The sequence below is a fragment of the Phaseolus vulgaris genome, chromosome 7, assembly GCF_051622355.1.
Source record: "Phaseolus vulgaris cultivar YP4 chromosome 7, ASM5162235v1, whole genome shotgun sequence".
NCBI lineage: Eukaryota > Viridiplantae > Streptophyta > Magnoliopsida > Fabales > Fabaceae > Phaseolus > Phaseolus vulgaris.
In genome coordinates, this window is record NC_143504.1 from 28,532,483 (window position 1) to 28,604,571 (window position 72,089).

General features: G+C 38.3%; 1 protein-coding gene, 1 long non-coding RNA gene and 1 pseudogene across 4 annotated transcripts; all 3 read left to right on the forward strand.

Moving 5' to 3' along the window:
* Window positions 1-28,062: 28,062 nt before the first annotated feature.
* Window positions 28,063-32,351, forward strand: LOC137817177 (U11/U12 small nuclear ribonucleoprotein). 2 transcript variants are annotated; one of them, XM_068620426.2, is made up of 5 exons: window positions 28,063-29,320; window positions 29,492-29,606; window positions 30,074-30,181; window positions 30,443-31,116; window positions 31,214-32,351. In XM_068620426.2, exons 1-4 carry the CDS (start codon window positions 28,215-28,217, stop codon window positions 31,064-31,066), a joined length of 1,953 nt encoding a protein of 650 aa, XP_068476527.1. In that variant the 5' UTR covers window positions 28,063-28,214; the 3' UTR covers window positions 31,067-31,116; window positions 31,214-32,351. The 2 variants fall into 2 exon arrangements, with proteins under 2 accessions (XP_068476527.1, XP_068476528.1); XM_068620427.2 differs by having other exon boundaries at window positions 28,131-29,320; window positions 31,960-32,351.
* A 3,662-nt stretch (window positions 32,352-36,013) lies between these two features.
* LOC137817180 (uncharacterized) lies at window positions 36,014-39,331 on the forward strand. The gene is made up of 3 exons (XR_011081933.2): window positions 36,014-36,215; window positions 37,781-38,812; window positions 39,014-39,331. It is a non-coding gene; the product is annotated as an uncharacterized LOC137817180 (long non-coding RNA).
* A 1,647-nt stretch (window positions 39,332-40,978) lies between these two features.
* LOC137817178 (uncharacterized) lies at window positions 40,979-43,669 on the forward strand (annotated as a pseudogene). Its single transcript, XR_011081931.2, has 7 exons — window positions 40,979-40,997; window positions 41,445-41,497; window positions 41,853-41,951; window positions 42,041-42,319; window positions 42,399-42,500; window positions 42,580-43,074; window positions 43,323-43,669. The product of XR_011081931.2 is annotated as an uncharacterized LOC137817178 (transcript).
* The last annotated feature ends 28,420 nt before the right edge of the window (window positions 43,670-72,089 follow it).

Sequence of the window (72,089 nt, forward strand, 5' to 3'; positions counted from 1 at the left end):
ATTGATTGGTTCTTGTGTATCTTTCTCTGAAACTGTTTAAAACTGCTGAAATCTCTTATATCAAAACTGTTTCTGCTTCTGCTGATAGAAACAACCGATTGTTTCGTGTAAACAACCGATTGTTTATCTGGAATTCCTATTTCAATATGTGAAAATCTAACCTGCTACTGTAGGAAGCATTGGATTGTATATATGTTGTTTTTGCTTCATATTCAATCAAATCCAACACAAGAAACCAGGGATTTGTCTTCATCAAATAGGGGGAGATTGTTGAATCAAGTGTGTTCAAGCTTTGAAGAATCCAAACCCTTTGAAGATTGATGGAAGGTTAGATGTGCTTGATGTTGCTGAGCTGTCTTTAGATAGGATCTGGGGTAGATTTTATGTGTTAATTCCACTCTTGATTGAATCCAAAGCTTAAGCATTCTCAAACCTTTTAAAAGAAAAGTGTTTTTCAAACTCCGTGAAAAACAACCTGTTGTTTTTTCGAAACAACTGATTGTTTTATACTTAGGTGTTTTTAGAAAGGTTGAAAACTGTTTTTGATGGTTGACTTGTTGTCAAACCAAAACAACTGATTGATTCGAGCATTCAACTGATTGTTTGTTTTGGGACCATAACAGAAAATTGTTGTGTGCTTTGACTGAGCATTAAATGATTTTATAACTGATTACGCTCCAGTTTTAAATGCTTTCACCAGGCTTTGAATGCAATAAACAGTTTGTTCAAATTTTGTAACAAACAACAACTTAGATTTAATCAAAGAAAAACATATTTGAGTTTTTCACTGATTTTGCTTTTGAAGAGTTGGAGATTGCTTGGATCAAAGAGAGTGTGATATAGGATTTTCATCTTGTATTGATATCAGATCTTTTCTGTAACAAGTGTAATCCTTTGTACCTTTGAAGAAACTCTGTGCGTGAAGCTGAGAAGTGTTGTGTGTTCTTGAGGTTGTCAAGATCAGCATTCTTAGTGGTGTTGTGCTGAGCCAAAGGATTCTTGTCATGATCAGCATTCTTGTCAAGGTCACTTCTTTGGTGGTGTTGTAAGTAATCTTGGGTTGATTGCTTAGTGGATTCCCCAGTGGTTTCTGGGAAGACTGGATGTAGCTCTTGGTTAAGAGTGAACCAGTATAAACCTATGTGTTCAATCTCTCTATCCTTTGAACTCTTTAATTTCAGTTTGTATTTGTGAACTGGTATAAACAACCGATTGTTTTTCTAGTGCTATACTTATTTGCTTTGTGTTTTGGCAAACTGATTTCTTAATCAATTTTTTCTCGAAGTAATTTCATTCTAGACTTAAAAGTTTGCGAAAACCCTCTTTAAACCATTCACCCCCCCCCCCCCCTCTCTAGTTTAAAGCCATGCATTCTAACAATGCAGGGGTACTAAATTCGTGGTTCGAATTTTCTCCAACTTGGAGGGCATGATATGAACAAAAAATACATGAAGATGACCAAGGATGATATACTTGAAGGGTCATCTCAACAAGCAAATAAAGACCTCATTAATAGGAGAAATGGACAAAGCCCAAAGCATTTGAAGTTCTTCTTATTAGTCTTCTCAAAAGATGAGGTCCAAGCCAATTAATATCTTTTGTAAATAATATAGGAGTAGCCTTAGGAAAGTGCCAAAGAGGAAAACCAAAAGACACCTTTCATGTAAGGCTCTTAGGCCCTACTTTAGAGAAGGAACTAGAAAGACTCTTCCAACTCCTTTCTTTCTTAGGCGCTAGTTTAGAGAAGGAACTAGAAGAGTGACTCTTCCAACTCACTTGCCTTGTATAAATAGAGGTACATTGTGCCTTGTATCATAAGTTGAAAGTTGAATATTGAAAATTGAAAGTGAGGTTATTCTCTAGAATTTGAGTGGTTTTTTTGTGAGACTTGCTCTATTTCTCTTTGTCTTATCTTGTGGGTCTTGGGAATCCTCAAGTGGCGGCACTCTCACTCATCTTGCATCCAAGTGGCGTGATCACTCCCATTGTCTTCAACCACATAAGTTTCTTCAATCTTCATCTTCTTCTTCCATACCCATTCTATATCAAAAACTCTAAAACATGTTTTGTTTCTTGTTCTTGATTTTCAATCGGTCAAATGTTGCTATTGAATGTTTCTAATCAATAGTTTGTCATTGGTTCTTGTTTTAATCGGTTGAAATTACTTGTTGATGCTCTATTCGGTTCATGTTTTTGAAATGGGTTTCTTAATTTGTTTTCTTAAAATGGGTTTCCATTTGGTTCTCTTGTTCTTGTTGTGTTCTTGAATTGCTTGTAGAATTTTGATCCTATTCTTGAAAGTGTCTAATAATTCTTCATCTCCTAATCAACTCACATCACTTTAGGAGGTTTTCAGGAGCCCAGGGGTACATGTTTCGGTAATCCATCACAGCAAAGTATCTAAAACAAGGAAATACAAACACACATCCAGGCAGTGAAAGCAAACGTGCGTTTTGGACGCAAGAAAAACGATGAAGCTAAACAGAGATAGCAATCAGAATCGAATGAGTGCAGAGCAGTCCTAGAACAAGTAATAAGATCATAATGAAAGCATCAAAGGATGCTAGTACATAGTCATGAGTTGGAGAAGGTTACTTGATTCAAAGGGTGAGTCGAGGCGAGGAGGTTTCCCAGGTTAAGGAAGGAGGTGTAGAGAGTTTGAGAGAGGCGTGAAGGCTTCGTGAAGGAGAGATGGAACAGTTAGAAACGTTGAGGATTTTCGAACGTTAAGTAAAATGATAGTGAGAAGGGCAAGCGACAATCCCTTCCAACAGTTGATGAAAGGCCACGTGTACACTCACGATGGAGTATGGTGAGATGTCCTCTCAGAAACGCTTTGTGCGTCGCGCCACTACCAACAAGACACATAAGCCACCAAGAGCGAGCAAGTAGCCTTTTCGCTGATGCAAGCTCAGCTCGAGCCTGGGGGCTTGTGTACTGGACCAGAGCTCATAGCTCAGCACTCGGAGGTCGGACCTCAACACTTGCCATAGACAGGTCAACTCGGCACTTGGGCCAAGTTGCGGGCCATGTGATTGGGCCCTGGATGTGTGTATTAGCCCTTTTTGTATGTTTAGTGCAATCCTTTGTGCATAAGGTCTAGGTGGCCAGGGGGTATTTATGGATCTAGGGGTGGGCTTAGTGTGCATGGGATCTAGCTCAAGTAAGACACTTTCTTTTAAACCTAGGCTCATGTGTGTTAGGACACATAAATATTAGGTTACATGTATGATGCATAGCGCCACGCTGTGTGTGCCTATGTAAACAGATTGGACCTTGATGTTGGTACATGAATTGGTACTCTGGAAGTTATTCTGTTATTATTTTATGTGCTCCCTCGAAGAAAGATTTCGTTTGTTATTGCAATATGATAATGAGCCATTGAACAGAATATTCTCCTGTGGAGTATGCTTTCAGCTGGGATTATATTCTCGTGATAAAAAGTTGTTACAAGAGGTAAACTATTATAAGGGACTGGAGATCCCAAGTTAAGGTACACTGTTTCTAAGACTGAAATTAGTTACTTCTTGTTTCTTATAAGTCTTGTACTGACTTGATCGTCAGAGTGCAATCAACAAGTAGGACTCCCTTTCTCTCAACGGAGTCGCGTTCCAACGAAACAAAGAGAAGAGTAGATTCCAACAGAGATAGACGAAGTCAGAACTTGTTACTAAATTCAACCGACGAGCAAGTCAATCGAACACTTATAAAAAAAAGCTACAAAAGTGATTTTTGAAAGAAAATAAGGTTAATTAATTTATAAACTTGACGACAATAAATAATATTATTTTAACCTATGAAGGATTTAGAATTTAACCTATTTCGCATAAATTTTTGTGTTCATTATATTTTTAAGTACCTGTGATTATAATAATAGTGTGATTATAATAATAGTACGTGGTGGAGGAAACGATAGTTTATGTGAAGATGAAGTTAATAATAATAGTGTTGATCCTGCCTGTTGACCGGAGCGCTGGAGAATGCCTCGTCAAAGGATCGACGTGCGCACCGCTTATCACCTTCGTTCCTCCCCTAGATCTACTCCAAGAACCTGCAAAGAAACGATACGGCGCCGCTGCGGCCGATCGCACTCCGACGCTCAAGTCAGTGACGGTATCACCAAATACTAAGAACTAGAACCGTGCAAATCCTCTCACAAACAGCTCTGTCACTCGCAAGCGTAAAGTGTATGAACTGAACGTGCGTACCTCAGAAAGTCTGTTAAGAACTCTTATATACCTGGTGGTTTTCTCTCTCCTGGCAGTTACAGACCTGGACACGTGGCTCGCATCCAACTGTACACGTGCCATCATCTGGAGGCTCCCTGACTTGGCACCGCTTCTGCTCTCTTTTTGGCTAAGTTACGTATGCATGGTACTGCCCAGTGCATAGCAAACTCAGGAGTGCGATCTCTACTGAAACTGGCGAGTTAGGGCCTTCATACACCTTCCCTGTGGTCTCGCCGGCCGCCTTCATAATCTGCTTCTCCTTTATCTTCGGCGATGTGTTTGTTCTGGCGATCCCCGACTGCTTGGTCGCCTGGGTCTGCATCTGGCGACTTCATCTTCAACCTGGCGATCGCCTATTCTGGTAAGCTGGAAATCGGAACACGCCAACTTAACAACTGGCGACTACACGTGCCTCCCGACTTCCTTCCCATCTGCCAACCTGGCGCCTTGTCAACACGCCTACACTGTAGCAGGATGCCACGTCATCACACCCGACCACCAGGGCGGTACAAGTATAAATTATTATTAAACTTTTAATTTCAGTAAAAATTATATAAATCATAATTATAATTTTGTTGAAGAAGATTTTGCTAAACATATTCCGATAAGGGTAGGAGAAGAACTGAACTCGATTTTTTTGACAATCATAAACATGATACGAAAATTTTACATCATTTATATATTTTTTAAATATATCAAAGTTAGCTCTAATACCAAAAATAATATTTCAATTATCAAAAATAATATTTTATTTTAAAATAATTATAATTTAAAAATATCAATCAAATTATTTTTTAATAATTTTTAAATACAAGAGAAAATATGTAAACATAAATTTCTTAAAATTAAAAGAAAAATACAATTTCAATCACATTCAATACGTTAGTCACAAACTTTCATAAATTTTTCTTACACTTTTCACTTTATTTACCTTAATCTAAACACTCTAATTTTCTTTACAGTTTTCCTTCAAATCATTTCAAATCTACTCTCTCAATTTTCCACCTTAGTCCAAACTTTTTTACAGTTTTTCTTCAAATCATTTCAAATCTACTCTCTCAATTTTCCACCTTAGTCCAAACAAAACATTAGTATTTTGTTACAATGTTTTGTGATATTTGGTTGCTGTTTTTTTTTCACATTCAGAACTAAGGATAAAATAGGAGTAGATTAAAATCAAATTATGTAATCTAAAAAGAAATTGGAAAAACATATACCATTACATAATTCAGAACATAATTTAAAATTTAAATAATCCATAAATTATTAGAAAATTTCAAAATATCTTCTGAATTAGTAATCCAGATACCAAGTCATGCCACACCATCATCATTTTCAGTCTATTCTGGATTTAGTACATTTACGAATTACTTAATCTATAAGATACAAAATTTAAAAATTAAATTTCAAATTATGTAATTCATAACTCATTCATTAATCTGGATTAACATTCTGAATTATAATTTATGTAATATAAAATATATTTAATCTGGATTAACATTCTGATTTATAATTTATGTAATATAAAGTATATTTGTATTTTAAATTACGTAAGTCAAAATTCAAAATTTAAGATTTAAATTTTTTTCATAATATTACACAATTAATACAATCCGTGGATGCGCCGAATTATCCAATTCAAAACATAAAAAGAAAAGAAAAAACACGAAAACTCTACAACACAAACCATGTATTAAAAAGCCCAAAACTCAATTAAAATTGTCACCACCACTAACAAAACCATGTGTAAAGAAGGCCGAATGGCCAAAACTCACTTAAAAATGTCACCACCACCACCACAGCAACCAGTCGACTGTTAATTCCTGCACCTCCATACCTTCTTCTCTCACCTCCATAAGTTTTCAAATTTCCAAAAATGCCCTTTTATAATATTCCGGATTACGTAATTCGGAAGTCATTTTTCAAATTTGTACTTAGCTACCGGATTACATAATCCAGAAGTCATTTTTCAGATGCATGATTATTCTCTGGATTACATAATCCGGAAGTCTTATTTAACTTCCGGATTATGTAATCCGGAAGTCTTTTTTTCAAATGAGTTTCCGAATTACATAATCCAGAAACTACTCTCTGGGGGTGATATAAGAAGGGCAAAAATGTATTTTCGTATTGTGTATGGAGGTGGCAGAAGAAGATATGGAGGTGCAGGAAGAAACAATCGTTAGTGCATTTTATATTTTGGGCCTGAAATCCTCACCGAGGACGAGTATCCTATTGGGCTTCTTCTTCCTGCAGCTCCATAGATTTTTCAGCCTCCTATTAAGTTTTATAATTTCAAAAATATCCTTATGTAAAAAAGTTAAAATGTTTGAAGGTTTGGTTGTGACACACATGTTGTTTGTGGAAGTGTTGGTGCGTGAAGAGATTGGTGAAGGTGTTGTTGATTGCTCCATTGCTGTTGAATTGTGTTCGTGGTGGTTGGTGGTGATTTTTTACGTTGGAATTTTCGTTTTTGTGATGTATGGTGTGATTTTGTGTATATTTTGGATTGTGTAATCCATTAAATCATTGGACTACACAATTCGAAATTAATTGAAATGTTTGTGTACCTTTTGGATTAGGAAATCCAAAACTTTTTACTAGATTCGATAAAATATTTCAAATTTGACAATCCATAATGCAAGTTTATATTCCAAATTACGTAATCTGGAATGTTATTCTAAATCCGAGAACTAGTTCTAAATTGGCTAATCCAAAAGGTTTCTTGAATGCAAACATTTCAATTTTCTTGAAGTTAATTTATGATTTGAGAATGTTTTATGGATTTGTGGAATATGGAAGCAATTTTTTTGAAAAAACACATTTTGGATTACATAATCTCGAAACTTTTTTCTGAATTCAAAAAAGACTTCTAGATATGAAAAATACTCATGGATCCTAAGTTGGCTTTTGGATTATGTAATCCTGAAGGTTTTTAAATCACACAAAAAAAGGACAAGCGTAAATAATAGTGAGGAACTAGTGCAAGAGAAGAATGAAATACATATCAGAATCTAACCTTTTCCACTACAGAACCTGAATGTCAAATGCTACCAAATGGTGAAAAGAACCGCAAAAAAACCTTTAAAGAGTGCAAATGCGATGTTGGGGTGTTTAGGGGTGTCACACTTAATGTTGTGTTTGGATTGAGGAGTGAAAGTATAAGAATTTGAGAAGAAAGTGTGAAGAAAGTTGATGTGTTTGGATTGAGGTACGTCAAAATGGATGTTGAGGAAAATTTATTAAAGCTTGTGAGTTATGTGATGGTTGTGAGAGTATTTTGAATTATTTTCAATTGTATAAAATGTAAGATTACAAATTTACCCTTATATTTAAAATAAATTGAAAAATGAAATATGAGTTATTTTGTGTAGATATAATCTTTTACATTATAACAATTCACAACCATTTCTTACATATCAATTAATAGTTTTTAAAATATATAATAACTTAATATTATGATTTCATTCAATAGTTATAAGTAATAAGGCTTGAGCTTAACTTATTAATCAAAATATAAACTAAAATATAAATATAACAATGCATTTAAAATAATTTCAAGTAATTAGAAACTTATTCAAATTAACCAACTGTAAAATAAATAAAATAACTTAAATACATAATAAATAAACACATGCATAAAGTGATTGGATCCAACAAAAACACTAAAGTGTAACACTCTTCCACCATGTTAAAAAAAAATGCGGACCAACCTGCATGCGGGGCGGACCATGAAAATCAGTCCGCATTTTGTACGAGGGGCGGGCGAACCCGGCCCGCATTATGCGGGCCTATGTTGGACGGGCCGACCCGCTTTGTCACCACTAATCGATTATCACTTAAAAACAACACAGAACATAATCAATTATGTTGTTAAAAATAGTGGATAATCGATTATGTTGGTGACATAATCGATTACCTGTAGTTTTTTGGAGGCATAATCGATTATTTGCTCTATGTAAACATCAGCTTAATCAGCATAATTGATTATATTCGATTTGTAAATGAAGGTGTACCGACCAGTCCTCGGGTCTAGTTGACCGCCAGTAATGGTGATGGGGCCACGTAACCTGGGACCCGCGAGCAACATGGACTAGTGTCTTGCAAGGCAAGTGAGTCAAGGAGCCGAGGAGTGGTCAGTCGTCGGTCACCAACATAGTAAGGGCCACGAGACATCGGACATTGGGGACTCAAATAGGAGAGCAGGGCCACGAGAGGTGGATCCCGGACAATACACCAGTTATCAGTTAAGGAGAAGCCTAAGCCGAGAGGGGCTCATGCATGCAGAGTAGGTGTCACGTTCAGGCGCGACATGAATAAAGGCCACTGGAAGAGATATGACCTGTGAGGGCCGCGTTCCAGGAGCGAGCTGCATGCATGGCACGTGGACAGCTAGGGGACTCCCAAGGCGGATGATCCCAGAGATCAGGTGCATGAGTTGGCATCCAGGTGGTCATCCCACCAGAGGTTGCACTCCAGTGGGAAGCCTTACGTGCTAGGTTACCCTAAAAGGTGAGTAATAGCGGCGCTGGGGCCCACCCTCAGAAAACCCTAATTTGGGAAGCGGAAACAGTGGAAACCCTAGACTATATAAAGGGTAGTAACGAACCTAACCAGGTACGCTATTCATTTGCGTAGCTTTACGCACACAATACACAGAGAACTTTTTACAGTTTACCTTTGGTGTTTCCTACCCCTAAGATTGACTTGAGTGTTGGAGTGCAAACGGCCTATAGGGCGCCCTTTGTCTTTGTGATTTCAGGTGTTTAATCGAGAGAAAGGCACGAACGAAGCCACAGAGAATCGGGCGTGGGAGTATCTGTTAGAATGTATGACTTTAAACTAGACGGGGGGTGAATGGTTTAAAGGGGGTTTTCGCAAACAAATAACTCTAGAATGAAATTACTTCGAGAATAACTTGATAAACAAATCAGTTTGCCAAAACACAAAGCAAATAAGCACAGCACCAGAAAAATAATCAGTTGTTTCGCAGAAACAATCGGTTGTTTATACCTGTTCACAAATATAAAACTGAAATTAAAGAGTTTAAGGATAGAGAGAATGCACACAGAGGTTTATACTGGTTCACTCTTAACCAAGAGCTACATCTAGTCTTCCCAGAAACCAATGGGGAATCCACTAACCAATCAACCCTAGATTACTTACAACACCACCAAAGAAGTGACCTTGATCCCCTCAAGACACACACTTCCTTTGGCTTCAGCACAACACCACTAAGAATGTTGATCTTGACAACCTCAAGAACACACAACACTTCTCAGCTATACACATAGAGTTTCTTTCAAAGTACAGAGGATTACACTTGTTACAGAACAGATCTGAAATCAATACAAGATGAAAATCCTATATCACACTCTCTTTGATCCAACAATCTCAAAGAAATCTCTAACTTTTTCAAAAGCAAAATCAGTGAAAAACTCAAATTTGTTTTTCTTTTATTAAGACTAAGTTATTTGTTACACTAACTGAGCAAACTATTTATTGCTTTCAAAGACAGGTCAAAGCATTTAAAATTGCAACGTATTCAGTTATAAAATCATTTAATGCTCAGTCAAAACACAAAATAATTTTTTGTTATGGTCCCAATCGGTTGTTTTGGTTTGACAGCAAGTCATCCATCAAAAACAGTTTTCAACCTTTCTAAAAACACCTAAGTATAAAACAATCGGGTTTTTCGACAAAACAACAGGTTTTTTTTTCACTTAGTTTGAAAAACACATTTCAATTAAAAGGTTTGAAAATGTTTATGCTTTGGATTCAATCAAGAGTGGATTTACACATTATTTCTACCACAGATCCTATGTAAAGACAGCTCAGCAACAGCAAGCACATCCAGCCTTTCATCAACCTTCAAAGGGTTTGGATTCTTCAAAGCTTGAACACACTTGATTCAACAATCTCCCCCTATTTGATGAAGACAAATCCCTGGTTGCTTGTGTTGGATCTGATTGAATCTGAAGCAAATCTTGCAAGACAAAGTTTAAGCAAAGCACAATATCTTTGATATAGGGTTAGAGTAAAAACAGAAACAGTATATCAGCAACTTAAAAAATAGTAGAAAAAGGTTTACTTAAACACTTATAAACCACATAGAGTTTTGCAGAAATTAAAAGATAATAAAAGCAACACAACATAAATCTCCCCCTATTTGTCTTCACAAATAGACAAAAAGAAGAGATAAAGAGATAAATGTTCTAGATCATACAGAAATTTAAAACAGAAACAATTAAACTGATACAAGACCAAAAACAATCGGTTGTCTCGTGAATTCAACCGGTTGTTTTTCTTCTAATCTTCCTTTCCATACTGGAGTTCAAAGATTTGATTCTGGAAAGCTTCTATCTATTCATCCAAAGTCATAAGGCGTGTGTCCATGTTGTTGAACCTGTTATTTATGCTCTGGAAGTTGCTTACACACAAATCATTAAGATTTCTTTGATTCTCGGCAAATCCATCAAGCCTATTGACCATGTATCTTTCAAAAGAAGACATGGATGGCATTTCATCTCCTTGATTCCTGCACTGGTTCCAGCACCTAGATTAGTTTCAGGTTGCTCTTCTTGATGGAAATCCAAGTCAGCAGTTTGATCTTCTTCATCAAACTCAGCAGCAACAGCACTTGAAGAGTGATATGATTCCACTAGCCAAATATAGATGATTCTTTGACATTCTATGGAATCAACTTGAGTTGGAGATAGCTTAGACACTTTTAATAGAATTGGATCAAGGTTTTATGTTTCAAGAACTCACCAAAACTTGCACCAAACACCAAACTCACATGGAAGATCCATCTATTGTCAATTGAACCGATTAAAATATGTAAAAAGGCAAAAACACCGTTTAAAAAGCTCAAGAACAAAAATGCACCGAACAAATCAACTAGAATTGAAGAAGAAACAAATAGAAACAGCTAAGGAAACAATGAACCGAAGCAAATTGTCGAACATAAAGAAACTAAACATGTTTTAGGAATTTCATATGAACATGAAGATGAAAGAAAGAAGAACTTATGGAGATGGAAGACTTGGTTTGGTGATCACGTCACTTGGATGGTGAAGGCTCCAAGATGAGTGAGCTAGTGCCGCCACTTGAGAGAACCAATTGCACTCAAGATAAGACAAGGTGAAGGAGAAGACAAGTTCTCACAAATTCTCTCTCAAATTGAGTAGAGTTTCTCTATTACTAATTTCCAATCTGATTTTTACAAAGGCAAGCACCTTTATTTATAGCCTAAGAGGTGCTGAAATGAAAAGCTAATTAAACTCAAATTCCCCCCTAAATGACATAAAAGTGGCGCCAACTTAGAGCATGAGGAAGGTGTGACTTCCTTTCCTAGTTTGGCACCTCTCTATTACGTCTACACCCCTATACTAAGCTCACACCCCACCAAGCTTCCTATATTTTTCCTAAACTAAAAGACCTAAAGATGCTTTTACAAAAGAGGTGTCTAATGTTTCCCTCTAAGCACCTTTCTAAACATTATTCTATATTATTTACAAATTAAAAGAAACTATAAAGAGAGATATTTAATTGAAGTCCATTCTTGAAAGCTTGTAGACTTTTTTGGCTTTAGGCTTGATCCTCTCTTTATTTTATGTCTTCTTTTAATTTTGAGAATACTAGAAGGAAGAACTTCAAATGCGAAGGTGAATGACCTCTTCCTTCATTAATAAAAGCCTCCTTTATTTGATTCTCATCAAAGAGGCACCATGATCACCTTCTTTGCTCACCCATCTGCCACCTATTTTGGTGAATCCCATCTTGCTAAGAGAGGCATTGTTCATCTCTTGAGTTGACTTAACCAACTCAGATGTCTCATCTTCCAGATTCACTTCAAAATAAAGTAGAAATTTAGAGATCAAAACAACATAGGGATAGTGATAATCACTTAACCTCATGGCTTTTTGCATATGCTCTTTGATGATGTGGATCCATTTGAGTCTGATCTTCTTCATTATGCAGTAGATGTACACTAGGTCCTCTTTTGTGAGAACAAAATGATTGCTCCCCCTTGGAGTAAGGATCCAAGTTACAATAAGAGCAAGCAATCTCTCATCTAGCTTTAGACCTCCCACCGGACAAATTCTTACTTGGGCATTTTGATTCTTCAAGCAACTCTTGTAGTATTGGACTTTGTTGAAATCCTCCATTACTCCCAGATTTCCCTTGTTGATTCTTAGGCCAGCATACTTCAGACCAACAACAACAGTTCACACATCATAGGTGATCTCCATGTCAATCCCTTTCACATGAGAAACAAGGTTGTTTCCCTCAAACTTGAGGTTGGTGTAGAACACCCGAATCAAATCAGGGTAGATGTTTCCCTTCATCTCCAAGAACCTTCTTAGAGATTGATCTTTGAGCAGCTTCCTCACATTATCTAGCTTTTGGCAGCCAATCAAAAGAAACAACTTTGGGGTTGTTTATCACTTTTGTGCTAGTTTCAAACTTGTACCTTTCAATGAGCTCATTGTCTCCAGAAAACCAACCCTCTAATCTCCCTCCAAACCTCACTGCTCTGGTTTTGACCCTCTTTGATGTAGGAGGAGTTGATTCCATGACAACAGAAAAAAGGGGCAAAGAAAACTCACACAAGGAGAACAAGAGATGTTGCAAGAGATGGCTCAATTGGTTGTTCTTGTGGGAGAGAACAACTACAACAGAATTTAAAGAAGAAATAGAACCATACTGCATTCAATGACGTGAGTGGGTTTCAGTTTTTCAAAGAGAAAGGACTTGACCAAGATCTGCACAAAAAACGTTAGAAAAAGCAGAAAACCACATGCTATCACATGAGATCTGATCCTGCCTGTTGACCGGAGCGCTAGAGAATGCCTCGTCAAAGGATCGACGTGCGCGCCGCTTCTCACTTCCGTTCCTCCTCTGGATCTATCTCAAGAACCTGCAAAGAAACGATACGGCGCCGCTGCGGCCGATCGCACTCCGACGCTCAAGTCAGTGACGGTATCACCAAATACTAAGAACTGGAACCGTGCAAATCTCTCTCACAAACAGCTCTGTCACTCGCAAACGTAAAGTGTATGAACTGAACGTGCGTACCTTAGAAAATCTGTTAGGAACTCTTATATACCTGGTGGTTTTCTCTCTCCTGGCAGTTACAGGCTTGGACACGTGGCCTGCATCCAACCGTACACGTGCCATCATCTGGAGGCTCACTGACTTGGCGCTGCTTCTACTCTCATTTTGGCTAAGTTACCTATGCATGGTGCTGCCCAGTGCACAGCTAACTCAGGAGTGCGATCTCTACTGAAACTGGCGAGGTAGGGCCTTCATACACCTTCCCTGTGGTCTCGCCGGCCGCCTTCATAATCTGCTTCTCCTTTAACTTCGGCGATGTGCTTGTTCTGGCGATCTCCGACTGTCTGGTCGCCTGAGTCCGCATCTGGCGACTTCATCCCCAAACTGGCGATCGCCTATTCTGGTACGCTGGAGACCGGAACACGCCAACTTAACTATCGGCGACTACACGTGCCTCCTGACTTCCTTCTCAACTGCCAACCTGGCGCCTTGTCGACACGCCTACACTGTAATAGGATGCCACGTCATCGCATCCGACCACCAGGGCGGTACAAGATCTTTGACTAGTCATAAAAGCTCTTAAATTTTCAAGATTTTGGAATATATTCCTTTACGACATGTTGTAACTTCTTTCAGAACATAATCAGCTTTCAACACTGCTTCATTGACCAAGGAATCTTTCATAATTGTGATCTGCAACAGCCAGAAATAAAAAAGAAATTAAATTCATTTCTTCACAGTGTTGTCAGACACAAAACAATTAGTTGTTTCGTGGAAACAAGCGGTTGTTTTTCTGCAGCAGTAAAACAAATTTTGAAATTTTAATCATGAGCAAAAAGGATTCAAAGCAGATGTATTTGAACATTCTAAGAGAGATATTTAAGCATGAATATCAATTTAAAAAGGAATTTAAAGATAGAGATAAGAAAGTTCTTATTCTTTTTTATGTTCCTTCAATGGGTCATATGTCTTTTGATCAAGAAGCCTCTTTTGACCATTGAGAGCCTTGGACTGATACATAACATTGATTCAGCTTCAATGTTAATCTTTTTCTTCCAAGAACTTGATCAGATGACTCAGTTCCTCATATTCCTCTAGATTCCCTGCATAAACATGAATTCAAGCAACAAGGTTTTGTCCCCTTACAAATTTGGGTCCACATGGTTTACTGTTTTCATTTGAAACCTCACAACCTTTAGGAATCCATTTCATAAAGCCTCTGGGAACCGAAAATTTTCTTATTTTGCAGAATCTAATAGAATGGCCTTTCTTCATGGAATAAAAGCATGTAACAATCGGTTGTTTCGACTTAACAATCGATTATTTTACTGGCTTTCTTGAAAAACTTTTTGAAAACTTATCTTGCTTGTTTTGTGGATTAAAACCTAATCCAGCTCTTCCAAAAACAGTTTTGAGATGCCAAGACATTCTCAAAGTTAGATTTTCCTTTAGAAAGCTTATCCAAAGTACTTACAAGATAATGCACTTTCTTTTCAAGATTTTCACAATTTTCACAAATGAGAGTGTCACACTTGCATGAAGAGTTTTCTTAGATGTGTTTCTAGTTTTTCAAAATCCCTTTTTGATTTTTCCAGCTCTTCTTCAAGTTCCTTCACTCTCTTTTCAAGGCAGCTGTTAAGATCTTTCAATCGGTTGTTTGAAAGAACCAATCGATTAGCTTCATCATGTGTTTCTTGAAAAGCTTCAAGCAATTCACCATAATTTTGCTCATTTAAAGAAGCACATGAACTTACCTCACTTGAGCTACAAGACTCATCATCTCCTCCAGCAATCAAGCATATGTTTGCTTTTTCTTCTTCACTTGATGATGAACTTGATGAGGAGACTTCATTCTCATCCCAAGCTATGTAGGCCCTTTTTGTCTTTCCCTTCTTTTCTTTGTAGCTTGACTTCTTCTCCTTGCTTTCTTTGTTTGGGCAATCTCCCTTTATGATGGAGATCAAGCCCAAGAGAACATGGAGGCCACTCATCAAGCTCAAGAAGAGGTGGAGGCGCAAATGGAGGACGCCCATGGAGGTCAAAGTCCACCTCAAAGGATTACAAGAAGCATGTTCAAAGCCTTGGGAGCTAGAGGACATTTATTTTCTCTTTTTGTAGTGTCTTTAGTTGAAGGTGCTTAGAGGGAAACCTTAGAAACCTCTTTTGTTATAGCATCTTTTAGGCTTTAGTTAGGAGCTTTAGGGGGGTGTATTAGTAGATAGGTGTAGGAGTAGAATAGGGGGTGCCAAAGTGAAGGAAAGGATCACACCTTCCTTGCTTTGCAAATAGGCGCCGGTTCTAGTTTGAATTGGAGGGAATTTTGAATTGTTTTAGCTTTCATTTTTCAGCACCTTAGGCTATAAATAGAGGTGCCTTCCTTGTAAAATTCAGATTTGAATTCATCTAAAGAAACTATACTCAAAATTGGAGTGAGCATTTGGAGAGCTTTTGAGCTTCTACTCTAGTCTTATCTTGAAGGACCATGGTTTCCTCAAGTGGCGGCTTGCACACTCATCTAGGAGCATCCATACTTCTAGTGGCGTGATCATCCAACCATTCTTCCATCTTCATGAGCATTCTCTTCTCCTTCCTTTCTTCTTCTTCAATTTGTTCATGTTGCCTTGTGTTTTGAGTTGTTGTTGTTTCGGTTCTTCTAATTTTCCAGCACCTACATTCTGTTTGTTTCTTAATTCTGTTCGGTACATTTGATTTTAATTCAATTCTGTTCGGTCTCTTCTTTTTATTTTCCTTTGTTGATTCAATTTGACAATACTTGGTTCATCCAAATGAGTTTGGGATTTGGTACTTGTTATTGGTGAGTTCTTGACTTAGAACCATGATCCAACTTCTAAGAAAGTGCCTCTATATTTTCCAGCTCAAGGTGATTCCTCAAAGTGTCAAGAATCTTGTTCTATGTGGCTATTGGAATCACATCACTTTATGTGCCCTTGCTCACCACAACCAAAACAGGTATAGTTATTGGAATTAAAATCATTGGATTTTTTGTTTCCATACCTTTCTTTGTTGTTGTCTTTGTTGCGGTTCCTTTTCAAGAATTTGCTAAACTTTCTGGATAGCAAACTAAGGTTCTCTTCATCACTATCATCACTAGATTCTTGCTTGCTTTTGTGCTTGACAACTTTTAAGGCAATACTCCTTACATGCTTGTCTTCGCTTTCTTGAACATTGAGTCGATTCATTTCTAACTCATGTTCCCTAAGCTTGCCAAACAAGGAAGCCATACTCAATGATGTTAGATCTTTAGATTCAGATATAGCAGTTACCTTAGGTTTCCAAGACCTATCAAGACACTTGAGGATCTTGATGTTTAACTCTTCTTTTTCAAAGGTTTTGTCAAGGCTCATGAGATGATTGATGATGTGCGTGAACCTTTTCTGAACTTCAGCAATTGTCTCACCCTTGAGCATTCTGAACATTTCATACTCTTGGATTAGAGTATGCTTCCTAGCTCTTTTCACCTCATTGGTACTTTCATGAGTTACCTCCAAAGTGTCCTACATTTCCTTTGTTGATTTGCATTGAGAGACCCTGAAAAATTCATCTGAATTCAAGGCAGAAGTTATTATGTTTTTAGCAATGCAATCAAATTTGGCATTCTTGCTTTCAGAATCAATCTATTGAGACCAAGGTTTTTCAATGGAAGATCCATCTTTTTCAAATTTTGGAACAAAGGGGCCATTTTCAATTACATCCCAAATTCCTTTGTCAAGTGATTCCACAAAGATTTTCATTCTGACTTTCCAAAATTGGTAGTTCAAATCACAAAACAGAGGTGGTCTATTGATTGAAGCACCTTCCCCAAAAGGTAGTCTATCAGCCATTAGAAAATAGTTTTTGGATCACACTTGAATAAATTTCAAGAACCAACTCTGATACCAATTGTTAGAATGTATGACTTTAAACTAGAGGGGGGTGAATGGTTTAAAGAGGGTTTTCACAAACAAATAAGTCTAGAATGAAATTACTTCAAGAATAACTTGATTAAAAAATCAGTTAGCCAAAACACAAAGCAAATAAGCACATCACCAGAAAAACAATCGGTTGTTTATACCAATTCACAAATATAAGACAAAAATTAAAGAGTTTAAGGATAGAGAGAATGCACACAGAGGTTTATACAGGTTCACTCTTAACCAAGAGCTACATCCAGTCTTCCCATAAACCACTGGGGAATCCACTAAGCAATCAACCCTAGATTACTTACAACACCACCAAAGAAATGACCTTGATCCCCTCAAGACACACACTTCCTTTGGCTTCAGCACAACACCACTAAGAATGCTGATCTTGACAACCTCAATAACACACAACACTTCTCAGCTATACACACAGAGTTTCTTTCAAAGTACAGAGGATTACACTTGTTACAGAACAGATCTAAAATCAATACAAGATGAAAATCCAATATCACACTCTCTTTGATCCAACAATCTCAAAGCAATCTCTAACTTTTTCAAAAGCAAAATCAGTGAAAAACTCAAATTTGTTTTTCTTTAATTAAGACTTAGTTATTTGTTACACTAACTGAACAAACTATTAATTGCATTTAAGATTGGTCAAAGCATTAAAAACTGGAGCGTAAACAGTTAGAAAAAACATTTAATGCTCAGTCAAAGCACAAAACAGTTTTCTGTTATGGTCCCAAAACAAACAATCGGTTGTTTCCACGAATCAATCGGTTGTTTTGGTTTGACAACAAGTCAACCATCAAAAACAGTTTTCAACCTTTCTGAAAACACCTAAGTATAAAATAATCGGTTGTTTCGACAAAACAACAGGTTGTTTTTCACTTAGTTTGAAAAACACTTTTCAATTAAAAGGTTTGAGAATGCTTATGCTTTGGATTCAATCAAGAGTGGATTTATACAATTAATCTACCCCAGATCCTATATAAAGATAGCTCAGTAACAACAAGCACATCCAGCCTTTCATCAACCTTCAAAGGGTTTGGATTCTTCAAAGCTTGAACACACTTGGTTCAACAATCTCCCCCTATTTGATGAAGACAAATCCCTAGTGCTTGTGTTAGATCTGATTGAATCTGAAGCAGTACCTGCAAAAAAAAACATATATACAATCCAATGCTTCCTACAACAGCAGGTTAGATTTTCACACATTGAAAGCTCATTTTCATACAAACAATCAGTTGTTTATACGAAACAATCGGTTGTTTCTATCAGCAGAAACAGATTTAATATCAGAGATTTCAGCAGATTTAAACAGTTTCAGAGAAAGATACACAAGAACCAATCAATTCTCCCCCTATTTGTCTTCACAAATAGACTCTAATATGTATTAAAACAGATTTAAGATAGATTATTAAGGTCAAGGATACCTAACTCATTTCTTAGAAAGAAGAACCTCTCTTTTGGTAATGGTTTTGTGAAGATATCAGCTAGCTGCAATTTTGTCTCTACAAACTTCACTTCACAGTCTCCATTGCTTACATGATCCCTGATGAAATGATGGTGTATCTCAATATGCTTGGTCCTTGAGTGCTGAATCTGATTTTTGGTGAGATTGATGACACTTGTGTTGTCACACATTAAAGGAACCTTGCTGATTTGCAATCCAAAGTCTGCAAGTTGTTGTTTGAGCCACAAAATCTGTGCACCACAGCTTCCAGCAGCTATGTACTCAGCCTCAGCAGTAGAGAGAGCTACACATGTTTGCTTCTTACTATGCCATGAGATAAGGCTTGAACCAAGAAGGTGGCAAGTGCCACTTGTGCTCTTTCTATCTAGCTTGCATCCTGCAAAGTCAAAATCTGAATAACCAATTAAATGAATGGGAGAGTGAGAAGGATACCATAACTCAACAGTTGATGCTCCTTTGACATATTTCAGAATTCTTTTTGTAGCTTTGAAGTGTGACTCCTTAGGATTTGTTTGATATCTTGCACAAAGACACACCGCAAACATAATGTTTGGTCTAATTGTTGTTAGATATAGCAAAGAGCCAATCAACCCTCTGTATTTGGTTTGATCTACTCCTTTTCCAGCAGCATCTGTATCCATATAGCAACTTGATGACATAAGAGTGCTTGCTTCTTTGCAACTCTCCATTTCAAATTTCTTAAGAATTTCTTTGCAATACTTTGATTGGCATAGAAAGATCCCATCCTTTGTTTGCTTAATCTGCAATCCAAGAAAGAAAGACAATTCTCCCATCACAGACATTTCAAACTCACCTTTCATAGCAGCCACAAATTCTTCACACAAACTATCTTGTGTTGCACCAAAGATGATGTCATCAACATAGATTTGCACAAGGATAATTTCAGAATTTGACTTTTTGATGAAGAGAGTCTTGTCTATCATTCCCCTTTCATAGCCATGTGACAACAGGAAGTTGCTAAGCCTCTCATACCACTGCCTTGGAGCTTGCTTCAGTCCATACAATGCCTTTTTCAACTTGAAGACATGATTGGGATGTTGATGATCTTCAAAGCCTGGTGGTTGATCCACATACACTTCCTCATTGATTTAGCCATTCAAGAAAGCACTCTTGACATCTATTTGGAAGAGCTTAAAACCACTCATACATGCAAAGCCCAACAACAACCTCACAGCCTCCAATCTGGCAACAGGAGCAAAGGTTTCACCATAATCAATGCCCTCCTCTTGATTGTAACCTTTGGCAATTAGCCTTGCTTTGTTCCTTGTGATCACACCATCTTCATCCAACTTGTTTCTGAATACCCACTTCGAACCTATGATGTTCATCTCAACTGTTTTAGGGACAAGAAACCATACCCCATTCCTTGCAAACTGATTCAACTCTTCATGCATAGCTTCAACCCACTTTTCATCCTCGAGAGCTTCATCAATTGACTTTGGTTCCATTTGAGAGACCAAAGCAGTGTGCCTGCAGAAGTTTGAGATGGAGCTACGTGTTGAGACACCTTCCTTTATTTGCCCTATGATGTTTTCCACTGACAGATCTCTAAGAATCCTCCATTCTTTGGGCAACTCACTCTGTTGCAAAATTTCAATCGGTTGTTTTTGCAAATCAACCAGTTGTGTTTATGCACTAATGCCCAGCTTTTCCAAACTGATGTTATGCTCATCCTCTTCAGCACTGGTCTTCAGGATTTGGATGCTTTTGTGATCTACCTCATCAAAGACAACATGAACAAACTCTTCTACAGTCATTAGCCTCTTGTTGTAGATTTTGTATGCACGACTTGTGAGAGAATAACCTATAAAGATGCCAAGATTAGCTTTTTCATCAAACTTCCTTAAGCTTTCCTTTCCATTGTTGAGAACAAAACAGCTGCAACCGAAAACTCTGAGATGATTGATGTTAGGCTTCCTTCCATAGAAGATCTCATAAGGAGTCCTCTTCAAAATTGGCCTAATTAGCACTCTATTCATCACATAACAAGAAGTGTTAACTGCTTCAACCCAAAAATACTTAGGAAGAGAAGATTCACTAAGCATTGTTCTTGTTAGCTCTTCAAGGGACCTATTCTTCCTCTCTACCACACCATTCTGTTGTGGAGTTCTTGGAGCAGAGAAATTATGCAGAATTCCCATCTTTTCATAGAACTTGCTGAACTTTTCATTTTGGAATTCTCTTCCATGATCACTTCTTATTGAGCCTATGTTGTTGTTCTTTGTGTTTTGCAACCTTCTTGCAAACTTCTTGAATGCAGAAAAGGCATCACTTTTTTATTCCAAGAAGAGAGTCCAAGTGAACCTAGAAAAATCATCCACAATAACAAGAGCATAATAATTTCCACCAAGGCTCATGGTTCTTGAAGGTCCAAAAAGATCCATGTGAAGTAGCTCAAGAGGTTTTAAAGAAGAAACAACATTTTTTATTTTAAAAGAGCTTTTCACTTGTTCCCCCTTTTGGCAAGCCTCACAAATATGATCATTCTCAAACTTGAGCTTTGGTAGCCCAATCACTAGATTCCTTGAAATTAGCTTGTTCAAGTGATTCATGTGAATATGAGCAATTCTTCTATGCCAAAGGCAAGACTCATCTTGCTTGGATAGAAGACAACCAATTGAACATGGTGAAGAGATATCTAGAAGATAAACATTATTGATTCTCTTACCTACCAACATTACCTCTTTAGTGTTGGGGAGACAAATTTCACATGTGTTTGTTTTGAAGATAACTTGAAATCCCTGTCACACAATTGACTAATGCTTAGCAGATTGTGTTTTAAACCTTCTACATAGAGCACATCATGGATGACCAAGATATCTTTGTCTCCTATGGATCCTCTCCCAAAAATTCTCCCCTTGTTGTTGTCCCCATAGGTAACGTGCCCTTCTTGCTTAAAGGAGATGCTCAGGAACTGTGATTTGTCCCTAGTCATGTGCTTGGAGCATCCACTGTCCAAGTACCATTGTTGCATGCTCTCCTCCAAGTTTTCCTACAAAGAAGATTTTCAAGTACAAAGATTTGGTCCCCTTATGAATGTGGGTCCATTTGGTTTACATTCATCATTTGAACCTTTACTGCACTTAGGAATCCACTTCATAAAGCCCCTAGGAACAACATATTTTGTGATTTTACGGAACCTAACAGAATGACCTCTTTTCATGCAGTAGAAGCATGTAACAACCGGTTGTTTCGATGGTCCAATCGGTTGTTTTTCTGGCATTTTCGAAAATGACTTTGAAAATCTATCTTGCTTGTTTTGCGGGTTAAAACCCAATCTAGCTTTTCCAAAAACACAGTTTTGAGATGCCAAGACATTCTCAAAGTTGGATTGACCTTTAGAAAGCTTATCCACAATTTTAACAAGATAGTGAACTTTCTTTTCAAGATTTTCGCAATTTTCACAAACAAGAGTGTCACACTTGCAAGAGGAGTTTTTGTAAACTATTTCAAGGTTTTCAAAACCTGTTTTTGAATTTTCCAATTCCTCTTCCAGTGTCTTGACTCTTTTTTCAAGCCAGCTATTCATTCCTTTTAACCGATTGTTCAAGAGGGCCAATCGGTTGGCTTCTTCATGTGTTTCTTGAAAGGCTTGAAGCAATTGACTATAGTTTTCAGAGTTTGAGGAGTTAGATGAACTTACACTACTTGAGTCATCTTCCTTTCTGGCCATGAAGCAGAGGTTGAGGCTTTTCTTGTTTTGCCTTCTTTTCCTTCTTGCTTGACTTCTTGACCTTACTTCCTTTGATTCATTGATGTTCCCATGAGTAGCTTTGAGTGTGTCCCACATCTCTTTAGCAGTTTTGCATTTTGATATCCTGAAAAACTCATTAGTATCTAGTGCAGAAGCTATTATGTTTTGAGCAGTACAATCAAGCTTGGCCATTTTACATTCTTCATTGGTCCATTGGGACCAAGGTTTTGCAATAAAAGAACCATTGTTTTTAAGCTTTGGAATGAAAGGATCATTCTCGATTGAATCCCAAATTCCTTAATCAATAGATTCCACAAAGATTTTCATTCTAGCCTCCCAATACTTGTAATTCAATCCACAGAATAAAGGTGGTTTGTAGATTGAAGCACCTTCCTCAAAAGATAGTTTTCCAGCCACAGAAAAAGATTTTCGGATCAAACTTGATTATCTTTCAAGTACCAAGCTCTTGATGCCAATTGTTAGAAAGTATGGCTTTCAACTAGAGGGGGGTGAATGGTTTAAAGAGGGTTTTCGCAGAATTTTAATCCAAGAATGAAATTACTTCGAGAATAACTTGATTAAGAAATCAGTTTGCCAAAATACAAAGCAAAAAGCACAGCACCAGAAAAACAATCGGTTGTTTCGCAGAAACAATCAGTTGTTTATACCAGTTCACAAATATAAAAACTGAATTTAAAGAGTTAAAGGATAAAGAGAATGCACACAGAGGTTTATACTGGTTCACTCTGAACCAAGAGCTACATCCAGTCTTCCCTTAAACCACTAGGGAATCCACTAAGCAATCAACCCTAGATTACTTATAACACAACAAAAGAAGTGACTTTGATCCCCTCAAGACACAGACTTCCTTTGGTCCAGCACAACACCACTAAGAATGCTGATCTTGATCCCCTCAAAAACACACAACACTTCTCAGTTATACACACAAAGTTTCTTTCAAAAGTACAAAGGATTACACTTGTTACAGAACAAATCTGAAATCAATACAAGATGAAAATCCTATCTCACACTCTTTGATCAATGCAATCTATAAGCAATTCTCAACTTTTCAAAATCTCAAAATCAGTGAAAAACTCAAATCTATTTTTCTGTATATATTCAAAGTTGTTTGTTGCATAATCTTAACAAACTATTAATTGCATTTAAAGATTGGTCAAAGCATTAAAAACTGGAGCGTAAACAGTTAGAAAAACATTTAATGCTCAGTCAAAGCACAAAACAATTTTTTGTTATGGTCCCAAAACAAAAAATCAGTTGTTTCCACGAATCAATCGGTTGTAGGTATGTTGTTGGCAAAGGAAATGGGCGCGAGGAGTCTGGTAGCGAAGAGCGACTTCCTACTGGTCACAGATCAGGTGACTGGTGAATATCATGCCAATGACCCTCAGATGGCTGCCTACTTAGGGTATGTTCAGATTTTGAAGGGGTCTTTCGCGGTGTTCGAGTTGGTGCACGTCCCAAGAGAGCAGAATGCTCGAGCAGACTTGCTGACTAAGCTCGCCAGCTCGGGCAAGGGGGGCAGGTAGAGGATGGTCATACAGGAAACCCTGAAGACACCTCAAACATTTACTGCCGATAACTGGGTGCACCAGGTCAGCACATCGAGAGGGATCTCGACGAGTCATCGGTCACTGACCCAGGAGAAACTGCAGACGCCCAGGATAAGCACATTCCCAGTGCTTGGGGAAGAATCATTGCAGGTCTGCATGGCTGAAGAAGGAGGAGGGACATGGATGACGCCCTACAAGCGCTACTTGGTTGATGGGATACTCCCTCTGGAACCCATAGAAGCCAGAAAAATAAAGAAAAATGCTGCCAAGTACACTCTCATCAACGGGGAGCTGTTCAGACACAGGTTCACCCACCCGATCTTGGTATACGTAAGCGGAGACCAATGCCCACACATAATGACAAAGTTCCACGAAGGGATATGCGGGAGTCACATTGGTGGACGGTCTCTAGCGTCAAAAGCTATTTGTGCGGGATATTATTGGCCCATAGTAAGGGAAGGCTGCACAAGGTACACACAACAGTGCAAACAGTGTCAGCAACACGCTGACTGACACAAGGTGCCGCCAGAGGAGCTCAGGTCGATTTACAGCCCTTGGCCTTTCCATACATGGGGAATCGATATCCTGGGGACCCTTTCCTCTGGCGATAAGGCAGATGAAGTACCTCGTGGTCGCCATAGAGTACTTCACGAAGTGGATCAAGGCTGAGCCCGTAGCCCAGATCACAGCCCACAAGGTCACACACTTTGTGTGGAAGAACATAATGTGCCGCTTCGGGGTACCAAAGTGCTTGGTGTCTGATAACGACACGCAGTTTGCAAGCCAACAACTGGGTAAACTATCCTCGGAGGTTAGAATTAAACAGGTGTTCGCATTAGTAGAACACCCTTAGACGAATGGGCAGGTCGAGTCTGCCAACAAAGTCTTTCTCAGAGGTCCGAAGAGAAGGCTTGAGAAGGCCAAGGGAGCCTGGACAGAGGAGGTTCCTAGAATTGTGTGGGCTTACCACACCACTCCCCAATCCACCACCAGAGAGACACTCTTCAGCTTGGTGTATGGGTCGGACGCGATGATTCCAGTGGAGATCCAGGAGAGCTCGCCGCGTTTCCTAAACTTCGTGGCTGAAGAGTCCAACGAAGAAAGAAAGGTGAACTTGGACCTATTGGACGAAGTCAGGGAGGAAGCTAGAATCAAAGCTGAAGCATTGAAGAGAAGGGAGGAGTACAAGCACAACTCGAAGCTGAAGCCTCGCCAGTTCCAGGTCGCTGACCTAGTAATGCGGAAGGCCCACCCATATCAGCTAGAGAACAAAGCTCTCCCCCAAGTGGACTGGTCCTTTTAGAGTGACCGAGGCCCTTGGGAATGGAGCATACAGGCTGAAGACGCTGGAGGGAGGCGCGATCCCTCGCACATGGAATGCAGCCAACCTCAAGTTTTATTTCAGTTAAACGACAACATTGTACATTGTCTTAGGGGACACTTTTTTTCCCTTATAAAGGTTTTTTAATGAGGTCACCCAATAAACTTCGATTGAAATATTTTCTCGAATTTTGTACAATGTAGTTACGAACTTGTTTCCCTTACGTTAGAGGTCTCGAGAGGGGAAAGGTAGGTTCGTAGAGAACACCTCCCCCCCTCGAGTGAGAACGCTAAGGTTGAACGAAATAATTCACCAGTTAAATCCTCCTCGCCTTGAGCAAAGATGAGGTAAGTTAAGAACTTGTTCCCTTGCATTAGAGGTCTCAAGTGCGGGAAAGGTAGGTTCGTAGAGAACACCTCCCCCCTCGAGTGAGAGCGTTAAGGTAGAATGAAGTAGTTTTCCAGTTAAATCCTCATCGCCCTTGAGCGATGAAGAGGTCAATTACAGACCGTTCGCTTGGGTTAGAAGTCTCGAGAGTGGAAGGGTAAGTTCGCCAGAGAATACCTTTCCTTTGAGTGAGAACGCCAAGACTGAACAAGTATGGTTCACCAAATAAATCTTTCTCGCCCTGGGACGATGCTGGGGCCAGTTACGAGCTTGTTCCCTTGGGGTGGAAGGTCCAAAGGAGGGCATGACGGTCCGTAGAGAACGCCTCCCCCTTTGAGTGAAAACGCCAGGGTAAGGAAACAAGATTCACCAGTTAAACCCCTTAACTCTAAGCAGTAAGGGAGAGACTAGCTAAGGTATCATGTGTACACCTTTGCGGCCTTGAAGGAGGAGATAAGGTGGGGCGGGGGTGGAGAAGCGTGCTACCTAAAGTGTAAAGGATCGTTAGCGTTGTTAGTGGAAGTCAGTGTGTATTGCAACAGTTATTTACTTAACATAAACTGAGAAGAGCAAGCGACGTTAAGTCATGACCGTTGGATCAAGACACGTGTGCACAGACCTAAACGGGCAGAGAGAAGTGTCACTTCAGTGCATTGTTCATGTCCTGCCATACAGAGCCACGTAGGTTGCTAGGGGCGAGGACTTAGTCTCTTCGCTGAACAAGTTACAGGTCGAGACTGGGGCTTATGTACCGACCAGTCCTCGGGTCTAGTTGACCGCCAGTAATGGTGATGGGGCCACGTAAGCTGAGACCCACGAACGGCATGGACTAGTGTCTCGCAAGGCACGTGAGTCAAGGAGCCGAGGAGTGGTCAGTCGTCGATCACCAACATAGTAAGGGCCACGAGACATCGGACACCGGTGACTCAAACAAGAGAGCTGGGCCACGAGAGGTGGATCCCGAACAATACACCAGTTATCAATTAAGGAGAAGCCTAGGCCACGAGGGCCCCATGCATGCATGGTAGGTGTCACGTTCAGGCGCGACACGAATAAAGGCCATCGAAAGAGATACGACTCGTGAGGGCCACGTTTTAGGGTCAAGCTGCATGCATGGCACGTGGACAACTAGGGGACTCCCAGGGCGGATGATCCCAGAGATCAGGTGCATGAGTTGGCATCCAGGTGGTCATCCCACAAGAGGTTGCACTCTAGTGGGAAGCCTTACGTGCTAGGTTACCCTAAAAGGTGAGTAATAGCGGTGCTAGGGCCCACCCTCATAAAACCCTAATTTGGGAAGCGGAAACAGTGGAAACCCTAGACTATATAAATGGTAGTAACGAACCTAACCAGGTACGCTATTCAGTTGCGCAACTTTACACACAGAGAACTTTTTATAGTTTACCTTTGGTGTTTCCTAGCCCTAAGATTGACTTGAGCGTCAGAGTGCAAACGACCTCTAGGGCGCCCTTTGATTTTGTGATTTCAGGTGTTTATAATCGAGAGAAAGGCACGAACGAAGCCACAGAGAATCGGGCGTGGGAGTATCGTGAGACATACGAGGGCAACCGAGTCAACCGGCAGGAACAAAAGGCATAGTCGATTATGCCTATGAAATCTTTGGATAATCGATTATGTGATATTTTTAAGACAAAGGATAATCGGTTATCTATCTATCTATCTATCTATATGTATATATATTTATATTTATATATATATATATATTTATATATATAATTTAAAGAATCATAAATAATATTAAAATTATCTAAATACATTTATTTAACTAAAAAAATTAAAATAAATTAAAAAATAATATAATTATATTTAAATTTTAAATTTTACTTATTTATTTATTTGAATTCTATGTTATTTTATTCTTTTATTTATAATTGAAATTTTAAATAACTAAAATGTGCACAAAATTAATTATCATTTATTTATTCTTTTTTATACACAAGCGTAAATTTGTAATCTTACAACCATCATAACTCGCATATTTCAATAAATTTTCCTCATACATCAACTCTAACATACCCCAATCTAAACACCCTCCACTTTCTTCTTACTTTCTTCTAAAATCTTTACACTTTCACTCTTCCACACCTTTAATTTTCCACTCCCAATCCAAACAAATAAAGATGAGAAAAACCCCTTTCTTCCCATTTCCACGCCCCCACATAAATAGGGTGTTGACCTTCCTTCTGTCTACATCAATAGTGTACTCCCAAAAACAAACAGAGTGTCAGAGAAAACAAAATGAAGAAATAAGATGAAAATGGTGGATAGAATTTATTTATGTTTTAACTGAAGACAAAATGATAATTGCATATTTAGTATGGATGAGACTATAACTATGAGGTGCAGTAAGTAGTAGCCCTCGTATTGAATGAACAATGGGCTAAAATTCCAAATAAAAGGCCCTGGTCCTTTACAGTGACCCTCACTGGGCTTTAAAAACTTTGAAGTTCCTAGTGGAAGTCCCCGGAAGGAGAGGAGCGTGTGAAAGTGAAGATAGTTGAGTAAGAATATCGATGAATCCTTCGAATAACAGCCCCAGTCTTTCTTCAACGCTCTCATCTCTGGAAAACCTAATCGCTCTATCAGATCACGTTCTCTCTGTCACACCATCTCCACAAACCCTAAACACTAACCTAATACAATGCCCTTTCAGTCCACACCACCTTATTCCTCCCCACTCGCTCTTCCTTCACCACCTTCGTTGTCCTTCCTCTCCGCGCCCTCTTCCCGATCTCACTCACTCTCTCAACTACCCCCAAACCCTCCACAACTCTCTCTCTCATCAACTCTCTTTCTATCTCCATTCTCTCTCCAACTTCTCCTACCGTGACTGCCCCGCCGTCGTTTCTTTCTCCCCTGCGGACGCCCTCACCAGAACTGCCACCCTCGCGCTTCCCGCCTTTTTATCTCTCGAATGCGCGGACACAGATAACCATTCCAATCTCCTCCCACTGTTTCACCACGCGCCCATTCTTCCCTCTCAGTACTTCTCCATCGACCGTGAACTCCAGTCCTGGAACCATTTTCCCACCACATTCTCCAACTCCGTTCTTCCTGCCATTTTAGGTATCGGAATTGCCAACGAAATTCACTTAACGGATTGGATAATGGTCAATTCGCCTAGATACGGCGTCGTTGTTGACACCGCTATGCAGCAGCATATGTTTCTGTTATGCTGTTTGTGTCTCAAGTCGATTATAAGAGAAGCGTCCGTTTCCTTGGAAAGACCAAATTCGCACGTAGTTTGCCCCGTTTTGAACCAGGCTTTGACGTGGTTGACATATCAGGTTTCGATCCTTTATGGTGCAGCAAACGGGAGGGATTTTGTTCTCAATTTCGTGAAGAAATGTATCACGGTTGGTGCGTCTGCTCTGTTGCTGTTTCCTTTAGGGGACCAAGCTGCTTCGAAGCTCGAGGCTCAGAATTTAGATAAAGAGAGTCTGGACGTGAAGGATGTAAAATCTTCTGCTCCAGGTGGAGAAAAGTACAATAGCATACTGAATAGGAAGATTTTTGTGTCCCAAGTTGCAGCGGCTGTTGCGGCATTGCACGAGAGATCTTTGCTTGAGCAGAAAATTAAGGGATTTTGGTTTTCTCCTCAGCCAAGTAACTATCAGCTGTATGTTGTGTTTACTCTTCAAAATTGAGTTTTCTTTGTCACAAACGCTTCTTTGGTGTGAAAACTATGAACTATGAGTTTTGTCTTTTCTATTGTTTATGATAATTTACAATCAAATAATTGGTGATTTTGTGAGCTTAATCTGAATTATATGGAGCTCTATTTCTGTAGGGTTGCTGAGCATTCTTATTTGTCTGGGAAAGCAAATGAAGAGCGGGCAAAACGTCCTGATTATAGAGCTATAATTGATCATGATGGCGTTCACAGGCCTCAATCATCTAACCAGGTACTTTTAATATTCAATAATTTTCGGTAGAACAAGTTCTGTTCTGGTATCCTAGGTTCACCAGGTGAAGAAATAGACTGTTCAATCCGCATTCTTTCTATTTTTCTTACTTGTTATGCATTTGTGAGCATGAGAGGAAGTTGTTATAAATTTGTCCCGAGTTCCTGTTATCTACGAGACTGTTTGTTTGAGGAAACATTTTCTATCATTTCCTTGTTTTTTATTTTCAAAATTCTATGTAGGAAATAGTGAAAACTGAAAACAGTAATAGAAAGTTGTTTAAATTGTTTCCTATATAAATATAAACTTCTTGTGAAAACAGGAAAGGAATGAAAATAAGATGGAAGTTTTATAATTAAGCACCTGTACATAGAGACCCTAACCCATCCCGGCCATGGAAGTGAATATTATATTTTCTTTCATTTTACCCGTTATTAAACATGTTTTTCAATTGCCATCAATTGTAGGAATCATCTAGAGAAAAGACCCGAGAGGAGTTGCTGGCTGAAGAAAGGGATTACAAACGTCGAAGAATGTCTTATCGTGGCAAGAAGACAAATCAATCACCTTTACAGGTTAGAAGTACTGCAGTAGTTATTGAAAGTTTCTACTTATATTATCATAGTAATTTCATGTACTAGGTCTTGGTTTTATTTTCCAAATGCTGAATAATCTTGTGATCTTCTTATCATCCCATAATTATTATAGTTGGTAGCTTGGTGACACTATTGTATCAGAGTTGGTGCATACTTGTTTTTTATTTAAGAATAAATTATTTGAAGAAAGATTTTCATTTTTTAAAATTTAATTTCTTAATTTTAAATTCCTTCTGGAAGGTGATGAGGTACATGATAGAGGATTTCATGGAGCAAATCAAGCGGGCTGGGGGTTTTGAAAGCCCTGTGAAAATGTCTGAAGGGAGTGGATTGTTTCAATTCAAGCCTCCTGGCCATGACATTTCTATGGAAGCTAATAATTCAAGAAAAGCTAGTCTTGACTCACCTGCAGTGACAAAAATCAAGCCACGTTATTCTGAGCAACAATTACACTCTAGCTGTTGTGATGAAAGCAAAAATTTGGATGTTGCATTTTCTAGAGATTACAAACAACTCAAGCATGACCATCATAGTAGCCATTATTACCGAGATGATCAATGGAGTGCTGACCAAGGAAAATATCATAGAGAGCAACTTTCTACAAGCCATGAAAGACACTCAAGTCATAGTAGTCATCATAACAAAAAGGAGTACTACTCAAATAGAAAGAAGCATGATAACTCATCTAGATTGAGGGATAGGCGGCAGAATGACACTCACAGGAGTCATATTTCAGATTCTTTCCCAAATAAGACATTTTCAGACCGATATGATCCTTCAGAATCTCTTGATAAATGTGATGATGATACCTCTGACGCCAAATATTTCAAGTCCGATAATTTTTATGATAAGGATCATTCTTAGGACTGTCATGGTCAGAACTGTGAAGATACTACATCTCTAGTGCCCTGTGGGTAAGTTATGCTACTGTTTCCTCGTTAGATTTTGTATGTATGTAAATTTGAATGTGAATTGCTACTTTTAACGTGGTTTTTTTGCATAAACTTGCAGTAATAACTTACCAAGCTTTGGCGATTTTGTCAATGTATCCTTCTTTGTATCCTTAATTGTGAAAGCACATTTATTTAAGCAAGCATTCCTTTGACTGGTTTCTTGTTGTTGTTGGTAGTGGAGTGGGTATTATTATTATTGTATTTTTTATTTTCCTCGGTAGAAAAAGCAATAAAATGGCAATTATGTTAACGACATTATAGTTTATTATGTATGATTTTTTTACTTCTCTCAATGGTTGTTTTACTTACACTTAAAAAAACTACAAGTTTGTATTGTGTGTATGGCTATTTGTGAGTGCTAGGAAAAATGAAAAGAGTTTGGATAATGCTTTACTTAGGATATTGATTCATTTAACTACTAGAGCAATTATATAGTTTATAATATCTAACAGGCATCTGAAATTTTATCTTCTCTTTTTGGGGATAAATGAACGCTTTATCGTTTTTTTGTGTCTAACAAAGGAGTGATTGGAGTTGGATCTGTCTGAACTTGAACTATTTTTTGTTTCAACAACTTCTCTGTTGTGTTCTCTCCCCATCACTTGTTTTTAGTTTAGAATATGGCAAGGTTGGTCGAGCTTGTCATTATTGAGCCTTTTATTTGTTGTGAGAAAATTTGTTGAATATTTTTGCATTATTATCAAAATGCCTTTGTCTCGGCTAATTTTTCATGCTTTGATTCCAGATAAGTTGAAAGCAATAGAATCTTTCACTTTCTTCCTGAATTCCCTCTTCCCTTTTTAGATACTTGCTGCTTTAGAGAGACAGACTCTTCAATGGGCTTCATAGGTTTCTTCACTGCTTAGAAGAGACCAACTATGATCACGTATCTGCGGTCAATGTTTGCGTATGTCCAGATATCAGAAGGTAATAATACAAAGAATGAGGGAAACAAATATGGCCACGAAGTCGATTTATATGCCAGTGTTGTTGTTTGCATCTTACTGTAAATGACAACTATCTCTGTTCTATCTGTTTACACAAGTTATTGTTGCATGCATAGAAGGCACCTCGGCCCTTGTTTTGCACTAGAACTGAGCGGCCTTATACATGTCAAAAGATGGATTCTGAATTTTATTTTCCCTATTTCTAATTTTAAGAACATCTTCGGTAATTTGATTCTATTTTTCCATTTATTGTTTGCTTTCAAACAATTCCGAATATGTTGGTTGCTTGGTACTCAAAGAATAAACAATGAAATGTTGCCTTCATCCCCTTTCCATTTCACGGGAAAATAGGGCCAGCACAGTAATTGATATTTTGTGCAAGGTTAGGCAAAATGACAAAGGAAAATAAACTTTCATCTTTTGCTGTCGCAGTTTCACCAATCTCTTATTATAATAATGGATTATCAGCATATTCTAGGAGGGACTCGATCTTGTATATTTCTACTTCCAAAAATATGAAATTTCACCTTTTTTATTGTTGCAAAAGTATTAATTGGAATATAAAACCTTGAAATGGGATTTATCTAGTCCAGATTTTATAAGGATGTGTTTTTTTAATATAGAAATATTATTATGAAACAAATGATCTGAAATATCTTATCTGAAATTTAAAAGGACTGTAGGCCAAGATGGATGGTGTACAAGAACAAATAGACCAAACGTCACCTTTTCAAGTTCAATACATGTAAAAGGTAATGTGTGTGTGAAATAACTCTTAATTCTTCAATCTGGAATGCGTTTTACAGTATATAGTTCAAAACTTGTATAGAGTAATATTCACAAGTCAACAACACATAGAAAAAGCTAGTAGGTCACGATCCTTGGTAGCAACATCCAAGATAAATTCCAGCGTGAAGATACCCAATCACCTTGGTAGTTCGACGTATGGAAATCAGAAACAGAAAAGGGAAAACAGAGATAGAAGCTAGCAAGAAGAGAATTGAGACTCACGTTCAATATGCCTCCTCTCCATCTTCACGCTTCATATTCACAAATTCCTTCTTTCATTTGGGCCTTGTAGATCTTCTCAGTATGTCCACTTTTGTAGGGCAGTTTCTTCCTGCACCCCTACATTTTTCTTCCTGCACCCCACAATGTAATGCAAAGACAATAATATCCCTACTATTTTTAAAAAACCCCAAAATACACAAAAAAACCCACACTACTCTTTCTTCTTCCGTCTTCTTCTGGACAATGCAATTCAGTAATTTTACGGAATGGGAAATCCGCATTTATTTTTTTGCATTTTGGATTGGAAAATCCATAAATATTCTGAATTGATGAATCCGGTAATCTTTCGGATCCATCAATCCGTAACAAAAATTAGACTTCCAGATTCAGAAATCTGGAAATCAACAAGTTGCTTTCGATACAAGGTGAAGGTCAGTTTTGGGATTTACAAAATTGTGGGGGTGCAGGAAGAAAAACGTAGGGGTGCAGGAAGAAGAAGCCCTTTTGTAGAGTTTGTTACGTCCTCCTGGCCATGTGTCCTTACTTTTGTTCGTTTCTCACAATGGAATATGCAGTATTTGTATCATAACTCCCCTCTTGAATTGGACCGTGTCCTCAAGGTCAAGTGCATGGGGTAACTGATTATGCTCTCCGTGCAAAAGTTCATCTAGTCACCTGTTGTGGATCTCCAACACATTTCTTTAAGAGTGAAATATGAAATGTGAAATATGGGATGAATCCGGTAGTCATTAATAGTTGTAACTTGTATGCCACCGGACCTATAAGTTCCAGTACTTTACACTCAACTTTTGATGTCTTTGTGAGGCCACAAGTATTTGTCTATGGTTGGAGCTTGACAAAAACATAATATCCCTCAAATAGTTGCACCTCTTTTCGTTTGTCATCTTCATATGCTTTCATTCGTTGTTGTGAACGACTCAAATCATCCTTAAGCTGAACCATTAGAGTGTCACGCTCTTGTAACTATTGGCTTGTAGTAGGGTCATCCATTGGTGCAAGTGTATACTTTAAAATCTTTGGTGGATCACAACCAAACACATCATATGGAAAAGTAATATTATACCAATTAGCAGCCCACAACAGTAATTTGTTCCAATATTTAGGATTTTGTTGAGTGAAGCATCGAAGACACAATTCCAAACATTTATTTAGGAATTTTGATTCACCATCTGTTTATGGACGATAAGAAGAGTTCATAGGCAAAGTCGTGCCTTCATGTTTGAATAGGCGTCGTCAAAATTTACTAGTGAAAATTTGTCCCTATATGAGACTATAAAGTATAGTATGCCATGGATTTTGAGAATGTTTTGGGTTAAAACTTCAGCCACCATTTGTGTAGTGTGAGAGGTTGGTAGGGGTATGAAATAAGCAAATTTTGAAAGCATATCAATAACCACCATGATTACTGAGTACCCATGTGACAAGGGTACCTATGATGAAGTCTATAGCTATATCTTGCCAAATTTGGTTGGGAATTGGTAATGGTTGAAGAAATCATGTTGGTGGTTGAGTTACATATTTGGCTTGTAGACTTGTAGAACAGGAGTGAATATACTCCTCAACTTCATGATTGACGCCCTTCCAAAAAAAAATTGAGCTATGATACAAGCTAAAGTGCGTTGGATACCGACATGACCACCTATGGGTTACTTATATAACTCTTTGAGGAGCATTTGTTTAATATTGGAATTTACTGAAATTAATAACCTACCTTTCCAAAACCATAAACCTTCGTGCTTCACCAATGTTTGTGATCAACTATGGTTGTTGGAAAGTCATGCAAGGGACCATAATGTTCTTCACGTAATTGTTTGATAGGACAATGCATCAGTTGCTTGATTATCTTTACCTCTTATGCACTCAATTATAAAGTTAAACCCTAATGGCTTTGGAAGCATGCTTGCTGCTCTTGTGTTTGAATTATTTGGTCATTTTTTTAGACTTTGATGATCTGTTTTGATAAGAAATTTGTGACCGAATAAATAACGGTGACACTTGGCAACTGCTTTTATGATGGTATGCATATCTCTAGCATATGCATATTGACTCTGCATACGAGGTGACAATTTCTTGGAAAACAAATGCTATAGGATGATTATTTTAGGTCAGAACAACTCCAATCCCAATGGAATAGGAGATAATCTCCAATATAAATGGTTGGTCGAAATTTGGTAAAACCAACACATGTGCTTGTGTCAGTACCGATTTAAGATTGAAGAAAGCGGTTTCAGCTTGGTCAGATCACTAAAAGGCATATTTCTTTAATAAATCAGTAAATGGTGCAACAATTAATGCAAAATTCTTAATGAATCTGCAGTAATAGTTGGCTAGACTCAGGAAAACTCGAAATTGCTTCACTGATGTGGAGATTGCCATTGTTTGACTTGGACATCCTTGTTTGTAATCACGTGTCCCAGATCATAAATTTTGGTATGGCCAAGGTAACATTTTGAGAGTTTGGAAAATAAGGTTTGATGTTGCATCAATTGTTGAACCTACGAGAGATTATCAAAACACTACAAGAAATTGTTTATTTAGCTAAAAAAAAAAAACAAATGTCTTAGGTCGATACTAAATAGTGTCAAATAAGCTTACGTTATTCACAAAATTTAAATAAAATATGAGAAAGCGTGAGTTATATCCATGCAAACTTAAAAAAAAATAAAAAAAAAAAGTTGCGTGGGTGAAACGATCACTATTGAAAATATAAAAATAATAAAAAATTAAAAGTTTGAAGGTTTAGCCCACGCTAAACATTTTAAATTAAATTTAAATAAAGAATTAAATTCTGAAGGTGAAACCCACGCAAACAATTAATTTTTGTTTATTTGAAAATTCTTAATGGTTAAGGTTTTGAATATTTTGAAAAAAATTTAAACCTTTTTCAAAGGATTGCTTTTGATACGGGAGAAGTCATCGTCGTTCATAGCCTTCAGCTTGAGCGTGAGCAGCGTGCCACTGTCGTCCATATAGAGAGGGGAGTAGTCACCATTAACGCTTGAGCTTGAGCAGCGTGCCACCGTGATGGAGTAGCCGTGCCACCGTGAGAACGCAAACGGAGTCTCCGCGGTTTTGCCCTAGGTTTTCATCTCGATTCCTTTCTTTCTGTGTTGTGTAATTTTGTTATTGATTCCTACTCTTTCTCGTTTTCAGACAATGAGATATTAGAGAATTTGTTTCACCATATTCAGTTGAGTGATTTCCACATGCTTCAACCTTAAACACATTCCAGAAACCTGAAAAACCCTTCCAATAACACTTTGAATTTCCCAAATTTCCCAAATACTGCCCTCAGAAACGAAACCACAAATTTAAGAACAAGCTCCTACACTGATAATCGTGGTTCTTCTTTGGTTCTTTCTTCCAATTTACATGCTACTTGTGCTCGCGGTAGTAGTTCATTCTTCTGTGGTTTTTTCTTCTACAGTTCGTTTTTATTTCAATTTTCTCATTGGTTAGGGTTCATGGTGACCTAAGTAGAGTTGATCATTCTCTTGTAATTGCTTTTGTCACTATGTTTGGACTAATATGCATATCTCTATATATCACACCATGCATCTATGACCTCCATGTACCTCAAATCAACTCATATGTAATCATACCCCTTGCCTTTTCTCCAATAAACAATTTTGTAGACTCTATTTGACTATTTTTATAATTATATACATATATATTCCCATGGACAATATATATTGATATGAGCGTGGACAATGCATACTGGTGTTGTTGCCATTAATCAAATCAGTCTTTAATAAGATGTTTGGTTTGGTGGAGAATTAGATTTAAATCGAAGTTGGTTTATATAAAGGAAATAAAAAAAATTTGAGCAATGTGATTTGAGAGAAAGAAAAGAGTGGCATAAAAGCCAAGAAATGCAATGGTGGTTATGGTGTGAGTAATATAATAAAAATAGATAAGAAAAGTGAAATGAGAAAGAAACAGGAGAAATGATTTGGTATTATGGGCATTTGATTATATGGGAAGTAGATGATTGTGGAGCATACAAAGTTGGGAGTGATAGATAGAAAGATAGAGAGATGGGAGAGCATTCAACATTTGAGATAAAGTTTCGGTGATGTTTTTGTTCCTACCGACCATGTTGTTTTTCCCTGTTTCTTTTTTCTTTTATAAATTATCATTTTCCACATTTTTTTATCTACTTTTTCTTAAAAAAAAACTCAAAACTGTAACAATATTTGTGTATTGAAGTTGCTGAAATTTGTATCATTCTTATAGGTAACCTTTTTTCTTCCTTTCTCTCATGTTTGTTCTGTTAAAGTTTTCATGATTTATCTTGAGAAATGAAGTTGCTTGCTAAGTGTTTGAGCTACATTTCTAAGGATGAAATAGAGTCCTAGTTGATTTCTAATGTACCCTTAAACAATATCCATCATAATTTTAAAATGACAGGGCAATTTGTGATGCTTTACTTTTTTTAATTTGTTTATAGCAGTGTATTTGTAAAGGAGCTTAGTTAGTATACTTTGAATGTTTTGGAAGGAAATTTTATTGAAGTTTTTTATCAAATCTTTGGAGTCATTATTTATGACAATATTCATGCTCTTCCAGAGTCTGAAGATGTAGAGTAACAGCTGTGTTTTCAGGTGGAAAACAAATATGGCTTAACAGTTCTTATTTGTTTGCAGATCACAACCATAATCAATTCAGAATAGAAGAATAGTGCTTTGAGGTCAGTGTTCAAACTATTTTGTTAAAGAAATCAACAAATGAAATGTTATGGTAAACGTTGAAAGCAAAGTTGAAAGTTGAATGTTATAATAAAAGGACATTTTTTTCTTATTTTATTATTTTTGATAACAGTTCTTATACAGGACAAGTTATTTTCTATCAAATATTCTAACAATACTATACTGCTTATGATCGATTTCCTATGAGCTCTTCTTGGATGTTTGTGGAAGATGGTGCGGAAGCTTAATGGAAGAGATGAACAAGGTCCTCCTAAGAGGTGTGGTGACCTTGAAGGTGCATGAAGAGTGTGGAAATGGGGAGGTTCGGCCAACCCCTTTGAAGGTGGTGAAAGGTTTGAAGATTAAAAGCCTATTCCTAAGAGAGTTTAGGCAAGGAGTGAGAATGACACAATTTTGGCAGCATTTCACTATTCAATTAATCTTCAAATACATGAGCCAAACCCTCTTATTTATAGTGTTTAGAGGGCTGGAAATTCAAAAGAAAGTGGAGGGAAATTCAAATGAGAAGCATTTGAATTTGGAGCCAATTCCTAGTCACAAGGGAAGTGTAACTTGGTTTCTATTTTTGGCACCTCCTAAATCTACACCTACACCTTCTTTTGTGTCACATGGAAGGTGTGACTTAGGTTTATACATTTGCACCTCTTATATTTATATCTACACCTCCCTTTATGTTCTACTAAAAATACTCAAAAAGTAATTACAAAAGAAAGACATCCAATGATGCTTAGTTGACCCATATCTTCTATTTGTTGGGCTTGAGTTGAAGCTTGAACTTGTATTTGGGCTTGGGCTTTTCCTATCATGGGCTTGGGCCTCTTCCATCATCCCCTTCCTCTTGAAAAGGATTTGTCCTCAAATCCAATGCTTCTTCTTCATCATCATTATGTGGATGTATGTGGCTGGATGGTTTCCATCAGCTTATATGTCCAAACTATCAATTTTGTGTGATGCTGAGGTTGCTCTCAGGTACCATTATTTCTCCTCCTTCAACTTTCCCTTTTCTTCTTCTTAAATTAATGTGTGAATGCTTCTGCTTCCAGTAATTTTAGGACCCCTCCTGAAACCAAGACCAGTTCCTTTAATATGTGACCTTGTAAATTTCATGCATACCTATAAAATTGTACTTGTAATGATCCGTGTGAAAAGGTTATTCATAATTTTGTGCAGGTTTATGTGCATGTGACTACTGTTAGTTCCCTGGAATATATGTAGCTGAAGGTAATTGAGACTTTATGAAATTATCATTAATTTAAAATGTGTTATCAAGGATTGAAATTGACCACAGTGTGCGTGTGACAATTCCTAGAAAAGAATTATGAATAAGAAATGAGTGAATGTTAAAGAATAAAGAGGCATAATGTTAGCAATAATTATCTAGTGTTGTGCAGGTTGTTAGAATTCACATATTCACTTTACAGTAGTTTCTTAATTTTATTCTTTTCTTCACATGTATAAGTTTTATCTTAAACTATTCTTCTCCTTTTTTCATGTTTCTCCTTGTTATACAAAACAACCATTACGCGTAATTTTACAAGCAAAGAGTTACACCTTTTTGAAATAATGCATGAACCTACATGCTAATACACACCCTAATATTGTAAAGAGAGATGGTAAGTGTCAATGACTGTCTATACTAACTGGTTATTGTACAGATATAATTACTTGACATTAAAAGACAAATTTAACCAATGAGGAGCTATAGTTAAAGGCTGTAGGTATTTTCTAAGTTAAAATTGAACCAATGAGGAGGTTATATATACCTTGAGTAATTTTAACATAATTTAGCAATAATTCACACCTCCTCAACCAAACACTATGATGAAAGGGTGGAATGAATAATGTGCCTAGTCTTTTCTGATTAGTTTGTGATCCGGTCGGTCATCGGTGGTTGATGACGTCAGCAGAAGACAATCACGTGGACCACTCGTAGGGTGACACGTGGACCGGGTGACAGAGAGATCAGGGAGCAGATCATCCAAAGAGGTGATCGGTGGTCAGTAGTCAAGTGGCCACCGACAGACCAGTTGGCAGAGAAGTCAGGGGACAGATCACCCAGAACGGTGATCGGTGGCCAGTAACCAAGCGGTCATCGACAGATCAGTTCCCAGATGAACACCTGGGGGCAGAACGCGAGAAGCAATAGAGCACCGATCAGTCATCGGATGCATGGTCATCGGGGGCTCGTGTTACACGCAGTTAAGTTGGGGCTGAGGTTCCCAGCAAGAGCGTTACGCACGGACCTCGCATGAACATGTCTCAGAGAATCGTGCATGAGAGTGGCCTAAGGGGGGCTAGTGAACCGGTCAGTGATTGGTGACTCCCTCAACCCATTACGTGCATGACATCGCAAAGGGGGAATCGTTCGCACAGAGAGCAATGCCTGGTGAGTGTGCTTAGACCAGCCACACCTGGCGTTCTCCTGAGAGTATGCAATTTACCCAGATGAAGGGAATGCGCTAAGTTACTCCGCCAGGGGATAACTTAGACACGTAGTGAGAAGCGCTAGAGCCTTCAAGTAATGACACATGTGTGGTTAGTTGCATGCCTCCACGTGTCATCATCTGAGAGGGATGCGGTCCAGACAAAGGTGCACTCCGTGCCGCCGAAGGTACAGACAATCGCAGACACGCGCAGACACTCACGTTCTACTGATTCTGGAGGTACGTTGCCACAGAAAAGCACAACAGGGTTCTGACACATGCCAGAGAGGCATAACAGAATTCTGTTAGGCGCAGGTACAGAGGGAGGCATAAAAGAGAATCAGAGCGAGATTCAGAGTTTAGTTTTTACACGCTGTTTTTACACACATTGTTTTTCTAGTGATTATGTGATCTGACTTGAGCGTCGGAGCGCCACCGGCCGCAGAGGCGCCACTGTGTATTTTTCAGGTTCTCAGAGAGGCTATCTGTGGAGCGGACTTGGAGGGCACGTGGTGTCAAGCTGGTGAGGAAGATCGTGACGAGGCAACGCTCTTGCGCTAAGTCAACCGGCAGGATCAGTTTGCTTTATTTCAAAGATAGAGCTTCTATGAAGTATGTTTTTTAACCTTCTGTTTTTGATAATCATGCAAAACATGTCTCCAAGTAACATTATTATACTTTGTTTCAGATCCAGAACAACCTATTTGCTTGATTACTGGTTTGCCTGCCAAGTAAGATCTCATTTATCAACTTGGTAGTTCTTGCATATTTTCTAATGTTGCAGTTCATGGTTAAAATTGTCTTTGGATAGCTTGTATTCTTGTTATTTATGTTATTAGGACTTGAGTATTTTTTTGGGATGGGAAGTTTGGATATGCTTTCCTTGCATGGAACAATCAGTTTTATGTTATCTACTGTTAAGGAATTCTTTAGTCTATTTCCACTATACCCACATATTGTTAAGGAATTCTCTCTGGAATAATATAGGTATCGTGATCCAAAGACTGGCCTGCCATATAACTTGCCTTTCCTTGTATTAACTAGATTCTGTTTTAGTCCACTTATTGCACATCACTCATAATGCCATTTGTAAGAACTTCAATCATACTTTATTTTTTTGGTCCATAATTGTTCTTTTGTGGGTTTGGAACTTGATCTTGAGCATTATGTATTGACAGAGAATCCAAGGTCACCGGTTAGTGGGTCTGGCAACAATTCATCTCCCATCAAGGTTTTACTTTCAAAACTACATTCTATAATTATTTTATTCTTTCTAAATGAACTATTAGTTTTAAAGCTTATTGTTGTGAGGATAATTGACTAATTAAAAACATAAATTGGTCCATTGATCCCTTTACTAAATTTTTGCTGCTTACTTTCAACCTGTTCATTTTTTCACCATGAATCCTCACTCTTTTTTGTAATGTATTTGCAATTGGATGTACATAAGAATTTAATTGGTTCAAGATTAAACGTGTCTTCTGCGTTTCGTATTTTTATATTAGGTGATAGCATGATTGTACTTGTTCATAATAACTAATTAGACTTACAGACAAGGTACAGAATCATCAAACTTTTTTCTACAGGCAATTGGGCATGCAATTAGGTCACAATTTAGGGGTCCTTACTATCACTATGACGAAACACCAGAGGAAGTCCAACTTAAATGGTGGACTGAATTTAAGGTGATCATAACATAGCATTTTCAATCATTTCGATTTAAGTATTTATTATATTCATCAACTTCTATTTAAATTTGTTGTTCTTTTTATAGACTCGAGTGACTTGGGTCCCTCATGATGAATGACAAATTATAAAAGTGTACGAGTCAAAGGTGAGAAAGCGCCTTTCTGATATGCTTGCTAAAGCTAGGATGAAAGCGACTAGACCTATCTGGATTAGTGAACAAGCATGGATTGGTCTCTTGGACTATTGGGATTCAAAAACGTTCAAAGAACAATCAATCCAAAACAAATTGAATATGTCATCAACTCGAGGTGGGGCATTGCACTCTACTGGTCGTAAATCACACCTCGACATTGCATTGAGCCTAGTAAGTATCTATATTTCGTTGCATAAGCTTAAATTTAGTAGATAATATCTAATGTTGGTAACCTTTTCATTTATTTCAGGAACGAAAATTTGGTCGGCCGGTTGAACCTGATGAATTATTCATGGCCACACACACTAAGAAGGATGGACTCTGGGTAGATAGTCATGCCAAACAGACTTACGTAAGTTATTGCTCTACTTTTCTATACATGATTTATATTCCTTAGTATTGTCCCACTTACAATTTTCATAATGAACTAGGAAACCTACCATGAGCGATTGAAAGCCCTCCAATCAGACAACTCTAAAGGATGATCTTCCAACTGCCAATCGATCAATCCAACAACAAAACTTCAATGCTGGAAGGATGTTGCTGGAGGCAAGAGTAGAGGTCGATGTTATGGCATTGTAGACTTGGCTTCCAACATTCGCCATGGAGTGTCTTCCCTAACCCAACCTTCAATATTTGCTCCTTCTAGTGATTACTTTTCTCTTAATGAACAACTTCATCAACAAGTGATGCAAGCAAATGAAAGAGCCGATCAAGCAACTCAAAGAGCCGATCAAGCAACTCAAATAACTGCTCAAGCAAATCAAAAGTGTGCAATGTTAGAGGATAAAATAAAGTTCATGGAGCAAAAATTAATCATGATGATGGAGCGACAACAAGTTGACACCTCAACATGCACAAGTCAGGTTCACCCTCACTATGCTCGGAACCTTGATGATCAACCCCTACCTTGAGTTCATCATTTTGTAAGTTTTCTTAAAACATTTCTTAAGTTTGGTTTGTAGTTTCCTTGACAAGAATTATGCAAAGCAATAGAAAGACATGGAGAGGTTGAGTCATTTATGTATTACTCACATTGCATGCATGACTCTTTGCATGTTTTTATCTTCTTGGCAATGTTGTGATGAACATGTTTTTATCTTCTTGGTAGTGTTGCGATGCGCATGTTTTTATCTTCTTGGTAGTGTTGTGATGAGTGAGTGTGTTCATGCAGTAAAAGTTCGTAATATAAGCAAGGGAAAAAGGATTCCAATTTTGGGTAAGTATCTTATTGGCAGTGTGTTCATGCAGTATCTCTCATTTTTCTGTTTTGGGAAAATATTGCAATTTTGTGAGGTACGTAGATATATATGTTCTCTTCTCATCCTCAGTGAAGACAGACACACTGGGTTGTGACATCTATCTTTGCTTAAAACATTTGGCAAGTGTTATTTCCTTTCAATGTTCAATCACAAACTTCTTCATTTTGGTGTAATTAGATTCACTGTGGAAATGAATCCAAAAATTAGAAATGGTATTGTTTTATATTTGGATTATGCATGGATCTGTTTTGTATCCTAAGCATGTTGTGTTGTGGTGTGTTATGATGAATGAATTTGAATTTGTTTGAGCATTATAGACCGAACATGTCCTGCCGCGTAGGACTGAGTGTCGTGTTTATCCCAAAATTTGAAACCCTGGGCAGAATATAAGGTCATGCGATCCTATTTTTATGGCTCCAGATTTTCCCAAAGCACAATCATTGTAGCAGGCAGACCTCAAACATGTAACACCCCATTTGAGTGAATCATAAATTCCTGACAGTAAATCGGTAAAACATTGATTTTTTTTGGTTTGCCCCATAAGATTCTGTTCATCACTTTTGCATAAAGAGGAGAAACAATTAAGCAATTACCATAATTTTTAAAGCCTCTGTGCTCATCCTTTCACTCCTTTTTTTACTTTCTTTTGAATGAATTAGCAGCAATCAACCTATGTTGGCCCTACATCAAAACCGTAGACAATTTTCAATTGAATGCCTTAAAAAACAACTGTTCCTAAGATCCTGAATATAACCACCAAGATATCACTATACATGTATGATCTGCCCTTTTGTTGCCTTTCTTTTGGAAGAAAAGACTAAAAGGGGCTTATTTTGCAACCTAACAAGCTGCTCTTGTCTCCCCCATTTTACCTTCATTTCCACATATGTAAATGTCTAAAACCCTTAATTTCTACAAATTTCTACCAGTAAAAAGACAAGGAAAATTCTACATAAATCATTATTTGGTTAAATTTCTTAGTAGTCCTTGTAGTTTAACAAATTTTACATTTTAATTCTTATATGAAAGACCATCAATTTTAGATTTTATGCATTGTATTTTTAATCTTCTTTAGTCATTATGAATTTAGATAACAGTGAAATGTATGCTATAACTAATTAAACTTAGAGATGGTACCAATAAAAGACTAATATAAGAGAATGAATAGTCAATATTACATATGTCTGGTACTGATTTGGAGTTTAAAAAATTGCATTTATTTATTGTATAGTATTTTTTCTTCGATAGAGAAAGATTATATGAAAAAAATGAGAAAAAGTATGATATAAGATAATCTATACTATTATTAATACAAACTAATTTTTTAAAAAATAGTTATTATAAATTGAAAATTATTGATCTTTCGGTGCTTAAACACTTTTTATTCATCAATATAATAATTTATTCATTACTTTTGTTTTTTAGTTTTTAACTTATCAATTCATTGATGTTTTTTTCTCTTTAATGCTATTGCAAAAAAAAAAAAGAAAAAAGCAAATTAAAAAATATTAATATTTAATATTTAAAATCCAAACTTTTATTTAAAAGTGGAGTTCAATAGCTGCCAACAATAGTGCATACAAAAAAAAAATTATGTGTCCACATATCCAAGGTTAAACCCATTCTAATTTCATTGTCACTTTACCAAGGTCAAGCCCTTGCTTTATTCTAATTTTATTGTCCCACTATCCAAGGCTAAGTCCACGCTTTATTTTTAATTTTATTGTCCCCTTATCCAAGGCTAAGCCCATGCTAATTTTATTGTCCCCCTAGCTAAGCCTAAGCCCTCACTTTCTGTCCAAGGCTAAGCCCCCGCTTAAGTTAACATTTGTAATTTTTTGTGTTGGCAACTTGTAGGCAAAGCCCACGCAAGCCAACTTATTGCGACGCCACGCACCCGACAAGTTTTTTTGCGACAAGGATATTAGCTTCAAAGTTGTGTGAAGGCAAAGCCCACGTTAATTGCATCTTTGCGTGGGCTTTTTGTGATTAGTGTCCGCCTTTGACCCTTTCTAATAAAAGTTTTTTTTGTAGTGAAATGAGTAGTCCAACTTGGACTATAGATCAAAATATCATCAAAGACACGAGAACAAATTTTCTCATAAAAGCAACATAGATATAATTCATAAGTGCTTGGAAGGTGGACGTGGCATTTTGTCATTCCGATTGGCATGACCAACCACTCATATAAATACAAATTGTGGTTTTGTGTCGATTTGAAGGTTGCACCAATATATGATGATAGCTCGAACACAAATCTAATTTGGAAAAGTATTTAGTTCCAACAAATTCATCCAATAATTCATCTATTGTGGGCATGGGAAATGAATCCGTGATTGCATTTAATATTTGATAATCCTTATAAAAATGTTGTATACTATCTTTCTTTTTGACCAGTAGATGGGCAAAGAGAATGGACTAAGGCTAGGTTGGTTTGCACCTTCTTTCAACACCTCAGTGACTAATTTTTCAACTTTTTTCTTTTGGTTAAGAGGATAGTGATCGAGACGCACTTTCATGGATGAAGTATTTGGTAGTAAGGGAATACTATGATCATGTGTACGAGAAAAAGGTAAGCCATGAGGGTGTTGGAAAACATCTTTGTATTTACTCAATAGACAAATATGTTAGGTTCTACAATCTGAGGCAAATTCAACAAAGAGGACTCAGACTCCTCTATAGAATGAATTAGTAAAGTATATAACTCTACAATCACCAGTAGCATGTAGAAACTTGAAGTGATGGAATTGAGTTAGAATAGGTTGAGTGATAGACATCTCCTAAATTTCCTTTCACTCATCTTTTTCCATTCCATTTCCATTCCAATTTCAATTCCAAAATATGTCTTGTTCTTATTTTTACTCCTTGAATTCAATTTGGCCATTTATGTTTGCTTAGCTTTCCTTTGGTTTAATTCCGCACCTATTTTGGCATTCATCTTCATCTTTAATTGTGTTTTTCCTTTTGGCCTTACGGAAATGAACCTTCACATCTACTTAACACTTGTTAAGTTAATGTCCAATGAGAATTTTCCTAAGGATTTTCACTCTTAATTGTCTTAAAATCTCAATCATAAATATCAAAGTGTCACCTAATGATCAATCCTAAAATCTACTCACATCATGTGGTTATCAGAGCTGATATGATTCCACTAGCACACTTTGAAAAGTGAAATAGCCGAACCAAAAGACAAGAACACAAGCTAAGACATGAATATCAAAAGAGAAGGAAGGAAGGAGAAGAGAAAGCTCATGAAGATGGAAGAATTGTTGGATGATCACGCCACTAGGAGGATGGAAACTCCAAGATAAGTGTGCAAGCCGCCACTTGAGGTAACCATGGAACCATCAAGATAAGACTAGTGAAGAAGGCACAAAGCTCTCCAATGCTCTCTCAAAAATTGAGTATAGTTTCTCTAATTAAAATTCAAATCTGAATTGTACAAGCTAAGCACCTTTATTTATAGCCTAGAGGTGCTGAAAAATAGGTGGGAAAATTCAAATAAACTCATTTGAAATTCCCACCAAAAACAAGTCACATGGGAGGTGTGACCTTTTTCTACTATGACACCTCCTAAAACTACACCTACACCACTCTCCTAAGTCACATGGACAATGTGACTTTATTTTACATTTTCACACTCCTTTATTTAATAACCACACCTCCTAAAACTATACAAGAGTATTTCAAAGCTTGGCCTTGCCCCTCATTGGATGGACTTGGGCTCTTTGGGCTTTAGCCTTCTTGGGCTTGGGCTTGGGCTTTGGGCTTGGGCCTCATCTTTATTTTATGTCTTCTTTTAATTTTGAGAAGACTAGAAGGAAGAACTTCAAATGTGAGGGTGGATGTCCTCTTCCTCCATTAATAAAAGCCTCCTTTATTTGATTCTCATCAAGAGCTTAGGTTCTTGAGTTAGTTTTTTCTTTGAGTTGATTGACACTTTACATTCTTGCAATTTTAATTCCTTTTCTTTACTTTCTTTACATTCAAGTACCTTTACATTTCTTGCTTTTGCTTTCAAGCAACTTTAAAATTCAGCCATTACTTTCTTGCTTTTATTTTTCAGCATCTCTTTAATTCATTAACACTTCTATTTTCGCTTTTGAATGTTTAAATTGTTGCCCAAATTTTGTTTCTTACCTCTTGTGATTGTGTCATATGTTATTAGTGTTCTTGGTGTCATTCCTTTGATTCTACTTGCTTTTAATTGTGAAGTTTACACACTAATTAAAAACTTGTTTTAGTAGAAGTTGATTTGAAGTTCCAAACACATGATTTCAAGTGTTCAATTATATTGAATCCACCAAAAGTTTTGTGAAAATTGTAAGTTCTTGAAAATGTGCATGATGCAACCTATGATCCTTCTTTGCGATATGTCACATTAGGATAAAAGAAAAACAGTAACGGTTTTTCCAAAACTGTGACGTTTAAAAAAAAAATATACATAAAAAACAACAAAGAATTTTTTTCAAAGGCATCTTGGTTCTCACTTGGTATAGAAAATCATTTTCAAAACTATGATTCAACTTGATTGGCAAATTGTTTTCAACTTTGTGGAATTTTTTATCCTTTTGCTTTAGCATTTTTCTAATCACAAAAGTTTCATAGTTAAAAGTGTATTGAGTTTCTTAGAGTCTTCTTTTGTGTTTTTCTTGTTTGTCATCTTTTCAAAGTTTTGTCATATCTCTTACTTCCAATTTGGTTTAGCCTTTTCTTCTTTCCTCAAGTTTTGTGGTGAATTAGCTTTGAGCAAGTGTGGAGGATTTGTCCTTTTTTCACTTGAGAGTGTTCATACCACAAGAAAGACTTTGATTAAGGAATGCAACTTTTTCTTTGAGTGGTTGAGTGCTTTAATTCATTTTTGCCGCAACCTTTTCCTTCTTCTAACTTCTTTTCTTCAATTGTTTGTTACTTGTGTTTCTTGTTTGTTATGGATAATCAAGTGGTACATCTTCAAAACCGCAATCCTATCACAAAGCCCACCTTTTGAGAGAACTTGTGGAGGTCAAGAAGCAACTTGTCCACAAAGAAGAGAAAATTATCCAATTTGCAAAAAGATTGCAAAGACTAGAAGAAGCTCAAGCAAGGCAAACTCAAGAAGAAGATGACGAATGGAGATTGCACATTTTTGCCAAACGGCACCATCACCACCAACCACAATCACCACATTCTTTTGCTTTTGTAAAGTTACCTAATTTTAGTGGGTCCAATTGATGGCAAATTCATGAAGTTCTTCTTTGAATCATGTGAAGAATGGTGCGGAAGCTATGGATGTGTATGAGCAAGATCCTCCTAAGAGCTATGGTGATCTTGAAGGTGCATGATATGTATGGAAGTAGGGAGGTTCGGCCAGCCCTATGGTAAGTGAGGAAGATGAAGATTAGAGCCTAGAAACTAGGTAGAAGCAAAGCTTGGCACAAAGTTGGCAGCATAACTTTACTATCAATAATCTTGGAAAATACAAGAGATGGCATTCCTTTTTATAGGCTATAGGGCCGTGAAAGCTAAGCTAATTCCAAATGAAATGCAAAATGACAAGGCACATGGCACATGTGCTCATGACAGGCCAAGTAAACAAGTTTCTAGAATGTTCATTCATTTATGCTTTCTAGCACTACTCTAATTACTAAGCACCCCTAATGGGCCTCCATGTAACATGTACAAGGCTTTCTCTCTTCCATCCGTGGCTTCATCCAATTGGGCATGAATGTGCTTAGCCATTGACCTTGTAATAGGGCCTAGACGGTCTAGGTCTCCTCCTAGACGCTCCATGTGTAGCCTTCCCTCATCACGTCCTATACGCTCCTTTCTTGAGTCTAGACGCTCATCACGGTCTAGCCTTGGGTCTTGGCTTCCATGGTGAGGTGTGCTTGGCCCTCCTCCATCACCAATGACCCTTCTTTGTATTTAGAATGAGAAGCTAAGGTTGAACATCTCTTTAATGTGTATAAGGTCACCGAGGACGAAAAGGTTAGGTTAGCTTTCCTAGTTTTTTTAGACTATGCCAATTAATGGTGGCAACGAACTGTAATGGACATTGGGCTAAACAAGAGGCTTACCGTGGGCTGTTGGTATGATTTGAAAGCATGTATGTGCGCGCGGTTTGTTCCTCCTCCTTATAGGAAGGAACACTTGCTGAAGCTCCAACGGCTTCACCAAGGACATAGGTGAATACTTTAAATACTTAGAAACCACTTTGACTAAAATGAATATGCATGATATTGAAGAGCAAAGATAGCTATATTTGTAAGTGGTTTGAGGAGAGAAATTCAAGATATTGTAAAATTATATGAATACTCTTCTTTAAAGAAAGTGGTTCACCTAGCCATTAAGGTGGAATTACAACTTTTGAAAACACCTCTCAAACATACTCATAATTATGGCTTCTAAAAATCTTCATGGAAGGATACAAACAAATTTTCTACAAAAACTTCTCCTTCCAATTTTTCAAAAGAAAACACTTCTCACCACAAAGTTTCTAAACCTAATCCTTCTACCTCTACACCTAAGTCACCCACCAAAACTTCAAGAACAAAATATTTTAAATGTTTAAGTTTTGGGCACATAGCTGCCAATTGTCCAAATAAAAGAACCATAATGTTCCAAGAGGTAAATCAAGACCATAATCACACAAAAACCAAAAGTAACAATGAAAGAGAAAAAGAAGGAAAAGATAAAACGAGTCTCACCCTTTTATGATGAGGACCAAAAACAGAGGGCGCCTGAGGCCCAAGCCCAAGCGCAACCCATGATATCATCACCCACCATGCCTCAGAGGATTACTATGAGCATAGCAAAGACTTTAGGAGACGGACATCAATTGATGTCTCTTTTTGTAATATCTTTTGAGTAGGTTTAAATAGAACATAAAAAGGAAGGTGTGGATAGAAGTTTAAGGCCTATGATTAGAAATAGCAACAAGTCACGCCCTCCATGTGACTCTCCTTTAGGTGCCATTTTCAAATGGTTTTCTTTTGAATTTTCCCACCTTTTCTTTTGTGAAAACCGACCCTTAAAAAACTATATAAGGAGGTGCTTGGCTCATGTAATTACATATTGAATGAAGAGTAAAGTTACCATACATAAATTGTGTGAGACTTATTTCTCCTAGCTTAGTCTTATATTTTGAGTGTTTGGGAGCTCTCAAGTGGCGGCATCATCACTTATCTTGGAGAAAATTCACCATTCCAAGTGGCGTGATCTTCTTCCCAAGCTTCAACCACATAAGCTATCCTTTCCTCCATCTTCCAATTCCAATTCCATTTCCATTCCATTTAAATTTCTAAATATGTCTTGTGTTTGTGTTCTTGTTTCTATTCGGTTCATGCTTATTATTTAGTGTTCTTCCTTGGAATTTGTGGCATTTCAATTCTGCATTTTACGGCACCTTGTTTTGTCATTCATAATCACCTATGATTGTGTTTTTCCTTTGGTCTTATGGAAATGAACCTTCACATCTGCTTAACATTTGTTAAGTTAATGTCTAGTAGGAATTTTCCTTAGACTTGTCACCTTAGTTGCTTAATCAATCTCAATTCTATTTCTAAAAGTGTCACCTAAATGAATCAATCTAAAATCAACTCACATCATGTGGTATCAAGAGCTATGGTTATGTTTATCTTTTTGAGTTGATTTGGCACTTTACATTCAAGCAATTTACATTCTACACCTTTAATTCTTGTCTTTAAATTAAAGTACCTTTACTTTCTTGTTTTTAAATTCAAGTACCTTTACTTTCTTGTCATTATATTCTTGCTTTTAATTTTCCAGCACCTTAATTCATTGCAGAATTTTTTTAAGCCTTTCCTATATTCATAGCATTTTACGTTTTGAATATATTCTTGTGATGTCTTTTATTGATCTTGCTTTTTACTTTGAGTCATATGTTCATTAGTGTTCTAGGTGTCCTTATTTTGATTCTTCTTACTTGCTTTTAATTTTTAAGTTTACACATTAATTACAAACTTGTTTTACTAGAAGTTGATTTAAAGTTCCAAACATATGATTTCAAGTGTTAAATTATCTTGAATCTGTTAGTATAGATGGCTAAAACAAGAGGGGGGGGGGGGGTGAATTGTTTCTAAAACCTTTTCACAAATATATGATTTAGAATGGAACTTTAACAATTAATCCAGATAAGCAATTCAGAGAGTCAATTAAGCAAAGATTCAGAAAACAGTTTCAGTATTTTAATCGGTTAAAAACATGATATAACTGGTTGTTTATGTTATAGGTACAAAAGCAGTTTGTAAGGCAGAAATATCAACCGGTTGAAAATACGAAATAACCTGTTGTTTATGACAGCATATCAAACAATTATGAAGAGAAGAGATAGAGAGATTTACACACAAGGTTTATACGGGTTCACTCAATCCTAGAGCTACATCCAATCCACAGTCAAACCCTTGAGTATTTCACTATGCAATCAATCACAAATTATACAAACACCACACCCCCTTTGCACACAACACACACCTCAAGCCAGAATCACACTGACTTTACATGATTTTACAACAACGTTTACAGAATGTAATTTGAACAATTTTATGAAACTAAGAAAAGGGTAGAAAACACCTGGATTACAAAAGACCAGAAACCCTATCATCAGTTCTTGAAACACAACAAAGCTCAAAGACAATCTTGCTAAACTTGGAAAACTTCTTTTCATAAACATTTGGTAATCTCTCAAATCAAAGTATAAAACTTCTCTCTTTTTCATCATTCAAACATTTGAAGGAAGGCTATATTTATAACCTTTGAAAAGCTATCGTTAAAGACATATCTAAACAACTGAATCAGTTAAAATAGGTTTTCAAAATACTGTTATGAAAACTCACATTTAATCGGTTAAAACTGCGATTCAACCGGTTGAATGGTTTTGACAGTTATACAACTGATTCAAAAATCAGTTTCAAAAACTCCTTTGCCAGTTAAGTGAGAAACAACCGATTGTCTCGAAACTTTAATCGGTTGTTTTTCCCTTTGCATGAAAAAATACATTAATCTTTAAAACAGGCTTTGCTTGACAATCAAGACTGATCTTATATAAATTCTAAATACTCTAAACTATACCCAAACCAAAAGAAGCAAGGCTTCAAGCTTCATCTTGGATTTGAAACATCAAAGCTCCTATCTTCAACAATCTCCCCCTATATGATGGAGACAAATCCTTGGTTGCTTTGAGGAGTTGTGTTTAGAATTTAATCATCACCTGCAGTCACAGATAGAAGCAGAAAAACATAGAGTATTCTTTGCCAAAGGTTAGAGCACCATAAAACAGTTTTCACAGCCAAACCAGAGTTAAAAACAAAGCATGGGTGCAACAGCTAAAGAACAACCAATTAAAACACAGGATTAACCAGTTAAAATTATCAGAGCAACAAACAAGCTTCTATTTAATGCAGTGATTAAAAGCAATAAAAGGTGCAGATTATAAACGATTACATCCAAAGCACGAACTAATATACCAACATCCAAAGCACCAACTAATTCTCCCCCTATTTATCTTATCAAATACACAAAAGAAAGGATTAAAAACACATAAGAAACAAAGATAAAGTGTTCATGAAAGAAAGCTAGTACACTTTAAAAAGAAGGACTATGGTCCCTGCCAAACTGCATATCTGAAATCTGGTTTTGTATGACCTCAATCTGTTCATCCAGATTTCAAAAACGTGCATCTAGACTTTGGAAGTTCTGATCGAATTGCTAAAATCGATTTTGGCACATCACATAAAGATTGTTTTGTTGTTCAGCAAAGTTTTACAAAAGTTGAGCATAAGCCTTTCAAAGGATGTCATTGAGGTGATTCTTTCTGCCCTAACATCAGTGCTAGGTCCAGCGTAATCAGTAGCAACAGGTTCAGCAGCTTCATCTTCATCATTGATTCCACTTGGGCCAACTTGATCACCATCCTTTCTCACCCATCTCCCACCAATTTTGGTAAATCCCATTTTACTTAGGGATCCATTGTTGATCCAAATCTCCAATCTTCCTTAGAAATCTGCAATTAACACCAAATTTGGGAATAAAATACTCTTATTCAAATAAAGATCATAAAAAATATAAAAATGTATAAATTCATAAATTAGGGATTATTTTATATGTAAATTAGCAATAAATCCTCATAACTGCCTATATTTTAATATGAAATATTACTGAAATTAGGCACCTATCTCCCACCAACTGAAAAATTCCTCACTTTGGAGTGGGAATCCTTGAGACAACTTTTGTAAAACTGGATTTTGTTGAAATCTTCTATTACTCCAAGGTTTTCTCTGTTGATTCTGATTCCAGAGAATTTCAATCCAACCACAACAGTCCATACATAATTTGTAATGACCATGTCTACACCTTTCACATGAGACACAAGTGAGTCACCACTAAATTGAAGATTAGTGTAAAATACCTTCACCAAATTTGGATATATGTTTCCAGTAAGCTCAAGGAATTTCTTCAATCTTTGCTCCTTGAGGAGACTTCGCACAGTGGACAAATTCTGTTGCTTCATCCATATGAAGGAGACAAGCTTGGGTGTGTAGATAGTTTTCCTACTTGTTTCAAGTAGAAATTTGTTGATTTGTTTTGATTCTCTTGAGAACCACCCTTCAATCTTTCCACCACTTCTAACAGCCCTAGTTTTCATTCTTTTTGTGGATGAAGGAGTTCCAACCATTTCTCAAATCAGTGAGGGACTTTGACACACTGCAGAGAAAAAGAAGAACAACAAGTTGTTTGCGAAAAACAACAGGTTAAAATCTTTATTAATATAGGCAGAACCCTTGGTTAAAGATGACATAACGTGAGTTGTTTTCAATACAGAAAAATGAATCAAATCGGAGCCATAAAGCTGTTTGTGTCATTCAAAACAGAAAGAGCAGAAAAACACATGTTGATTTGACCAAACTTTAAAAGCAATTTTGATTTCCAAGATTTGAAGGAATCTAAATTGTAAAGAGTAGATACAGTAGGTGTAAATTGTATTCAAACAAGCAATCAATGCAATATTGACCACAAATATCAATGGGTTTGAATAGAAACACAAATAAGATCTCAGAAATTAAAAAACAGATTTTCCCAATGCTGATAGAGAGCAAATAGTCGGTTGTTTCGAGGAAATAACCGGTTAAAATTCTGGGATAACAAGGAATAACCAAACATCTTTCAAAAACATAAGAAGTGCTAAAAACATTCATACCTTTGGCTTACCTCAACATTTCTAGAAGCTCATGAGGTCAAACGAAGCCAAAACTTAGAATGATCATGTACTACTTCCTTTCCATAGGACATGAGCTTGAGTAAGGTGGATGTTTTTGAACCATAGACATTGCTTTGTGATCAGTTTTCAACATAACATTTGTTATTTTGAAAAGGTCATGCAAAACAGTATTTATGCATGTACAAGACAAGTATAGCAACAGGATAACAAGTTACACATAAACCAGTGAAATCAGTGTTGTAAACCAGTGCAAAGATATTATAAATCAGTGTGTGCACATATTGATCCTGCCTGTTGACCGGAACGCTGGAGAATGCCTCGTCAAAGGATCGACGTGCGCGCCGCTTCTCACCTTCGTTCCTCTCCGGGATCTGCTTCAAGAACCTGCAAAGAAACGATACGGCGCCGCTGCGGCCGATCGCACTCTGACGCTCAAGTCAGTGACGGTATCACCAAATACTAAGAACGAGAACCGTGCAAATCCTCTCTCACAATCAGCTCTATCACTCGCAAGCGTAAAGTGTATGAACTGAACGTGCGTACCTCAGAAAGTCTGTTAAGAACTCTTATATACCTGGTGGCTTTCTCTCTCCTGGCAGTTACAGACTTGGACACGTGGCTCGTATCCGACTGTACACGTGCCATCATCTGGAGGCTCCCTGACTTGGCGCTGCTTCTACTCTCATTTTGGCTAAGTTACTTATGCACGGTACTGCCCAGTGCATAACTAACTTAGGAGTGCGATCTCTACTGTAACTGGCGAGTTAGGGCCTTCATACACCTTCCCTGTGGTCTCGCCGGCCGCCTTCATAATCTGCTTCTCCTTCATCTTCGGCGATGTGCTTGTTCTGGCGATCTCCGACTGCTTGGTCGCCTGGGTCAACATCTGGCGACTTGATCTTGAACCTGGCGATCGCCTATTCTGGTAAACTGGAAATCAGAACACGCCAACTTAACAATCGGCGACTACACGTGCCTCCCGACTTCCTTCCTATCTGCCAACCTGGCGCCTTGTTAACACGCCTACACTGTAGCAGGGTGCCACGTCATCATCCCCGACCACCAGGGCGGTACACATATTATGACAACATATTTAATCAGAGAAAAGCATCACTTTTAAAGCTATTAAGATAACCAAAACACATATAAACTTCTCTTGTATATGACCAAAAGCATGATTCAAAGGAAAATAGGTTTAACCATGCATAAGCAAACTTGAAAACATTATACAAAGATGTCAGAGGATAAACAATCGGTTGTTTCGAAGAAACAATTGTTGAATCAAATGTGTTCAAGCTGTGAAGAATCCAAATCTTTTGAAGTTTGATGGAAGGCTGGGTGTGCTTGCTGTTGCTGAGGTGTTTTAGAATAGGATCTGGAGTAGATTATCTGTGTAAATCCACTCTTGATTGAATCCAAAGCTTAAGCATTCTCAAACCTTTTAATTGAAAGTGTTTTTCAAACTAAGTGAAAAACAACCTGTTGTTTTGTCGAAACAACCGATTGTTTTACACTTAGGTGTTTTGAGAAATGTTGAAAACTGTTTTTGATGGTTGACTTGCTGTCAAACCAAAACAACCGATTGATTCGAGAATTCAACCGATTGTTTATTTTGGGACCATAACAGAAAACTATTTTGTGCTTTGACTGAGCTTTAAATGATTTTATAACTGAATACGCTTCAGTTTTAAATGCTTTGACCAGTCTTTGAAAGCAATAAAGAGTTTGTTCAGATTATGTAACAAACAAGAACTGAGATTTAATAAAAGAAAAACAGATTTGAGTTTTTCACTGATTTTGCTTTTGAAGAGTTGAAGATTGCTTTGAGATTGCTTTTGATCAAGAGAGTGTGGAATAGGATTTTCAACTTGTATTAATCCTTTTGTACTTTGTGAAAACTCTGTGTGTGAAGCTGAGAAGTGCTGTGTGCTCTTGAGGTTGTCAAGATCAACATTCTTGGTGGTGTTTGTGCTGAGCCAAAGGAAATGTGTGTCTTGAGGGGATCAAGGTCACTTCTTTGGTGGCGTTGTAAGTAATCTAGGTTTGGTTACTTAGTGGATTCCCTAGTTGTTTCTAGGAAGACTGGATGTAGCTCTTGGTTTAAGAGTGAACCAATATAAATCTATGTGTGCAATCTCTCTGTCCCTTGAACTCTTTAATTTCAGTTTATATTTGTGAACTGGTATAAACGACCGATTGTTTCTACGAAACAAGCGATTGTTTCTACGAAACAAGCGATTGTTTTTCTGGTGCTGTGCTAAATTGCTTTATGTTTTTGGCAAACTGAATTCTGAATCAAGTTTTCTTAAAGGAATTTCATTCTAGACTAAAATGTTTGTGAAAACCCTCTTTAAACTATTCACCCCCCTTAGTTTAAAGCCATACATTCTGACAATTGGCATCAAGAGCTTGGTTCTTGAAATTTATTCAAGTTTGATCCTAAAAATCTTTTTAAATGGCTAAAAAGTTTTCTTTTGGGGAAGGTTCCTGTTTAAACAAACCACCTTTGTTTTGTGGTATGAACTATGATCTATGGTGCATAAGAATGAAATTCTTTAGTGAATCTATAGATAGAAAAATCTGGAATGTTATTACAAATAGCTATCTCATGCCTATATCTGAAAATGTTTCTTTTGAAAGAGAACATCTTGATTGTATAGCTATGAACATCATGTAAGAATGTATGGCTTTAAACTAGAGGGGTGGTGAATGGTTTAAAGAGGGTTTTCATAAACTTTTAAGTCTACAATGAAATTACTTCGAGAAAACTTGATTCAGAATTTAGTTTTCCAAAGACACAAAGCAATTTAGCAAAGCACCAGAAAAACAATCGGTTGTTTCGCAAAAACAATCGGTTGTTTCGCAAAAACAATCGGTTGTTTCGCAAAAACAATCGGTTGTTTATACCAGTTCACAATATAAAATGAATTTAAAGAGTTTAAGGGATAGAGAGATTGTGCACACAGAGTTATACTGGTTCACTCTTAAACCAAGAGCTACATCCAGTCTTCCCAGAAACCACTGGGGAATCCACTAAGCAATCATCCCTAGATTACTTACAACACCACCAAAGAAGTGACCTTGATCCCCTCAAGACACACACTTCCTTTGGCTCAACACAAAACACCACTAAGAATGCTGATCTTGACAACCTCAAGAACACACAACACTTCTCAGCTTCACACACAGAGTTTCTTCAAAGTACAAAAGGATTACACTTGTTACAGAAAGATCTGAAATCAATACAAGTTGAAAATCCTATTCCACACTCTCTTGATCCAAGCAAAACTCAAAGCAAACTGGAACTCTTCAAAAGCAAAATCAGTGAAAAACTCAAATCTGTTTTTCTTTGATTTAATCTCTGTTCTTGTTTGTTACAAACATAACAAACTATTTATTGCTTTCAAAGACTAATCAAAGTATTTAAAACTGGAGCATAATCAGTTATAAAATCATTTAATGATCTTTCAAAGCACAAAACAGTTTTTTGTTATGGTCCCAAACAAACAATCGGTTGAATACTCGAATCAATAGGTTGTTTTGGTTTGACAACAAGTTAACCATCAAAAACAGTTTTCAACCTTTCTAAAATTACCTAAGTATAATGTACCGTCCCGTATCCGGGCGTTGACTAAGTCAAGGTCAAAGTCAACGAAGGGCGTCGCCGAGGTGGAGAGACGCCAAGTGCCAGCATCGCCCAGAGGAAGCGTCGCCGAGACAAGGCGTCGCCTAGGTGAAGGCGTCGCCCAACCAGGGCGTCGCCAGATCAGACAGTACTAAAACAAGGGAATCTCAGTGTGGTTCCCCGATACCCATGGGTAGGAAAGACCATGGAGGGAGTGACGCCGTGGGAAGGCCTCAGGTCCCGATAGGCCGGGGCAGCGATAAATAGAAGGAAAAGGTGGCTTCAAGGCCATAGTAATAGCACCAGTGTAGGGCAGCCTGACTCGTGAAGTACTCCTGCCGCCCCAGAGACACCTTTGGGATAGATACGACTCAAGAGGAAGGTCACGCCCAGGGTAGCCGGGTGCAGGGTGCGAGAGGAGGGCAGATACGCTCTCAAAGTAAGTGACTAGATAATTGGGGGCATGAGTTGGCACCCAAAAAGTCACCCCTAGCATAGTAGCACTCCCAAGCAGGAGGACTCACACGCGGAAACGCCCCCAGATGGGGTCATGGGGTCGTGAGGCCCTCCACGTGTGCGACAGCCATGTCAGAATAGAAACACCCTCCAGTCAGGTGCCAGGTAATTAAAGTCATTCAATACAGTTTCCGTTTCGAGCGTTCAGGTACTATGATGGCTCCCAAGCGTTTCAACGTCTTAAATGCGCTACGTTTTCTAATTAAACGCTTTAATGAGTGCGTTACGTTTGTGATTAAAAGCGCTTTAAGGCGCTTTAAATGCTTGGGTAGTTTAAATAGCGCGAAGAATGTTGGAAAGGGGGGGGGGGGGGAGAACTTTTGGCAAATTTACCAGAGAACTCTCTAGTTGCTTGCTCGTGCTTGAGGTTGCGTACAAGGGACTGGGGAAAGATCTTTGCCTGGGGGAGAAAACACACACATATACACAGTTCTTTTTACCACCTTCAGAGTGCCATATGCGGTGCTCAGAGACGTAGGTGAACAGTTTTGGTGTTTCTTGCTGGCTGACTTGAGCGTCGGAGTGCAAACGGCCGCTAGGGCGCCTCTTTGTCCTCTTTTTTGCAGGAATCCACAGGTAACCAGTGGGAAGGAGTCCCTAGCTGACGGTTGAGGTCGCGCACGAAGACGTCCCGGTCAACCGAACGGAACATATAAAACAATCGATTGTTTCGACAAAACAACATGTTGTTTTTCACTTAGTTTGAAAATCACTTTCAATTAAAAGGTTTAAGAATGCTTAAGCTTTGGATTCAATCAAGAGTGGATTTACACAGAAAATCTACCCCAGATCCTATTCTAAAACACCTCTGCAACAACAAGTACAACCAACCTTCCATCAAACTTCAAAGAGTTTGGATTCTTCAAAGCTTGAACACACTTGATTCAACACATCATTGTATCTACACTTGATTCTAATGAATTGTTTAAGGTTTCAGAATGTGAATATGCTAAAGAGATGTGGGATACACTCAAAGCAACTCATGAGAGCACTACTAAATTAGAGAAATCGAAGACAAGAAGAAGAAGGAGGAAGAATAAAAAAGGGCTTGATCCATACTTCATGGCCAAAAAGGAAGATGAAAAAGCAAACATATGCTTGGTTGCAGATGGAGATGATGAGTCATGTAGCTCAAGTGATGTAAGTTCATGTGCTTCTCTAAATGTTGAAAATTATAGCGAATTGCTTGAAGCTTTTCAAGAAACACATGATGAAGCTAATAGATTGGTTCTTTCAAACAACCGATTAAAAGAGCTTAACAGCTGGCTTGAAAAGAGAGTTAAGGCACTTGAAGAAGAGGTGGAAAAATCAAAAAGTGATTTTGAAAATCTGGAAACTCATTGCAAAAACTGTTCTTGCAAGTGTGACACTCTCATTTGTGAAAATTGTGAAAATCTTGAAAAGAAAGTGCATTATCTTGTTAGTACTGTGGATAAGCTTTCAAAAGGAGAATCCAACTTTGAGAATGTCTTGGCATCTCAAAACTGTGTTTTTGGAAGAGTTGGATTAGGTTTTAATCCACAAAACAAGCAAGATAAGTTTTCAAAGAATTTTTCAAAACATCCAGTAAAACAACCGATTGTTAAGTCGAAACAACCGGTTGTTACATGCTTTTATTGCATGAAGAAAGACCATTCTGTTAGATTCTGCAAAATAAGGAAATATTATATTCCCAGAGGCTTTATGAAATGAATTCCCAAAGGTTGTGAGGTTCCAAATGATAAATATAAACTAAATGGACCCACATTTGTAAGGGGACCAAACCTTGTTGCTTGAATTCATGTTTATGCAGGGAATCTAGAAGAACATGAGGCCCTGAGTCATTTCATCAGGTTCTTGGAAGGAAAAGATTGACATTGAAGCTGAATCAATGTTATGTAATTGTCCAAGGTTCTCAAATAGTCATAAGAGGCTTCTTGATCACAAACCAATGACTCATTGAAGGAACTTCATAAAGGATAAGACCTTCCTTATCTCTATCTTTAATTCTTTTTAAATTCATATTCATGCTTAATATCTCTTGTTAAATGCTCAATTTCATCTACATTGAATCCTATCTGCTCATTCTTAATAATTCAAAATTTGTTTTGCTGTTGCAGAAAAATATCGATTGTTTCCTCGAAACAACCGATTGTTTCCTCTCTGACAACACTGTGAAAGAATGAATTTAATTCTTTTTTGAATTCTGTCTGTTGCAGATCTCAATTATGAAAGGATCCTTAGTCAATAAAGCAATGTTGAAAGCTGTTCACGTTCTGGAGGAAGTTACAACATGTCATAAAGGAATATATTCCAAAATCTTGAAAATTTAAGAGCTTTTATGACTAGTCAAAGATCACATGTGATGACCATGTGATTTTCTGCTTTTTCTGACGTTTTCTGTGCAGGTCTTGGTCAAGTCTTTTCTCTTTGAAGACTGAAACCCACTCACATCATTGAATGCAGTTTGGTTATGTGTTTCTTTAAATTCTATTGCAACTGTTCTCTCTCACAAGAACAATCAATTGAGCCATCTCTTGCAACATCTCTTGCTCTCCTTGTGTGAGTCTTCTTTTCCTCTTTTTCTGCTGTCATGGAATCCACTCATCCCACATCAAAGAGGATCAAAACAAGAGTTGTGAGGTCTGGAGGGAGACTAGAGGGCTGGTTTTCTAGAGACAATGAGCTCATTGAAAGGTATCGCTTTGAAACTAGCACAAAGGTGATCAACAACCCCAAAGTTGTTTCCTTTGATTGGCTGAAAAGCCAAAAGCTAGACAATGTGAGGAAGCTTCTCAAGGACCAATTGCTAAGAAGGTTCTTGGAGATGAAGGGAAACATATACCCTAATTTGATTCGGGTATTCTACACCAATCACAAGTTTGAAGGAAACAATCTTGTTTCTCATGTGAATGGAGTTGACATGGAGATCACTCATGATGTGTGGACTGCTGTTGCTGGTCTAAGAATCAACAAGGGAAATCTTGGAGTAGTGGAGGATTTTAACAAAGTCCAATACTACAAGAGTTGCTTGAAGAATCAAAATGCCTAAGTGAGAACTTGTTCGGTTGGAGGCTTAAAGCTAGATGAAAGGGTGCTTGTTCTTATTGTAACTTGGATTCTTACTCCAAGGGGGAGCAACCATTCTATCATAACAGAAGAAGACCTTGTATACATCTACTGCATCATGAAGAAGATCAAAATCAACTGGATCCACATCATTAAAGAACACATGCAAAAAGCCATGAGGTTAAGTGATTATCACTATCCCTATGCTGTTTTAATCTCTAAATTCTTGCTCTATTTTGAAGTGAATCTTGAGGATGAGACATCTGAGTTGGTTAAGTCAACACAAGAGATGAACAATGGCTCTCTTAGCAAGATGGGATTCACCAAAATAAATGGGAAATGGGTGAGCAAAGATGGTGATCATGATGCTTCATCAAGTGCTGTAGCTGCTGATTTTGATGAAGAAGATCAAGCTGCTGACATGGATTTTCACCATGAAGAACAACCTGAAACCAATTTAGGTGTTGGAACCAGTGCAGGAAATCAAGGAGATGAAATGCCATCCATGTCTTCTTTTGAAAGATACATGGTGAATAGGCTTGATGGTTTTGCCGAGAATCAAAGAAATCTTCATGATTTATGTGTGAGCAACTTCTAGAGTATAAACAACAGGTTCAACAACATGGATACATGGTTTATGACCTTGGATGAACAAATAGAAGCTGTTCAGAATCAGATTTTTGAACTCCAGTATGGCAAGGATGATTAAAGGAAAAACAATCGGTTGAATTCACGAAACAACCAATTGTTTTTGACCTTGTATCAGTTTAAGAGATTTTGTTTTAAAATTCTGTATAATCTGGAACAATTGTCTTTTTATCTCTTCTTTTTGTCTATTTGTGAAGACAAATAGGGGATATTTTATGCTGTGTTGTCTTTCATTATCTTTTATTATTTCTGCAAACTCTATGTTGTGTATGAGTGTTTAAGTAAGCCTTATTTCTGCTGGTTTTAATGCTGCTAATATACTATTTCTGTTTTTGCTCTAACCTTCTATCAGAGATATTGTGCTTTGCTTAAACTTTGTCTTGCAGGAAATGCTTCAGATTCAATCAAAACCAACACAAGCAACCAGGGATTTGTCTTCATCAAATAGGGGGAGATTATTGAATCAAGTGTGTTCAAGCTTTGAAGAATCCAAATCCTTTGAAGTTTGATGGAAGGATGGGTGTGCTTGCTGTTGCTGAGGTGTTTTAGAATAGGATCTGGAGTAGATTATCTGTGTAAATCCACTCTTGATTGAATCCAAAGCTTAAGCATTCTCAAACCTTTTAATTGAAAGTGTTTTTCAAACTAAGTGAAAAACAACCTGTTGTTTTGTCGAAACAACCGATGGTTTTATACTTAGGTGTTTTGAGAAAGGTTGAAAACTATTTTTGATGGTTGACTTGCTGTCAAACCAAAACAACCGATTGGTTCGAGCATTCAACCGATTGTTTGTTTTGGGACCATAACAGAAAACTGTTTTGTGCTTTGGCTGAGCTTTAAATGATTTTATAACTGAATACACTCCAGTTTTAAATGCTTTGACTAGTCTTTGAAAGCAATAAAGAGTTTGTTCAGATTATGTAACAAATAAAAACTGAGATTTAATAAAAGAAAAATAGATTTGAGATTGCTTTTGATCAAGAGAGTGTGGAATAGGATTTTCAACTTGTATTGATTTCAGATCTTTCTGTAACAAGTGTAATCCTTTTGTACTTTGTGAAAACTCTGTGTGTGAAGCTGAGAAGTGTTGTGTGCTCTTGAGGTTGTGAAGATCAACATTCTTGGTGGTGTTTGTGCTGAGCCAAAGGAAGTGTGTGTCTTGAGGGAATCAAGGTCACTTCTTTGGTGGTGTTGTAAGTAATCTCGGTTTGGTTACTTAGTGGATTCCCTAGTGGTTTCTGGGAAGACTGGATGTAGCTCTTGGTTTAAGAGTGAACCAGTATAAACCTGTGTGTGCAATCTCTCTATCCCTTGAAATCTTTAATTTCAGTTTATATTTGTGAACTGGTATAAACAACCGTTTGTTTCTGTGAAACAACCGATTGTTTTTCTAGTGTTGTGCTAAATTGCTTTGTGTTTTTGGCAAACTGAATTTTGAATCAAGTTTTCTTAAAGGAATTTAATTCTAGACTAAAATGTTTGCGAAAACCCTCTTTAAACCATTCACCCCCTCTAGTTTAAAGCCATACATTCTAACAACAATCGGTTGAAATTCTGTGACAAGAAACATAACATAGAAAAACCAAATCCTTCAGCAGAATCTGAGAAACACATACATGTTAAGGAACACATCAATGAATGATAGTAGAACGTATATTAACCAGAAACACTTTATGGGCACACAAAATTTAACTCAAGACAAATTGTGTAAGAAAAGAAGAAAGATAAGAACATATCTTGTTAAGAACATATGTGTAGATTTGACAAACAGTTCTACAATCCATAACACCAGTTCTAACACAAGAACCTGCATCCATGATAACCAGTTTCAACATATTCTTCATTATGAAAACAAAGTCTCTTGTTGCTCAGTCATTCTTCAAGCACAAAAGTAATTCTTGGCTGCCAATGATACCTACAAGAAAATATTAAGAAGCAAGATTTGGTCCCCTTATGAATTTGGGTCCAATGATGTTAGTAGCAACCTTAGGAACCTTCAAAATCTTAGGCACCCATTTTAAAATACCTTGGGGAACAAAAACTTTTCTTATTTTACAGAATCTAACAGAATGTCCCTTTTTCATGCAGTAGAAACAAACAAGCGGTTGTTTTGTACTTTTAACCGATTGATTTTTCGTAAGGTTTGAAAAAGAATATGAAAAGCTAAAGTTTTTTCTTTGAGGGTTAAAACCCAAACTTGATTTTCCAAAGACACACTGTTGAGAGGCTAAAACATTCTGAAAATTTGATTTCCCTTTAGAAATAATATCAATAGTTTTCACAAGGTATAAAACTTTTTCTTAAAGGGTTTTACAATTTTTACAGCAACTTTCAAGATTTTCGAAATCAACATTTGTATTACTCAAATCGTTTTCCAAAGCTGTGATTTTCATTTTCAACTTGTTGTCTTCAAATTTCAATCGGTTATTTGATAAAGTTAATCTCTTAGCTTCTTCATGTATTTCTTGGAAAGCATCAAACAATTGGAAATAACTTTCACACTTATTAGAAGAGGCTGTACTTACTTGACTCGATTCTGATTCTCCTTTTGTCATAAGACAATCCTCCTTTCTAGATTCTGAAGAGAAAGATTCAGTAGTAGATTCTCCTTTGTCCATCAAGGCACTCCTTGATTCTTGTGATACTCTTCAAGGATATTTCACATTTCTTTGGCAGAACTGCATTTTGAAATCTTGAGCAATTCATTAGAATCAAGTGCAGATACAATGATGTTCATAACTACACAATCAAGATGTTCTCTTTCAAAAGAAACAATTTCAGATATAGGCATGAGATAGCTATTTGTAATCACATTCCAGAATTTCTTATCTATAGAATTAACAAAGAATTTCATTCTTATGCACCACAATTCATAATTCAAACCACATAACAAAGGTGGTTTGTTTAAACAAGCACCTTCCATAAAAGAAAACTTTTCAGCCATTTAAAAAGATTTAGGATCAAAACTTGAATAACTTTCAAGAACCTTGCTCTTGATACCAATTGTTAGAATAAATGGCTAAAACAAGAGGGGAAGGGGGGGGGGTGAATTGTTTCTAAAACCTTTTCGCAAATATATGATTAAGAATGAAACTTTAACAATTAATCCAGATAAGCAATTCAGAGAGTCAATTAAACAAAGATTCAGAAAACAATTTTAGTATTTTAATCGGTTAAAAACACGATATAACCAAATGTTTATGTTACAGATACAAAAGCAGTTTGTAAGGTAGAAATATCAACCGGTTGAAAATACGAAATAACCTGTTGTTTATGAAAGCATATCAAACAGTTATGAAGAGAAGAGATAGAGACATTTAAACACAAGATTTATATTGGTTCACTCAATCCCAAAGCTACATCTAGTCCTCAGTCAAACCACTGAGTATTTCACTATGCAATCAATCACAGATTACACAAACACCACACACAAAGAGGTGACTTTGAATCCCACAAAGCCTACTCACCCTTTTGCACACAACACACACCTCAAGCCAGAATCACACTGACTTTACAGGATTTTACAACAACGTTTACAGAATGTAATTTGAACAATTACAAGAAACTAAGAAAAGGGTAGAAAACACCTGGATTACAAAAGACCATAAACCCTATCATCAGTTCTTGAAACGTAGAAGGAAATCTTGCTGAACTTGGAAAACTTCTTTTCAGAAACAGTTGGTAATCTCTCAAATCAATCCAAATAGGAGTATAAAACTTCTCTCTTTTTCATCATTCAAACATTTGAAGGAAGGCTATATTTATAACCTTTGAAAAGCTATCGTTAAAGACAGATTTGAACAACTGAATCAGTTAAAACATGTTTTTAAAATACTGTTATGAAAACTCATATTTAATCGGTTAAAACTGCGATTTAACCGGTTGAATGGTTTTGACAGTTATACAACTGATTCAAAAAACAGTTTCAAAAACTCCTTTTCCAGCTAAGTGACAAACAACCGATTGTCTCGAAACTTTAACCGTTTGTTTTTCCCTTTGCATGGAAAAACACTTTAATCTTTAAAAAGAATTAAAACAGGCTTTGCTTGACAATCAAGACTGATCTTACATAAATTCTAAATACTCTAAACTATACCCAAACCAAAAGCAGCAAGGCTTCAAGCTTCATCTTGGATTTGAAACATCAAATCTCCTATCTTCAACAAAATCCACCAATTTTTTTGTGTGAAAATTGAATGTTCATGCATGATTCATGCTATATTATTTCTTTACCATAAGTCACTTTAGTATAAAAATATAATAATACAAAACATGTGCTATGCCTGTGATTCTTGTCCCTAAAAAGGATGAGACATGAAGGATGTGTACGGATTGTCGCACAATAAACAACATAACCATCAAATATAGGCATCCCATTTCAAGATTAGATGACTTGCTGGATGAATTACATGGGTCTAAAATATTTTCCAAAATTGATCTTAAGAGTGGTTATAACCAAATCCGGATTAAACCGGGGGATGAATGGAAAACCGCCTTTAAGACCAAATTTCGTTTATATGAGTGGTTAGTCATGCCTTTTGGCTTGACTAATGTTCCTAGCACCTTCATGCCACTTATGCACCGTGTTCTAAGGCCTTTATTGGCAAGTTTGTAGTGGTCTATTTTGATGACATACTTATCTATAGCTTGTCTTGAGAGGATCATGAGTTACATGTTAGGCAAGTATTAGAAACCCTTAGGAAGGAGAGTTTGTATGCTAATCATGCTAAGTGTATGTTTGCAATAGATCATATAGACTTCCTAGGATTTGTTGTGAGTTCAAAACGGGTGCATGTAGATAAAGAAAAGGTTGCAGCAATTCAATATTGGCCAACACCCACCAATGTTAATGAGGTACGAAGTTTTCATGGACTTGCTAGTTTTTATAGGCGGTTTGTGCAAAACTTTAGTACCATTGCCGCACCTCTAAATGCCACAGTAAAGAAGGATGTGGTATTCAAGTGGGGAGAAGACCAAATTCAAGCTTTTGAAACTTTGAAGGAAAAATTGACTAAGGCCCCCATTTTAGCCCTTCCTAACTTTACTAAGACATTTGAAATAGAATGTGATGCCTCTAAAATAGGCATTGGGGCTGTTCTCCTTCAAGAGGGCCACCCCATAGCTTATTTTAGTGAGAAACTCAAGGGGAGTCATCTCAACTACTCCACCTATGATAAGAAACTTTATGCTCTTGTTAGAGCTTTGTAAAGTTGGCAAAACTACCTTTTTCCAAAGAAGTTTGTGATAGATAGTTGTACCGCCCTGGTGTTCGGGTGTGATGACGTGGCATCCTGCTACAGTGTAGACGTGTTGACAAGGCGCCAGGTTGGCAGAAAGGAAGGAAGTCGGAGGGCACGTGTAGTCGCCAGTTGATAAGCTGGCGTGTTCCGACTTCCAGCTTACCAGAATGGGCGATCGCCAGGTTGAAGATGAAGTCGCCAGATGTAGACCCAGGCAACCAAGCAGTTGGAGATCGCCAGAACAAGCACATCGCCGAAGATGAAGGAGAAGCAGGTTACGATGGCAGCCGGCGAGACCACAGGGAAGGTGTATGAAGGCCCCTAACTCGCCAGTTCCAGTAGAGATCGCACTCCTAAGTTAGCTATGCACTGGGCAGTACCATGCATAAGTAACTTAGCCAAAATGAGAGTAGAAGCAGCGCCAAGTCAGGGAGCCTCCAGATGATGGCACGTGTACAGTTGGATGCGAGCCACGTGTCCAAGTCTGTAACTGCCAGGAGAGAGAAAGCCACCAGGTATATAAGAGTTCTTAACAAACTTTCTGAGGTACGCACGTTCAGTTCATACACTTTACGCTTGCAAGTTAGAGCTGACTGTGAGAGAGGATTTGCACGGTTCCAGTTCTCTTAGTTTTTGGTGATACCGTCACTGACTTGAGCGTTGGAGTGCGATCGGCCGCAGCGGCGCCGTGTTGTTTCTTTGCAGGTTCTTGAGATAGATCCAGAAGAGGAACGGAGGTGAGAAGCGGTGTGCACGTCGATCCTCTGACGAGGCAGTTTCCAGCGTTCCGGTCAACAGGCAGGATCATCAGGCGCCCACCGTGGGGCGGTGTAAAACTTGCTCCCATCCACAGCGTGAGTTCTTGGAAGTTTCCGAAGTTTTCTGCGCGGTTGCGTGCTGGTGCAACCGTCGTTCACGGTCTTCTTGAGTTTCGTTCGGTGAATTTGCGTTTTGAACCGTTTGTTTGGCTTTTCGATCGGTGGAGTAAGGTTTTTCGCTGATTGCGCGTAGTCTGTTTGGTAGAAGTTCGAGTTCTTTTGTCTGTTTGGTTGTTCGCGGGGAGGCGGTGGTTTCTGGCGAAGTTGTGGTTTTCTTTGAAGGCTTACGGTGTTCTTGAGTTTTCTTGCACCGTTTCGCACTGTTTTCTCCGATTGATCGCTGATTCGATCGAGGCTGAAGTGTGGTTTGCTGCATTCCTGTGATTCGCTGAAGTTAATGAGAAAAATGAGAAGCAATCGTTCCAGTCCCGTGGCGCCTGTCGCTGCTGAAGGCGACACCGCCATGACCATGGCGCAGATGGCAGAGATGATGCGCTCGTTGCAGGCAACTGTGGAAGCCTCGCGCGTAGAGCAGGCGAGGATACATGAGGACCTGGTCGCCTCTCGCGCTAGGAACGAGGAGCTCAGCAAGGTGACTGAGGAGCTGCGTTGAGCTCTTCAGGAGCAGCAAGGACGTTCTTCTGCTGAAGAGGTGGCGCCGTCGACGCCACCTCGTGTTTTCCCAATGCCTTTTGTTCAGGCGATCACCGACACGCCTATTCCCACGAGCGTGGTTCCGGTTAAGGCTGTCTTTACCGGCGTGGAGGATCCAGAGGCTCATCTGACCACGTTCCACACGCAGATGATGCTGTCGGGAGGGTCAGACGCCGTCTACTGCAAGATGTTCGTGAGTACGCTCCAGGGAACGGCGATGGAGTGGTTTGTGAGCCTGCATAACGGCCACATAACCAATTTTCAACAGTTCTCGAAAATCTTTGTCGAGCAGTACATTGTGAATAAGGCACCGCCCAGGGTGTCTTATGATCTGTTTGATATAAGGCAGTACCATGGGGAGTCCCTCAGAGACTACCTCAATCGCTTTGGAGCGCAGATGGTCAGATCGCCGGCCAAGGATGAAGAAATGCTAGTCTATGCCTTCAAGAAGGGCGTGCAGCCGGGGCCATTCTGCGAGGCCTTGATCAGGGCTCATCCAGCGACGTTTGCTGAAGTTAGGCGACTTGCGGTGGCCCACATCGCCGACGAAAGTGAAGTCGCCGAGAAGAGAGGCAGCGTGGCTCCCGCCAGGCCACACGCCCAGACCAGAATCCAGCCGCAGAGGGTGCTGGAAACGGCGGCGGCGGCCAGAAAAGACCAGAGGACTCGCCATCCTTACGACAGGAGAAACAAGGGAAGAAGCCAAGCGCGCCAACAACCAGCACGCCAGCAACCAGCGCGCCGGGAATACAATCGCCCGCCTAAGCACAAATTTGTCATGGGACTAGCGGACCTGATCGCTATCCCTAACATATCTGCTAGGTTGAAGGCGCCTGAGAAGGTGGGCGACAAGGTGCTGGGGTCAAAGCCGGACGCCTGGTGCGAGTTCCACCAATGTTTTGGCCACACCTTGGACTCGTGTTTGTCTTTGGGATATCAGCTCGACGATCTGGTTAAGAGCGGGTTCCTAAATGACTATCTGCTGGATAGGAGGACGGGGGAGCATCGAGTTCCCAGCCAGTAGGTGGAGAAGCCCAGCAACACGAGATGCCTATCCACGGGGAGATCCACACCATTGCAGGGGGTTTCTCAGGTGGTGGATGCACCGCATCGCAGAGGAAAAGGTATGCGCGATCGGTGATGACAGTGGACATGTTTGAAGATCACTCGCCGGAAGTGGACATTACGTTCACCAAGCAGGATCTTCGGGACGTTGTGCCTCACGACAACGATCCCATAGTTATTTCGTTGGTTACAGCAGGGAGGAAGGTCCATAGAGTTCTGGTGGACCAAGGAAGCTCGGCAGACGTGATGTTCTGGCCGACTTTCACGCAGCTGGAATTGCCCCTTGACCAGCTAAGGCCCTATGGAGGGTGCTTATATGGGTTCGCCGGTGACCAGGTGGAGGTCAGGGGGTACATTGAGCTGAGAACCACGTTTACAGATGAGGCTGGGTCGAGGACGGAGAAAATCAAGTACCTCATCGTAAACGCCCCTTCAGCATATAACATCCTGTTGGGAAGGCCCACTCTTAACAGGATAGGTGCCATTCCGTCGACTCGGCACATGAAGGTGAAGCTGCCGTCCATGGAAGGGGTGGTGATCACGATTAAGTCTGATCAGAAAGAAGCTGAAAGGTGCTATGAGAATAGCCTGAAAAACAAAAGATCAGTGAGTTATGTAACAACCACCCCACCTCCCGGTGTGAAGCCCAGACCGCCAGTAACAGAGGAGGCCGCCGGAAGAGACGTGGAAATGGTGGATGCTGAGCTGAGGGAGAGGAACGCTGGCCTGGAGGAGGAAGAGGCGCGGAATCGCCCCGAGGAAGCAAGGGAACAGGGAATCGCCAGGGCGGTGATCCCCAGAGAATCCAAGCCTAAACCTGTCGAGCAGTGGCTCGAAAAGGAGATCGGAGGGAAGGTCTTCAAGCTGGGAAGATCTCTGGAGGTTGATCTCCAGGACCAGATCGCCAAGGTGATTGAGCGGCATCTGGATGCGTTTGCATGGTCCGCTTCGGACATGCCCGGGATTGATCCCGACTTCTTGTGCCATCATCTGGCGATGGACAACATGGTGAGACCGGTGCGACAAAGGAGAAGAAAATTCAACGAGGAGAGGAGGCAGGCAATCAAGGACGAAACACAGAAGCTCCTCGCTGCAGGCCACATCAGGGAAGTCCAGTACCCTGAATGGTTGGCAAATGTCGTGCTGGTGAAGAAGAGTAACGGGAAATGGCGCATGTGCGTCGATTTCACCGATCTAAACAAAGCTTGCCCAAAGGATTCGTATCCTTTACCGAGCATTGATGCCCTGGTTGATAGTGCTGCAGGGTGCAAGCTGCTGAGGTGATGCCGTTTGGGCTGAAGAACGCGGGGGCCACGTACCAGAGGTTGATGGATCGAGTACTTGCACCAATGCTGGGAAGGAACGTGCAAGCTTACGTCGATGACATGGTCGTGACCTCGCAGGAGAAGAGCAAGCACGTTGCAGACTTGGAAGAATTGTTCACGACGATCGCCAAGTTCAAGTTAAAGCTCAACCCGGAGAAATGCATTTTCGGCGTGGAGGCAGGAAAATTTTTGGGTTTTCTCTTGACTGAGAGAGGAATAGAAGCTAACCCAGACAAGTGTGCCGCCATCTTGGCGATGAGAAGCCCGGTTACGGTGAAAGAAGTCCAGCACCTAACAGGTCGGATGGCAGCCCTATCTCGCTTCGTGTCAGCTAGCGGAGAGAAGGGGCATCCCTATTTTCAATGTCTGCGGCGCAATAATAAGTTTGCTTGGACGAAAGAGTGCGAGGAAGCTTTCGTCAAACTGAAGGAGTATCTGGCGAGCCCGCCGGTTCTGTGCAAACCGCTGGTGGGAATTCCTCTCAGGTTGTATTTCGCTGTGACTGAGAGGGCGATGAGTGCG

Excerpts from the sequence above, each read along its gene's own strand:
- LOC137817177 (XM_068620426.2), top strand. The coding sequence starts at position 28,215 with ATGAATCCTTCGAATAACAGCCCCAGTCTTTCTTCAACGCTCTCATCT. Across the intron at positions 29,321-29,491 it reads CAGCCAAGTAACTATCAGCT|GGTTGCTGAGCATTCTTATT; the intron begins GTATGTTGTGTT and ends CTATTTCTGTAG. Across the intron at positions 29,607-30,073 it reads GGCCTCAATCATCTAACCAG|GAATCATCTAGAGAAAAGAC; the intron begins GTACTTTTAATA and ends CATCAATTGTAG.